The 72089-nt window shown below is 32.1% G+C and overlaps 3 protein-coding genes, 1 long non-coding RNA gene and 2 pseudogenes across 6 annotated transcripts; 1 reads left to right on the top strand and 5 right to left on the bottom strand.

Annotated features, from left to right (window-relative positions):
- The window catches only part of LOC114385898, a 6833-nt pseudogene extending 5762 nt beyond the window's left edge, over positions 1–1071 (bottom strand).
- A 5339-nt stretch (positions 1072–6410) lies between these two features.
- Positions 6411–12102, bottom strand: LOC114386830 (aldehyde dehydrogenase family 7 member A1). Its single transcript, XM_028346886.1, has 14 exons — positions 11838–12102; positions 11640–11726; positions 11343–11474; positions 10525–10597; positions 10326–10348; positions 10179–10242; positions 9534–9579; positions 8335–8515; positions 7836–8012; positions 7566–7730; positions 7251–7391; positions 7069–7166; positions 6755–6904; positions 6411–6674 (listed from the first exon to the last, which is right to left on the bottom strand). Exons 1-14 carry the CDS (start codon positions 11970–11972, stop codon positions 6620–6622), a joined length of 1527 nt encoding a protein of 508 aa, XP_028202687.1. The 5' UTR covers positions 11973–12102; the 3' UTR covers positions 6411–6619.
- Positions 12103–22264: 10162 nt separating this feature from the next.
- Positions 22265–25378, bottom strand: LOC114387503 (protein LURP-one-related 6-like). The gene is made up of 5 exons (XM_028347700.1): positions 25137–25378; positions 24117–24558; positions 23667–24026; positions 22872–23120; positions 22265–22712 (listed from the first exon to the last, which is right to left on the bottom strand). The coding sequence occupies exons 3-5, from the start codon at positions 23889–23891 to the stop codon at positions 22551–22553; spliced, it is 636 nt and encodes a 211-aa protein (XP_028203501.1). The 5' UTR covers positions 23892–24026; positions 24117–24558; positions 25137–25378; the 3' UTR covers positions 22265–22550.
- A 14513-nt stretch (positions 25379–39891) lies between these two features.
- Positions 39892–49156, bottom strand: LOC114385683. Of its 2 annotated transcripts, none has more exons than XR_003660991.1 (5): positions 48429–49156; positions 47857–47922; positions 47130–47280; positions 40677–40870; positions 39892–40488 (listed from the first exon to the last, which is right to left on the bottom strand). It is a non-coding gene; the product is annotated as an uncharacterized LOC114385683 (long non-coding RNA). The 2 variants fall into 2 exon arrangements; XR_003660990.1 differs by having other exon boundaries at positions 47178–47280; positions 48429–49154.
- Positions 49157–49822: 666 nt separating this feature from the next.
- LOC114386336 (guanine nucleotide-binding protein subunit gamma 3-like) lies at positions 49823–53449 on the top strand. Of its 2 annotated transcripts, XM_028346325.1 has the most exons (6): positions 49823–50350; positions 50472–50646; positions 51755–51807; positions 51895–51939; positions 52021–52065; positions 52763–53449. In XM_028346325.1, exons 2-6 carry the CDS (start codon positions 50491–50493, stop codon positions 53109–53111), a joined length of 648 nt encoding a protein of 215 aa, XP_028202126.1. In that variant the 5' UTR covers positions 49823–50350; positions 50472–50490; the 3' UTR covers positions 53112–53449. The 2 variants fall into 2 exon arrangements, with proteins under 2 accessions (XP_028202126.1, XP_028202125.1); XM_028346324.1 differs by having other exon boundaries at positions 49823–50646.
- Positions 53450–56377: 2928 nt separating this feature from the next.
- On the bottom strand, positions 56378–59112 carry LOC114385897 (annotated as a pseudogene).
- Positions 59113–72089: the final 12977 nt, after the last annotated feature.

Raw genomic sequence — 72089 nt, 5'->3', positions numbered from 1 at the left:
AAATCAAGTTAGGTCCATGTTGCAAAATGGGATTATTCGCCAAAGTATGAGCCTTTTCTCTTCCCCTGTTCTCTTGGTCAAGAAAAGAGACAGTTCTTGGCGATTTAGTGTGGACTATCGTGCTCTCAACGCGATTATGGTAAAGGGTCATTTTCCAATTCCCATAGTGGATGAATTGCTCAACAAACTAGGCAGTGCTCGCTGGTTCTCGAAACAACATTCCAAAAATTGAAAGACGCAATAAGGCTCTGGTCCTGCTTCTACCAAAATTTTCCTTACCTTTTGTCTTAGAAATAAATGCTCCGGGAGTGGGAATGGAAGCTGTATTATCTTAGTAGGGTCATTCCATTGCATTTTTCAGCAAACCACTTTGCCCGAAGCCCCTTCATGCCTCTACATATGTTCAATTGCTTTTTGCCATTTTTGTTGTTAAAAAATTGCATCAATATCTCTTAAGACACCACTTCACAATTCTCACAGATCGTCGAAGCCTCAAAGAGTTAATGTCATAGGTCGTGCAAACCCCGGAGCAGCAAATGTACTTGGCAAGATTGATTGGGAAAGTAAAATTTGGTTGCAAATGCCTTATCTCGAATCCCTAAGACTCCTACCGGAGAATTACTCGAGTTATCTATGCCTAATTTCACATTTTTACAGGAGCCTAAATGTGAATTGTCTCTTCATCCTAATTTTATCACATTCCGACAAGCTATTTAGAGTGATCAAACTGCTCATACTGATTGCACCATTGCCCAATAATTGATTCTTCAAAAAGGACATATTTGGTTACCAAATGGGCTTCCTTTCATCATGTCATTGTTGGAGGAATTTCATACAACTCCCACGGGTGGACACATGGGTATTATGAAGACTTTAGCATGATTGGGGAAAAATTTCACATGGCCTAGAATCAGGGAAGATGTCCAACAATTTGTAGCAACTTGCCTTAATTGTTAGCACACTAAGTATGAAACACGAAAGCCTGCATGTTTACTTTGCCCATTGCCCATTCCTCCTAGCCCTTGGGAATACCTGTCTTTGGATTTTATTGTGGGCTTACCTGCCTACCATGGTCATACTACCATTTTGGTAGTTGTGTGTCATTTTTCCAAAGGCATTCATTTAGGGATGTTGCAGCCCCATTACACTGCACATACAGTTGCACTTCTTTTCATGGATATTGTTGGCAAACTTCATGGTATGCCTCGAAGCCTAGTTTCAGACCGTGATCTATTATTTATCAGTCGTTTTGTGCAAGAATTGTTCAAATTGAGTGGGACCAAGTTAGGGGTGAGTTCAGCATATCATTCCCAATTTGATGGACAGATAGAGGTGTTGAATCGTGTTATAGAACAATATTTGTGGTCATTTGTGCATAATAAACCATCTTCTTGGGGAAGATTCTTAATGTAGGCTGAGTGGTCTTACAACACATCTAGGTATTCTACTGGTGTTTCTCTTTTTGAAATTACCTTTGACAAGAAACCTCCTAGCTTTCCACAATATCTTGCTGGTACATCCAATATTGAAGTAGTTGATGATTTTTTGACTAACAGGGAGGTCGTGTTCGCCAGTTTGAAAAAGAAACTTATGAAGGCACAAAAACGTATGAAGCAATTTGCTGACAATCATACAAGAGAGGTGAATTTTAAGATTGGGGATTTGGTTATGGTCAAGCTACGACCCCACAAGCAAATGCAAAATACTGGTGCACCTTATTCCAAGCTTGCCAAGCATTTTTATGGTCCATTTCAAATATTGGAGCAGCTTACAAACTCCAACTACTCGTAGGGTCTCACATTCACCCTATTTTTTCATTGTTCAATTCTGAAACCATTTCACAAGTTGTCGAAAGATTCAAGTTAGTTGGTGGCGTTACCGACAACAGAAGTTGACAACTAACTTATCATCACACCTCTTGCTATTCTCAATACAAGTTAGGATCGCTTTACTGTTGAGCCATGGTTGATGGTACTGGTTCAATAGGCAGACTGGGCTAGTTTGGAAGTTAGCTATCACCTTAAGGACAAGGTATTTTTAGATGGCATAAGGGATGATAGGAAATGAACCATGGCCTAACAGGATACTACTGTGGACATTAATAAAAGGCCCAAAAGGAAGATCACTCCACCAAAGCATCTAGAAGATTATGTCTGAAGAAGGTGTAACCAATTCTCTTAGAAGGAATGTTATGTTGGCACTGTAGTATTGGTTGGTTCGGATTTTAGGAATATTCTTGTATGCCATTTACATTCTATTATTAGTCATTTCTGCATTCTATTATTTTCAACATCTATGTATGTTATATATATATATATATATATATATATATATATATATATATATATATATATATATATATATACACGAGTATGAGGTAGCAAGGAAATATTATCTCTATTTCTCATTTTTTGTTCTTAGGAGGTCCCTAGTCCTCAAATTCTAGGAATTAGTCACTAAGATCATAACATCTCCCTCAACTTTTTTCTCCTTCTCCTTCTTCTTAACCACCAAATCAACCTTATATCTCAACAAGTCATAATAATTATGTTCTTTCATCTTTCAGTAATAACCTATATTTATACCTTTTGAAGCCTTTGGCCATTAACAAATTTATTATCCAAATCTCAGAGACTAAAAATGTTACCATGCATGCATGCTCCTTTTGCAATTCAATATCCTAAACCAAAATATGTTGATTATGCTATTGAAACAATTTAACTTTTGTTTGTGTTTAAGAGTTTATTTTACCTTGGAAGTATCACAAACAATGAGACCACTTGCTTTTGCTGTTATGAATCCTAGCAAAGTATCATTATCCATATGCTTCCAATTCTCCCAATTTCCATTCCTATGCGATATTTTAATCCAACCATCTCACTGCATATAGAAAATTTGAATTGTGAGAGCTACTAAAACTGCTAGAACCAAACTTGTGCTCACTCTAATCAGATTGGAAACCATGCTATTTGAGACAATTGCTTTGATATTATAAAGGCTAGCTCTAATATCATGCTATAGTCCTAAAATTAAAGGTATAGATGAATAATACATTTATCCAACAGTTGCACACGAATAACAACATGTGTGTACATAATTGAAGCAACACTTGTTTGTACAAATATCTTTACCATGTGTCAAAGTCATCAATAGTTAAATTTGAATTGTGTTCTCTTATTAAATTTAGTTCAAGTTTATGAGTATTTATTGTTCAATAAATGGGCAATGTCCTTCTCCATGCATTTAAGATAATTGTGAAATTTTGTACAAAAAAGAAGAAGAAAAGGGTGTGGATGTTTAAAATTTCTAAATGTGTTCATTGTGAATTCCATATAAAGGCAAAATTTTAATGTGGTTCTTACCAGAATTTAGAAGTTTACCTTTCTTAATTAATGGTGAATTATACTTTTTTAAGATAAATATCTAAATTTGTACTCGAATTTGTTAAGTAAGTAGTGTAACATCCTTGATTTTCAACTTCTCAACAGCTTCTACACTACGGTACTTCACACAGTGACACTTCCCACAACATCTTTGTTGGTCATAACTCTCCACCGATCAGAACTCTCTATAGGTATCCCTTTCTAAGACATCGAAATCAGCATGCTTGCTTCCAAGATCAATGATTGACCCCACAAACCAGCACAAAACTTTTCAACATGTTTTGTCCTCACTCAAACATTTTTCGAGAAAATTCCCAGAAGGTCATTCATCACATAACTACTCAAAGCCAAACACGCTTAACTATGAAGTTCTTAAGTGATGGACTACCAAAAAGTAGATGCATCTTGCTGGTATAGGTAATACTAATTACTTCCTTTAAGTCATCCTCAATTGTACAGTCTCATACCTACACAGCCTCTAGATCCCTCTCATTATGATGTAATTCAATCAGGGTGTTACATGCCCACTAGTTTCTGCTTGGTTTGTACTCGAACCACACCGTACTGGAAGAAAGGTCTGCTGTAATACCATTTGTAACATCTCTGATTTTCAACTTTTCAGCGACTTTCACACTACGGTATTTCACGCGGTGATACTTCACACAACTCAAAAATTAGTTTTGCTTGCTTTCAAGATCAATGATTGACCCCAAAAACCAATACAAGACTTTCCAGAGTGTTCTGTTCTCACTCACATGCTTTCCCAGAAACTTTTCAAAAGATCACCCATCCCATAACTACTCAAAGTCAAGGACGCTTAACTATAAAGTTCTTAAGTGATGGACTACCGAAAAGTAAATGCATATTGTGGGTATAGGTAGTATCAATTAATTCATTTAAGTCATCATCAACTATACATTCTTATACATGCATAACCTCTAGATCCCTCTCATTCTGGTGTGATTCGATTAGGGTGTTACAGTTATGTTCCTGAAAGATAAAAAATTAAAATTATTCTCAAATGTGTAAAAAGTACAACAAATTTGTCCTACCATTAAATCTCTTTCGTGCCTATGTGATAGCTTTGTTGATGATGTGGCAGCTGGTGGCTGTATGGGATTGCCAAGTGTGAAAAAATTGACTTTTCAATTTGGATCTTAAACTTAACTATTTATTATCATTTTAGTCTCTAAACTTAAGCACTTACTAATATTTTGGTCCTTGATCTTAACATGTAGTGTTATTTTAGTCCATGAGCTTAATATGTACTGTCATTTTAGTCTCAAATCTTGTGTCCAAATCAAGTTATTATCTTATATGCTATTAATATGTGTGGAATGTTAAATTAATTAATTAATCTATTTTATACAATAATGTTGATGATGAAAATATTCTTAAAAAAACTTGACTACCACCAAAGGAAGAAAAATAAAAATATTAAAATCATTTTCTTATATATCCTTTTCATGGGAGCAAGTGTAATACATCTTGTTTCTATTTTTTTTTACCGTCTTTGCACTCTTACATTTTTCCTTTTTTTTTCCATTTTCCTTATTCTTCATCATTCTTTATTTATGTCCTTTGATCATTAGGTAGTAGCAAAAAGATAATTGCATTAGTAAATATTTGAGTTCATGCTTCATTGATTAGTTATTATGCATTTACTTGTGATATTTAATTTTTTTTTTAAAAAAAATACCATATTTAAAAAAAAACTAAAGGTTTAATCTTTAACTATTTATCATTTGTAATTATTTATAGTGTACAAGTTTGATAGTGTTTCAAAAATTATTAATATGTAATTATCACTAATATAGTATATATTGAATAGCTGTTAAAATAAATAAGCATTATAGATAAAGTATTTTTTTCCCAACAATTAATTAGTATATATGAGACGTGATTCACTAAATTTATTATTATTATTATTATTATTATTATTATTATTATTATTATTATTATTATTATTATTATTATTATTATTTCTCCAATTTTAATATACGTGAGCAAATATAAACACTTTATTATGTAAAAATATTTTATGAATTTAACATGGAAAAAAATATAATACTTCTTTTGATACATTATTTTTTAACAATAATAACCATTTTTAAATATATAAATTATATTATAAATGTAATTCTAATAAATAAATATTTTTAAACATATAAAATATATTACGCATTTATGATAAATAATTTATATTATGATACAACATTATTTTTAATTATTGATAATTTGTTAAGAAAATATTAAAATTTAATTTAGAATCAAAGATGAAAAAAGTAGATTTAAAAAAGACACGTGGTTAACAAAATCAAGTATATGGCTTATTGAGTAAGGAACAACTCCTGAAAATGTGAATAATTCCTAGAAACTTTTCATTCAAAAATGAAATGCATATTTATAAGACGTGAGTAGATAAATTGAAGGAATTACTATTTTTTAGAATTTCTATTTAACCCTTAATCTTTTTCCCGTTTTTAATTTTAATTTTTAATCATTTTAAGGGACTAAAAAACTAAAAACAATTGTAAGAGTAAATATTCAACGGAACCCTATTCCATTGTAAATTTAATTTTTATTTAAATAATAATAATATAATTTAATGACTGTTTTATGTAAATCAAGATCAAGTTAATAATATATTTCTTTATACCTTTTATTGAACTAATTTTTTTCTTTCTCCTTTGTTCTCATTTTAAATCAATGTCAAATAATCTTATCGCTTCATTATCAATGCCAATGCCAAATAATTGAGACTGCACGTACTGTTAGTTAGGGATGTTCATGACCCTTGCTATCCCACCAACATATTGAAATAGCTGTTGACGAATTTAGGTTTAAGAAATTAAACTCAGTATATGTTGAGGACGGGTTTGAGTTTTACTTTTGAGTCATTTTAACCCTGTCTAATATTATATTATCCTTTTGAAAAGTTTAATTTTTTATAGCAATTTTAAAATATTTTTTTTATATTGTCTAAAACCAAAAACATACTTAACACATGAATTTAAACATCAAACATTTTGACTGGGAAATAAGAACTTTTGCAGCTAAATTTATTTAAGATTTAAGATATCTTATACATTGAAACTGTCATGTGAAGGTACCATCCTTACAGCAGGCAGATCTAGTTAATACAACACTTTGAACCCATGTCAGCCAGACTAACATCTCTCTTTCGGGCTGCAAAATCGCATTATTTGTGCAGTTTCATTTGCTAGGATAGCTTTCTAGCCAAAGTTTATTCCCTGAGCTAATGGTAGTTCACTTCCATAATTGATGGTACTGCCAAGGACAGCAATTATAATGTCATTAATAGAACTTATAACCAAGAAATGAAACATCATAAATTCAACAAGACTTACCATGTAGAACGCCGCATGTATTGCTTCCACGAGTCACTTCCCGCCTCACGGCCACCACCGGTCGCCTTTTCTCCACCAAAGGCACCACCAATCTCAGCTCCATTTGTAGGTATGTTTGCATTCACTATACCACAATCACTACCTCGTGGCCTGCACCATATTCACACCCATGAACAAGTAAAATATACTATTTATGCAACTATAAATCACCACAAACATCTTATAGGAGTGTTAGTCAAGTACTGAAGTGTGTAGGCCAAACTCATCAGCAGAGATCGAAAGGATAGGACAAAAATAAGTTTGTAAGTACTTACCCAATCCACTTAAATATAGTTCCAGGTCTTTGGGTAAAGATTGAACTACTTAATCCTTGAGGTACAGAATTGTTCAAGGCAATTGCTTCTTCCAGAGTCTAAGTAGAAAATCATGAAGTTCAATCATAAATTAAACTCCAAAATAAATAGTCCAATGAAAGAAGATATAGAATATATGCTACCTGAAATTTCATAACATACAGAACTGGACCAAACAATTCTTCTTTAACTACAGGAGCATCGGGAGAAATCTCAACAATTGTTGGTTGTACAAAATTTCCTGCTGACTCTAATACAGATCCACCTGTTAGGATCTTCCCTCCCTGATAATCAGAGTATCAAGTAAATTATCTCTACACAGAATACAAGCATCCAATCCATTGTATATGTATGAGCAAAAGCCTGCATATCTTACTGAGCAAAATTACAGATATGAAATGGAAGGTTACATCCCCTAAATATTTAACATAACTAGAAAATAGTGAAATGAAACATACCTGAGATTTTATGACTGAAATACCCTTCTGAAAGTTTTCCACTGAAGTAGGAGTATGCAAGGGCCCAACTAGAGTCCCCTTCTCCAAGGGATTCCCAATTTTGACTTGTTTGTAGACTCCAATAAGTTGGTCTAGTACATCTGCGTAAATACTTTCATGCAGAAACTGCAGTACAAGGAAGCTAAATGAAAAATTAAATATACCTTTTAAAAATCACATGTGATTGCATTAAAAACTATGAAATTCAATTTTTTAAATTGGTTCTAATACCAGTCTACGGCAAGTTGTACACCGCTGACCAGCAGTACCCACAGCTGCAAACAAAATAGATCGTACAGCCAATTTGATATCTGCATCATCCATGACTATTATTGCATTGTTACCACTTAACTCAAGCAAGCATTTGCCAAATCTCTCATTAACTGTTTGCTGGACCATCAAGCCAACCTATATAACAGGAACGCATCATTATGAACTAAACAGCATAGATATGTTTGCATAGTTTTGTTTTAATAGGGGGCACAAGAGCAACATACATGATTACACAGTACATGACACATGGAAGTAATTTCACTAAAAGGGTGATATTTTAGTGTGTTAGACAGTGACTGCAATAAGACTGATACCACTAGTACCATAGGCAACTAAACTGAGCACTATTAAGGTGACATCAACATCTTTTAACACTATAAATTTATACATCCTATTCAATTAGTTGAATTGTTTCCTGTATAAAATATCATGTCCAACTACTTAGTACATAACATACCTTTGAACTTCCAGTAAATGAAACCAGGGGAATGCGGGTGTCTTTTGCTATTGCCTGACCAATGTCAGCACCTCCACAGAAAGAGGTGAATATTGCACCAGGTAATTTGTTCCTCTCAAGAACTTCTGCTACTAGCTTTGTCACAGCAATAGTTATCAAAGGAGTTGTTGGAGCACCCTTCCTTTAATGGATGTCATAGAAAAACATATATTAAAAAGATAACACGATTGTCATTGAAAATTTGAAACACTCAAGAATCTGGCAAGTGAACATATATCACATAAAAATCCAAACAGATCTATGTAATTGCACCAACAAAGATAATTTTATCATCATGCCTTCTTTCTTGGCTGTGTATATTATATGAACTTTTTGGGGGGGAGGGGGCTGAAGGGTAGGCAAAGAGCAACATGCCAACATGGAGATAAGCATGAAGTATGCAACCATTATGGAGATAAATTAGAAATCAAGGATGATTGAACTACAAAAATATATAGTGCTTTAATCGTTACCATTTCATGAACAACAATAAAAACCACCACCACCACCAAGCCTTATTCCACTATGAGAGTTAGGCTTCATGGGTTGATGTCATTGGGACTTCGGAAAAAGAAAATAAGTCAAAGGAACTGGAAGTGCAATTGGAGAAGTTGGAGGGCATATTATCTCCGAAACTTTCAGCTTGTCTAGCAACAACATTTTGTCATCCAAGATATATTCAACTAATACGTTTAAATTGGATTAGAGATCCATCAAAGAGGTGAATTTCCCTAACAAGATGTGTAGTTGCAGGAAAGCCAAAAGGTCAAGGAAGACATTCACTATATCTCTGTTTCTGACCAATCATACAAATTGGTGCTAATAGAATACATACAACTAAACACTAGTGCATCAAGAACTGAAGTATTGGTTAAATAGAGTTGAGAGTCTAACTGAAGTATGGGTTCCTACACTAGTTCAAGTGAAAGAAAATGGTGGAACACAATAAGACCAATGAAAATTGATCTGAAGTTCACATATAGCATTATTCCAACCAGTTTTGTAAATGAAATATCTCGATCAAAGCCAATTGTCACATGAAAATAGAGAACAAAATATTGTAGAGGTCATGAAATATTAACAAAACAATCATGATCTGACTTAAAAATGTCCAGTTGAGTAATCTCATAAAATATACAGAGATAGATATATAGACATACCACACAACACAGTTACCACAGACTAAAGCAATGCAAGCATTCCATCCTGAGGCACAACAGAAATGAACATGTTTTAGTTATAATAAAAACATTAAAACGTTATTTAAAGTAGGACTGTATGATGCAAAATGCAGTCAAACTAGATGGAAAAACTTCAAGAAAGCTATGTGCTCATATATGTTGGCACCCATCCATTTATTTAAAGTAGGAGTCAGTAATGAAACCAGTAGTATGTTTAATTTACAAAGATTCAACGTCACAATCCCCATTCTGACTTACTTTTTGTATTATATGAAGATTGAAGAGCAGCTTAAAAGTAACATAAAGCTAAAACATATCAACAAATGAAAATGATTCAAACATGGAGATGAAATTGATAATAAGAAGTTTAATGAATTGATGATATTGCAAGCTTTTATCAGAATAACAGTTCACACACAATCTAGTTGCTTACAGATCAAGATGACTCCTAGACACAACATATTTTCAGGTAAAGTTTAAAATACATGCCAAAATTAGATGACAAAATGGCAGTGAATGAATGCACTAACATTTTCAATCTGATTATAAGTAATGTTGAACTGAATCTAAGATCCAAAGGAACTTGTTGCTATGTTCATTAAGACAGGATGAGAAAATACATACCTAGAACAGCGCATGGAAAGTTGAAAGCAGTGATTACACCAACTATTCCTAGTGGGTTCCATACCTGTGGTGTAAAAGTATGTGTTACAGTTAATATCATATAAATCAGTACAAAAGTCAGTGAATAGTTATACTTTAAATACGCACCTCAAACATCATATGATCTGGACCTGTTAAAAAGCAAGTAGAAGAACACAATAACTCAAAATTGGAATATCATGGAGAAATCAGAAAAAAAAAAAAAACAAGAGACTATCACTAACAACATATGATTTTAAATAACTATGTAACCAGAAGGATTAAAAAGAAAAGATGAACAATTAATATAGATACACAACAATCTTACGTTCTGATGGTATAATTGATCCATTCAATTGTCTGCTTAGCCCAACACAATAATCACACATATCAATAATTTCCTGCGATGGATAGAAAGATCACAAACTATATCATATAAAAATGTTATGTGCAAAATCTTTCACACAATAATTTTCTCTTTCCCATGGTGTATGTGGTTAATTTAGTTATGTGCATAATTAGAAAAAACACTCAAATGCTTTCAGAGTGCAGTTAGCCTATATACACACTAAACATTTATGGAATGCTCCCAATAGAAAGAATGAAGTAACTTTGAAAAGCAACCATCCTCAGATAACCAGATATATGGCCTAAGCCAAGATGATGCAGTGAATATAGAAAATTCTGAAATATAAGCAATTTACTTAAAAAAAACTGAATAGAACAGCCATTTTATTTTGGAATAAAAATTAGAATTATCTTCTGATAACAGAATCTTTTGATTAGGTGAAAAAATAAGTGATCGATGAAAAAAAATGTAAATGTAGTTAGATATGTGCAGTTGCTCAGGAAGACCCCCATGAAAAAACATCAAATCCCTTCACATTTCTAAGAACATTAGAGATGAAAATCACCAGATAATCAGCTAGAGGACATAAAATTTCATCAAAACGACATAAATTTGGATGTCCCTGAATACATCACACTGTTCTAATTAGAAATACCTGAAGTTCACCACCAATTATCTTGATTTAGTTTCCATCAAAGAAGTGTTATAGTATTATTCACAATCTAAACTCTGATTTCTATGCTGTCAAACCTGATACTATGTCAAAAAAAGTTGCAGAACAGTTATAATTGTGATACCTGAACTTCCCCAATTCCTTCTGGGAGAATTTTTCCCATCTCAAGAGACACCAGTCTACCCAAAGGATCCAACTTGGCCCTCAATGCTTCACCAATCTGTCTCACAATCTCACCTCTCTTCGGTGCCGGAATCTGCAATAACATTACAATCACATCCTCAATTAGTTTCAATTAGCTTCCAATAACACATATATGCAGTACTATCTACCAACTCTACCATGTAACTAAAACACAAAAAATAACCCCCCCAAATAAAGTATTAAAAAAATGTTCTTTTTTTAAAAACAAAAAACTCACAGTCATCCATGTCTTGGCTGCTTCACTGCAAGCTTGCAATCCCTCCTCATAATCTTGCAAAGTCGCTTCAGTCACTTGAGCTATGCTCTAATTTCAAATCACCAATAACCAATAATCACATACACATGAAAACAAAAACCAACAAAGCCTCACAAAATAAACAATAGAAATTGAAAAAAAAAATATGAGAAGGTGAACCTGATTGTTAGAAGGATTAACAGAAGTGACAGAAGAACCAGTGGCTTTCCATTGGCCATTAATGTAAGAACCAATGTTGGAGGAGCCCAAACCGATCTCCTTCAAGAACTCCAAGTTGGTATTATCGGAACCCATTTTATTTTTCTTTTTCCCTGCAACCCAGATGAAGTTACGTGTGTGTGATGTGTTTGATTCAGAAAGTTTTATTTATAGAGTTAGTTCCTCATATCATACTCTGACAGGGACACACATGGGATGGGGAAAGTGATGGGGATTCAGATTTTTTTGTACAATAAAGCTTGCACTTAGAGATAACGTGGGACTTAAAAAAAATTAAATATATTAGATTTTTTTTTACCGATAAGAACGAAGAAGACTCATGATGATGGGGCAAACGATCATTTGGGATTTAATGAATCAATGTTTTCTTTTTTATTTTCATTTTATATTTTTTATATTTTTTTGAATAAATGCTTATTTTCGTCCATAATGTTGTTAATTAATTCTTCCTCGGAAAATAAAAATTTAAATTTTTGTCATTAGGAAAAAGTATGACAAATTTATTAATTCTTTAATTTTCATTTGTTATCATTAATGAAAGAACATTCATAAACAAATTTGTTAGCATTCTACACATCTAAGGACAAAAATTGTTATTTATCCAAAATATAATTTGATCTTCATTTTTTTCTTTTTTAATTATTACAAGCATAACATTACAATAAATACTTAAAAAATTAAGAATAAGCATAAGTTAGAACAAATATAATAATAAGCATCATATTAATTAATAAGTATAATTTGTCTATTAGTCTAAAGTTTCTTATGTGACCGTTCAAAATATGATACTCAAATAAAAATGTACAGCCGTTAAGTTAATTCTTATAAAAATGGGACTTAACTTGATTTTGTCATTACCTAATGTTATCAAAGAAATATCAAAGCAACATACAGATTAAGTTTACTAATCAATATTATGCTTATTGTTATGTTTGTTCTAACTTATGTTCAATTTTTTATTTTTTTAGTGTTTATTGTAATGTTATGCTTGTAACGGATAGATGAATTTGTCGCATTTCTTTTTCCTTCGAAGACTAAAATTTAAATTTTTATCTTTGAGGATGAAGTTTTCAACGCTCTACACATTTAAGGACGAAAATGACTATATAATCTTTTTTTAAATCATAAATAGTTTTTTTTAATATTTTTTAAATCATAACTATTTTTTTAATTATTTAATGAATTAATGTATGTTTTCTTTGTTAGTTTTATTTAATATTTTTTACTAATGTTAAGAATTATTATTTATTTTATAAATTAAAAAAATAATACAAAAGACTTAAATTTAAATAAAAATATTAAAATATACTACATATTTATTTAACAAAAACATTAAAATGTTTTATTACTAATATTAAAAAATAATATTAACACTCTTTCTTGTCATTATTTCCTTTCTTGCATTGTACGTTTCACACTCTTTTATTTTCTATCAATCTATAATTTTACACCTTTAAATTTCTCATTTTAAATTTCAGTTTTCATGTACTTTCTAACAATTTTAATTTTCTGTGGATTTATTTTGTCAAATTACTTTTCTGTATTATTTTTTCTTTATCAAATCATTTTCTCCCTAAAATATTCTTTTCTTCACATGTTCTTGTCAAATCTTCTCTTTATTGTTTAGTTTAATTTATTTTAATTGTTCTACACATTCTTTTCTTTTTGTCGATTTTTTTTTACCAATTTAACACACAAAAGAAAGTCAGTTTTATATTTGAGTGTCATTTAAACAAAACACAAGCTTTGCCTTGGTGTAAATTAGTTACACAACCATGGTGTTAACCGAAAAAAATACAAAAAAAAAACTCTTACGACTTTAAAGTCGTAAAAGTAAAAAAAATAAAATAAATCACAGTTTAAATCACAGTTTTTTTTATATAATTTATTTTTGTCTTACACAATAAATAATAATGCTAATTGTAAGGACTAATATAAGTATATACCAGTGAGACACCTTTTCATAAACTAATTAAAAAATAGGACCAAACAGGGGAGGCATGAAATTAATTCTGATAGATTTATATTTTAGATAAAATTTATATTTAATATTTTTGTTAATATATTGACTTTTTTATTAATTAAGTGACATTTTTTTCTTTAAAAAATTAATAAAAAATAATAATTTTGATGAATTAAAATTTAAGTTTTAATTATTTTACTCTTGAATTTACTCTTTATATTCTGATCTCGACTACAATCAAATTGGCATGATTTGGTTTTTGAAGTTTTTTAATACATTGCAACGGTAATTACGCCTATATCAATATATTTGTTAGTTTTTTCTAATATATAGAATTTTTATCGTTATTATATATGAAATTATAACTACAATTTAAAACTTCATTAGCCATTAAAATATACCAAGATTTATAAAAGGAAATTAGCTCAGTTGGTTGATTTGTTGATCTATAATAAATATAAAATTAGTTTATATTCAGAATTTAAAATTAATTTTCATTTAAAAAATAGAACTATGTGATAATTCAATTATGAAATATTAACTCTGTATGTCAATTAAGGTTAACCGAGCTGAGCCACAAAAATTAGTTTGATTTTACTGATTCAGTGTTGAGGAATATTATCATCAAACTTGACGCATTTTAATATTTTCTTTTTGCAATAGGCATGGTTTTTGGGCCCGACAGGGAAGGATATAATTCAGAAGATAATGCTATTGTATTATCAATTGAGGAGCATACATAAGTAAAAAACTTTAGCATGGTAGGAAAGTAAATATTTACGGTTTGATTTTTTTTAATTTTCATCTGATGGCTTAATTTTTGTTAACATTTTTTTTTTCTTTTTATGCTTATTTTTTTCTTAATTACCCATTTCTTCTATTTCTTCTACTTTCCTCTTCTTTGTTTCCGGCCTTGGGTCGGCAGCCTCCGCCATGGATGCCGGCGGCGACTTCCACCTTGAACCAACTGTTGTGGGGATTCGCGGAGAGGGAACGAAGGGGTGCAGAGAGAGGAGGGGTTGGGGAAGAAATATTGTCTCAGGCCAAACCTGATGAACCAGAAATGTTTGATGTTGTGAATGACAGAAACACTTTGAAGGAAGCCTTCCTAGGGCTATGCAGATTGAAGGAAGCTTTATCTTTAGTGGACCTGCCAGAAATGAAATGGCTTACAGATTCTTTGCTTAGGGCCCAGGACAACATGCATACTCTGCAGGAAGAAATTTCCACAATCAAGGAATCATCCCGTAACTATATTGATCAGCTTAGTTTTTCTCTTTTGCTGGCCTAGGGTGGTACCGTTTTTTTTTTTTTTTGGGATTTGAGAAAAGGAGATTGGCTTCTTTGACCACTCTTTAAAATTGATATACATTTATTTTTCTGCAATTAATTTAATTTGCAATAAATTAAACAATTGAAAAGGAGTTGTGTTCAATATCAAAGCAGGAAAATTTAGTGTGAAAACAATTTCAATAAAAACAATAACTATAGTGCAACCTAGGATTGTGATTGGCATGTACCTCTTTCCCCCGATTCTAATTCCAATAAAATTCCCTTAACAATTTCAATTACTAGCCCTTTTAAATTCGCAGTTAATGATTGTCCATAGTTAGCAACATTGTTTCCCCTAACTTAGTTCCCAATTGATCATAGGTGAATTAATTTAGGGCAAACGATAATCACAGAGAAATTGATTAAAAAAATTTAATACGCTAGAAATTCACACGAAAGGTTTGGTCATGCAATTTGTATGCATTCAATCATTTTTCAATTCAGTTAATTACAAGAAATTGATCATAAATAAGTAATTAACAAAGGTTTAAAGTGATCGGTTCTAAAAAGATAATAAAAACAAAGAAAAAAATTCAATTTACTGAATAACAAGAACTTTATTAAGAATCAAAATTGGAGTTTAAGGTAGAATTACATCACTATCTTGGACGATTAATCATGAAAATCATAAATAGATTTTTAAAAATATTTTTTATTTCTAAGAAGTTAAGTTTCACTATTGATTCCATTAACAAATAAATTTTTAAGAGTGAAACATATAATTCATTTTTGATTGTAAGTTCTTTTTAATCGAAAAAATAACTATAATTTTCAACTTAAGAGAATTGTCTAAGTATTGATGAAAATAGTGATAATAATCTCAATAGTAATATCCATAGTAAAGGATTTTATGTAAATAGTTTCTCTGACAATTCCTATAGTAAATCTTTTTTATAATAGTGTCTTTTGATAGTAATAGTTTTTATAATAATTCTAATCATTCAATATCTTATGAATTCGATGATAACAAGCAAAGGAGATAGGATAAAAGTATAGTTTAGAGAAGAAATGAAGATTGGAAAGAGTAAAGAGTTTAGAAAGATGCATAAAATTAAACGGAACAAAAATTTATTAAAATTAGGATGAATACATACATTATGACCTTTGAACCGAGAGCCATTTTCGAGTGCATCATTGTTGGTAATTCGGGATTTGAGTGGTAGTAATTCAATCCTACAAAAATGGTTGTCAGAAGTCTTTATTTATAGGCTTCTACTACTAACTGTTTAATTATAAATTTTTGACACATGTACAACAAGTTCCTAATTACTTAGACCTAATGGCGTTTAATGTCTTGACATAATCCTTTTCGTCAACCACTGCAACTACTATTTCAAATTCAAATTTAGACTTCATTCTGAGCACTTTTTCCTTCCACGTGCTTAATGCATTTAATCAAAATTTCAGCCTCATCAAAAATTATTATTTTGATAACCATTTTGACATTTTGGACACACACTAAATATTTTAGTCTGATCTTAACCTTGCTATATTTTCTCGTCATCAAAATGATATATATCAAAATTCATCTAAGCTCTCACCTTAGAAAATTTCTCATAACAAAGGTAACATGGACTAAGAAGGATTAGCCACTCATGGTCATGAATAAGCCAAACAACTTAATAAGAGACATAAAGATTACAAAGAGGGAGAAAAATTATAGTAATTATCCCTAATGATGCTTTCTACGTCCTTCTGCAGTCAAAATCCTCTCATTTGGCCCCTTACTCACTTAAAGCTCTCAAAAATCATGAAAAAGACAAAAGATAAAACAAAACCCTTACGCAATTTCCCCTTTTATAAAATAAATGAAGTGACGAAAATATCACAAGAATGAGGGTTGAATTATGTTTTTACAAACTTTGATTCCTTTTTGAAAGTAAAGAGAGTTCTTATATAAGTTCAAAAAGAAACAGTTCAAAATGAAGAACTGTTCTAAGCTCAAAACAAAAATGCTAACAATTCTGGAAAAAGAGTTTTCACATTTTAGAGTTTTGTTTCAAAAGGTTGTTTAGTTTAAAAAAATTTGACTCAAGGTTTAAATTTTAAGTGTGTTTTTCATAGGAGTTTTCAGTCTTAGTGATAGTTAAATACAATAAACAGCTTAGAGTAAAAAAAAATAGTGTAAAGAGAAAGAAGGAAGATGATGCATAATAATTTTTATGCTGGTTCACCCTAAACTTGGGTTGTTTAGTTCTTATCCTTCAAAATGATATTTCACTAACACAACTAGTCACTATTAGATCAGCCAACCACTGGATTTCAACAACCTGCCAGCAACCCCATTGAACTTCACACTTAGCCATTGTTGGACCAGCAACACCACTGGTTATAACCTTTGCCAGCCACTTGATGATCTTTCAACAACAAAGGGTTTCTATGTTTGGATTACACAAAGACAAATTTCTCCTCACAAGAGGGTTTCCACTCAAGAGAATACAATATCAAACTTCTATCTAAGATCTATTTTAATTTAGAAGCTTTTATAAAAGTAGGTCACTCTATATTGAGAGGGTTGAAGCAACAATGATAGATTTCTCACACGGAACACTTGGCTCGAGTTGGAAGGCTTTAACTTGGCTTCATGATGCTTCTTGATGACCTCTTAATGATCTAGAGAAGATGATTGTAGTGGAGCCCACTCAACTGATAGACTTCTAGAGGAAGCAGAGAAAGGTGACAATTGTCAATTCATGATAGCTTGTAGAGTCATTCTGAGGAACCTTTCCAATTAGCATTATGAAGGTACATCAGAATGGTGATTCTGATGTCATTTGAGAAAAGATCCATATGAAAGTAGATCATGTTGATGAAGTTCAACTGATATGGCTTTCTGAAGAAACATAACTTCATCAATCTTAACACATCATCACAACACAAAACATTCTAAAGTAGATTGCTTCATAGAGATAAAGTGAAGGTAAAATTGTTGATGTGTTAGTGTTTTATCCAAAATTAGACTACATAATGTTCACAATCTTCCATTCTAATGTCTTACATCAGATCTTCTCATGGACAATTTAAACTTCCAACTTGGTTGCATCTTCTAATGCAGTTAGCATTCACTTTCTGATGTGCTCTTAGAATATGTGGCAGCATATGAAAAGTGAAATGATATCAACTTCAATCTTTTGATGTGCCCTCTGTATGTTTGTCATCATATGGAAGATGTGACGTTCTCTTTGAGGTGCATTATGAACTCAATTATGAAGTTCAGTCTTCAGATTCAAGATCTTTATCATTATGATGTAGACTTTGATGTAGCTTCATTCTGATCTTGGATGCTCTGCCAGAATCAAGTACATAGGTGGAAGCATTCTTTATCATGCAAATAGGCTTCAATGGATCTTCAAAGTCTTTTACTCTTGACAATAGTTTTGAGACAACCTTTTTAGAGCACCTCAGAAAGCATGTACATGTCTGCTTTTTAATAAGTTTAACACAAAAACACTTAAGCAGAATGTTAGTCATCACATAAAATCCATCATCCTTATAATTTAGATTGTTGATGATTTATCATAATTAAAACCAAGGATGTGGATTCAACAATAAAATCATAACAGATATGGGGAGGAGCACAACCGTGTGGTTAGGGAGCATAATTGTTCTGATGGAGTGAGCAACTTCAACACTCAAATTTTGGGGCCACGCATTTGTTCTTCGAGAAGCACGATCATTCTTGGAAATCTAATGTTGTTCTCTATTTTGCAAAAATTAGAGAACAACCTTCTTGACTTTAGCATGGGCATGTTTGGATGAGCACGATCGTTCTCCCAAAAAGCATGGTCATGTTCTTCATCAGAGTACTCTTTTCAATCTTTTTTTTTTTGCGTTTTTACAACATTTTGATGCCTCTGAACCAGCTGTTAAGCATCTTATAAAAATCCATGAGTTTTGCCAACAAATTATGATTAAAATATGTCAAAACATAACAAAATCCCTTGCCCATAATATGTACAATTTCGGTTTATCAATAGACTTGTCGATTTTCAAATCTATCTTAAGAGGGATAAACAAACCAATATATTTGGTGTAGCCATTGCTAACCTTGCCCATCATGCTAATCATCAATCAGGTCAGATTACCAGCATCATTCTCAATCCTCTAAAGATCATAGATCTTCACCTTCCACCTTAGACACTAGTTGCCCACTTTTCATTTGCTAGTTTTGTGACAAGCATGGCCACACTGCCAAGACATGCTACAAACTCCATGGTTATCCTCCAAAGTTGGGTACAAAACCATTTATTCACAATGTGCAGTGACTTTCCTTGGCTTTTTTACTCTAGTGCCTCTAATCACATCACCAATGATCTTGCAAATCTAACTTTGTCAAAGGAATTTGGTGAGGATGAGCATCTTTTTATTGTTGACAGTAAATCACTCTCCATTTTAAATATCAGTAACACCACATTAATAACTCCTACCAAGTTCCTTACCCTTAACGATGTTTTGCATGTTCCTAACACTACTCAAAATCTTGTTTTGATTTCCCAACTTTGCCAAACTAATCGTGTTTCCATTCAATTTTTACCTTGGAATTTTCAAATTAAGGATTTAAGGATGAGGAAGATGCTACCTCAAGGAAACAATGAAGACAACCTTTACAAATTGCCATATTTCCACCTTTTTGGCCAAATAAACCATGCTATAAAGCCTCCTTATACTAAAATTGTGGCACCACCACCTTGGTCATCCAGATTCTAGAGTCCTTAATCATGCTCTCAAGCATTAGAGTCTTTCATGTGTTACTTCTAACAATAAATATTTAGATTGTTCCTCTACAATTTTGATACTCTAGAATAAAATAATATTATTTTATTTAGTGCCTAGCATGTTCTATAAGTAGTCTTAAAGAAATAATACACTTAAAACCACTTGCAACACCCGAGAAAATACCATTTTATTGTTCATTTAATTTTAAGTGGTCTAATAAGACAAGTAACAACATTAAACTTAGTTCATGAAAATATTTCACCATGCAAAATGACAAACCATTTCTTACACCTTTGCTCTTAAGCCTTTTGACTAACTCTTTTAGTGAATGAGATTCAAATGCACATTTAAGCCTTCTACTTATAATAACCCGAGAGTCACTACATGACACTACCTCACTTTATACTCGAAAGACTTTATTTTACTTTAATTAAAACTCATAAACTTAATTTATTCATGTAATTTCTTGTGAAACTTTTCACATTTCAAAACCAACCAAAAAAAAGTAACTCATAACTCCAGGATAACACATCACAATGGATTGTGAATTATATATATCTTACCGGGCGAAATATTTTCAGTTAGCCGAATGTATTGATAGAGAGACTTAGCAAAAAATAATTTGTTATGACTTTGGATAAGATGATGAGATTCGATCGTTATGAAAGCTAATTCGGCCAATATTTGAAATTTACATAAAGGTTAGAAGATAAGTGAGTCAAAGTTCAAGTTGTCACTAACATCACGGAATATTAGCTAAAATCAGTTGAAAATGTGAAGACCCCATGATCTAGGAAGTGGTTCCTGAAAAATCGGAATGTGGGAAGTGTGTCTCATTGCTACCTAGCTAAATTGTGAAAATATTAGTCAAAATCAATCAAAAGGTAAGAGGTCATGTACGAATGTGCATAAACACAATCTAGGATCAATTAGTTTAGATTTTTCAAGTATAAATAGTAGTTTCTAAACATTTGTATGGACCTTCAATAAAAAAACAATATATGCAATTATATTTCCAATTATCTTTGAGTTTCCTTGTCGATTTTACTGTTTCTCTTCTAAATTTAGCCTTTGCTTTGCTTCTTTAACATTCTATTAAGAATCACCCCAAATCAAGTGTTTTTTTGTAGTAACTTGAGAGCCCACACCCAAGTCAAGAGACAAATTTCTCCTCTCAACAATCAAATCGCTTGAGTTACTTTTCAAATTTTAAAATCATGTCAATGTAGTCATAGCTGAATTCATTTCAATTAATCGTTAAGATTTATCTGACAACAATATAGAACTCTCAAAAGGTAAATAATGTAAACAAATAAAAAAGAAGAATCACATTTTCAGTTGATTTTTGATAATGACAATTATTTCAATTTAAAAAATTAAGGACAAATCTCCTTTTTAGTCCTTGAAAGTGTTAAATATCATTACATTACATGAATCTTTGGAACTAAGAAAATTTCAAATAAATTTTTAAAATTTTCAATTATTTTTAGTTTGTACGGCCAAAAATTAATCTCATGTTGAAGTTTAATGCATGTGTAGATTCAATATTATTACTATATATAAATTTTATCTTTGTAAGATTGCAACGACTGATGAATACATGATATATAATGCATGGATTGGTCGAAACTACATGCACAGACAGATATCGCTAGAGCAGTTAGACTTTTAAATCATGCAAAACGTAGGCTCTCTGCTTTTTCTTGTCTAGTTAGGTGAAAATTTGACGAATCCTATGTTTAGAATCATCTTTAGTTGCTAAGAACATCGCACCAACTCTGTTTATACATAAAGATGAGTTTATTTAATTTTTTTTTAAGAAAAAACTTTTTATATAATCGTTTTTTGAGAAATAGATAAGATTTATTTATTAAAATAAATAAAAAATTATTTTTTAAAACAAAAATAATTTTAAAAAATATATATTATAAAAACAAAAAAGTACTTATTTTATTAAAATAAATAATTATTTCAATAAATAAACTTAGACAAACTTACCCATAATTTTAAGATTATATATAATCACTTTCTCTATTTAAGCAGAGCACCCTTGCCAAATTATTGGCGTATTAATTCAGTCCCCGAACAAGGAAAAGGATGCTTACATTCAACAAAAGCAAGCAAGCGCACACATATATATATATATTGGTTTCGACTTAATTATATCCATTACACAAAACTAATCATTATTACTTGGATATAATACATGCATGAATTCACAATCCTTGAGATTCTTTTCAACCAAATTAATCAAAATCCGTACCTAATTTATTCAATTAATCGGTACTTATAAAGTTCCAAACTTTTCAAACTCATTCATCACCAATCAATTATACACAGATTCGAAATCAGCCTATAAACGATAAGCACTAGGAACGATACTTAAATAACTTTCACATTCGTCATTGTCAAACCAGTCATTCGAATTAACGAAATTACATGCAATTGCTTAACGCAAGTAACAATCCAATTTCCCTTCCATAATATACAAGGCATCTTCCTAACCTGGTTAATTGTCCCCTTAATTCCTCCAAAACCCTCTCTATCCCCTTTAGCTTCTTTCATATATACACATTTGTCATACGAGAAAAAACCACTATTGGTTTTAATTATAAAATAATAATTCAGCAAAACACAGCACGCTAAGCACAATTTTGGACTCTGCAGTATGTGGATTCGCCATAAATGTAGTCAAGGATGGCAATGACTCCAAAAACAAACGCTTGATCGATCCCTGGTTTCACCACCACATGATACAGATCCTTACTTTCCATCAATTTCTCCACTTCCTTGTTCACCCCAACCTGTGTATAAATTAAGCATCCACTCATTAATCATCAACTTATTTTTTTAATTAATTCGTAAAAATCGAACACTGATGAAAGAACTACTTTATAATAACTCATGCATTCTACATCGTTTATAGAGTAAATTAATATATAGACTTGCATATAATTACCTACCTGTGCTATTACGTTGCCTCTAACATCAACAATGCTACAACTCCTATCAGGGAAGTAACCCCTGACCTCAAAGTCCCAGCCCTTGTTACTAGAATTCCTGGGTTCAATGGAGATTCTAATCGCATTGTTCTTAACCAAACAACAATTATTGGGCTCTTTCAAGCTGAAAACCAGGCTCTGTAATCCTTCATAGTTTACACTATAACCATTCCACTTCTTGTAAATGCCAAGGGCCTCAACCATGCCTCCCTGCACATTACAAAGAGTTAAATTCAAGTTGCAAGTTTTACCTTTGTAATAGCAAATCATTGCAACATAAATTGCTTCGTGTGTTGAAGTAAAACTCCCTAGATGTGGCAAATTAAAACAGTTCATTAAAATTTAAAACCCTATAGAAATAAATGTTTGTATTTTTTTTACATCATATATACTTACCAACATCATTAAGTAATCAGTCGAATTCACCAGCAGATATTAGTTATAAATAAAATTAATTAATACTTCACACTAATATTATTATGGTATAAAAAATACACATTTATTTGAATAGGATGTCATTGGCCAATAATCAAATACTAATCTCTAGAAATATTGAGTTCTATTTGAAGGAATTAGTATATCATAACAAGTTTTATATCATAGGCAAAATCGAATTTCCTTATCACATACTTAAAAAAGACATGATTATCTTTATTTATATATACAGACACATACATGCATAGTCTAAAAAGAACTTCATAATGATGAGGCATGATATTTTCACACCACCCGCATGTATTATTTATGCATATATACCTTTCGACGCATGAGAAGTAAAGCATCTCCTTCCCCATCTCTTAGAATCAACTGTCCCTTAGTGTCATGAATCCCACAACCATCAACCCTGAAAACAACCCTCTGGCCACTACAATCCGTGACCACAAAACCCCCTCCATTCACCACATGAGGCCTCTTCCTGACCCCAAGCACCGTCTGAGAAGATGAACAATATAGTTTGCTAATGATAGCCATCATGCTCATCTTCCAACACTTAATGCTCAATTTCTTTCTCTATATATCTTTTTGTATGTAAATACCGTAAATTAACTTCTTGGCTCTATCTTTCTACTTGCTCACAATAGTTGTAAAACTTGTTGGCTTTCCCTAAATGCCAACCTATTAGTTTTACATATATACACAAAGCATTAGGGCCTATCATTGAAAGAAAAATAATATGTTAACTAATGAAAAAGGGGTTTTTCTCACTTGTGTGACTAGACTTCTTGGTCTATGCTTGTAGCCTATAGGTTTGGCAAGTGTTGACGTATAGGAGATAGAAGAATCTTACGAGGCATTATTGGTTGAGTTTGCTTGTGGATGAGATGAAAATTTGGGCATGTTCACATGTGAATTGCTTAACTTAACACCCTTTTTTTCTCTCTCTCTCTCTCTCTGATAATTAGCCCAATTGATAGGATGCGTAGGCGTGTTAGACTACTCTTTTAGTTACGGTAGATTGACTTGCCATATGGGGTTTTAGCTGTGTTGGAAATTAACATATGGAGTGCCAAAACCTTGAGATTTCAGAGAAGTCTCAGGGCAATGTTGACAAAAAATAAAGTACGAAGTGGTTAGAATCGTTAGATAGGGATTTTCAAAACAGTGTCCAAACTCCAAAGCTTTTGAAATTCGCTAGAGCTAATCAAGCCTGCAATTCAAAGAGGAATAATTAAAATTTTAAAGTATACGAATCTTATAATTGCTTTTGGATGGGGAAGAAAAAAACACAAGCACGTTGTTGGGTACCTAGATGACTCGATGATATATATTATATAGCATGCACCTTCATCAAAATTTATTTTTCTTCATAAAAATATCGTTATATATATTTATTTATCGAATCATCTTAAACGAAACACTTTTGTATAAACTTCAGGCATTTGGTTTAGGTACAATATAAGCAAATAAAATATTAATACAAAGTTGGCATGTATTAATAAATATTACTGTTGCTTAATATATAAAATTTAATTGTGAGAGTGATTATATTTAGATACTTATTATTTACAAATATTTCAATAACATCTTTCATTTCTCTATAAGTTTTTTCTTCTCATCATATCATTGATATTATCAATCATTTATCTTTCATCTTTTCATATCTTTCTCAAGATGATTACACCTTTTACGTGTTTAAGGAACATTTTCCTTAATTTAATTATATATATTAGTATTTCATTGACTTTAGTATCCAACAAAGGTAACAATAGGAGTGTGGCATCTTACGAGATAGTTGTCAACGTCGTGCTCATGACACGTGGTGGACTGAAGATGTGAATCATGGAGACGCGGCCAATAGTCGTTTTCTCGGATATCTCAAGAGCATTTGGATTTTGGAGTTTTGGATCTTCTAAAATTAGAGAACAAGTGGCTATAATTTACATCTTAACTAATTTATTAACATGATTTTTTGTTGTTGTGAAATTAACAAACCCCAATTTATTACATGATACTGTTTAATAAAGAAAAGTCGTATACAAAAGAACAATAATATAATTTTGTATTATTTGTTTAAATCTATAGATTTATATTTTAAAACATTAAATTAATTATTAAATCAATAAATAAATCAACCAGTGCCATAACTATCATCCCCTTGCTTTTGTAGAGACTGTAATGTCTTTCAGAAAAATATATATTTTGAATAAGCAAATGCTAACAAGTGGTTCTAGTTAAGGAATTAAAAATAGAGTTTTTATTAAAAAACATCAAACATTAATGTATTTTTTGTAATTTTAATACATTTTCAATGTGAATTTCAATAAAAAAATATTTTTAATATCTTAACCAATGTCCTCATCCTAAAAGCATTGGTTAGCAAGTTCCTTTTGAATATTGTAATTAGATGTTATGCATGTTTCGGCTCATTTATGTTTATACATCAATGAAAAATAACAAATAAATAAATATAAAATGATTATTTCAATAACTTAACTCTAGTTAATGTTTTCAAAACTATTTGCATAACCCAAACTGTAGTTGTGAAATAGCATACCCAAAGGCAATCCAATGTATATTTATTTATTTATGTCTAATGTTAAGTCTCTTAAAAAATAAATTAATTAATGTTCAGTTATTCAAATATTTATAATATTATTTAAAAAAATATTTTAAGCTTTTTGAGATATAAACGGAACTATAAAGAATTATTAGGGCAGGGGGGCAAAAATATTTTCAAATGATAAGCAAAACCATATGACTAATTTCTTCTGCTGATAAGTGTTTACAATTTAGTCTAACGAAAAATAAAATATAATATATGTAAGGAAAATAAATAAATATATTTGCTTTTGATGAAAAAGGCACATACAAAAAATAAAGCATTCATAGGACTTAAAAGCTAAAGCTAAGATGGATTAAAATTATTAACTTCTTTTTTCTTAAAAAGAGAGAAGAAAGAGTTCTTTGATCATTTGTCATATTTTAACAATTCAACTGCAATTTGTTTTTTTAAAAATAACATAAATATAAAAGATAAACACTGAAAAAATTAATCTAGTAACTCAATATGAATAACACTAATTTTTTTATTAAAAAAAATAATTTGAGAACAAAATAATATTTAAGAATAACAAGTTGAATGTAATATTTAAGTCCAAAGCAAAATTATTGTGTGTCCAAAATCTATATATATATAGGAATAAGATCAGCAGAATAAGATCAAACGGATAAATAGGAAGTAAGAATGCAATACGATAAATGGAAAAGAAAATATAAACTTGTAAAACAGATATCAAGGGCACACCGGAGACCGGCTTACAAATCCCAGGTTTTCATAAATAAATAAACCGAAGCGGTGGCAGAGCCGCACAGGATCGGTAAAGAGAGAGAAGAGGAATGAAAATATAAATTTATTGAAACTTGAAAGAAGCGCTTACAAAAATCTTGTTTCAGAGCACCTCTCTTCAGAAACCTGAAAAATGGCCAAATGAAAGGGTGCCTCACAACATACTTGAGGACTCCTTATATAGCCAAAAATCTAAGACCGGTAGTTATCGGTAGTTTTGACCGGGACTATTTGACTGTTTGTTACAAGACAAGTAGTTTTGACCGGGACTTTAATGGCTACAGGACAGGTAGTATTGTTCAGCATTAATTACACATTAATTACAAACAGACGGTTTTGTGACCGAATTTAAATTTAATCTAAACAGATACCAAAACAATCATCTTCGTTTTGGTAAAATGGGTCTTCTTCTTCTTCTTCAGCAAAACTTGTTTCTTCCTTCTTTGAGGATGAACCTTCTTCTTCCTACGGTAACATTTGCATAACTTCCTTTAGATTTTTAGTTAGGACCTCCTTTGATTTCGATCCTGCTAAAAATGCTGCCAGATGAGACTTTTGGTTCAAAAACACAGAAGTTTCTGGATCAACTGCTTTGAGGAATTCTGGATGGGATTGAAACCAGAGTTTTACTTGTTCTGGATCTGCTTTGGATGAGTCAAACTGTGACCACCATTTTAAAAATGCGTGTCTTTGTAGTGATGGATATTAGTTTGTCTTTTTAGTCTTGCTGTAACGATATTGCCATGAGAAGATCCATGACAGTGCAAAGCTTGAGAAGTATTTAAGATCTGCTGGAATTCGTGATTCCTGCGAATTGTATTGTCTCTCAAATTGAGCAAATCCTTGTTGGACTGTTTCTGGAAATATCTCTGGAATTGGTCCAAAGAAGTCCTACCATTGCAAAAACCAATTGGGAAAATTGTAAATTGTATTGGTCTTGAAATATATCAGCCATGAATGCTTGAAGCGGGTATTTTGGTGCCAAAACACCTTAGTCCAAGCATCAACATAATCCCAATAGGTATAACCTACTGGATCAAATGGAACTGAAAATCTCTTTCCTTTGTTCAAGTTTGAACCAAAGTGTCTTGGTTGAAGAACTTTTAGTATTTGGATTGTGGAATGGGTGTTTAATGTTTGGTCTTTTGGATCTTTGAAATGTTTGATAGATACTGAATTTGAATCTACCAAAATCAATTCATAAAAATTTCTTGTCTTCAGGATGGTGGTTGGTTTGTAGTGAAATCCTGGTGGGAAAGCCTTGGCCGTCGCCTTGAAGGCATTTTTGTCCCAAAATTCAGGTTCCATCTGCAAAACAATTACAAATTTATTTTTATAAATATAATTGTTAGTTTTTTTTGGTAGGTGGTGTTTGAGCTTTGGCTAAAGGTAGTTTCCCTTTAGGATTGATAGTTGTTTTGGTCATTGATGCATTTTGGATCATTGTTTGTAAATTTGATTCAGATTCTGAGGCAATGTCTGCCCAAGATTTTTTGATTATTTTTGGAAATTTGGTTAGACCCATGTCTTGAAGGGCCTGAAGGGTTTCAATTGGCCATGCATAGTCGGCCGATGTTTGTTTGGCGGTTGCTAGTTTAGGAGATTCCTGAGTGGATGACTCAGGTTTGATTGAGGTAATCTGGGTTGATGACCCTTCTAAATTGGTTTTCTGGGTAGATGACCTAGCCTGGGTTGGTGACCCAGAAGAGGTAGATAATTTCTTAGTAGTTGGCTTTGGAAGAGCCAGTCTGGCTCCTTTCCTTGTACTTCTTCCTCCCCTTAGGGAGATTCCCGATGCCTTAGGAGGCATTACCACTTTTCTGTAAGAATTCACGTGTAAGGTAGTCAGGTAATGAATTTGAGGTGCCCTTGATGTATTCTATGTCAAAATCAAAGACACTTAAAATTGCTTGCCATCTTGCAAAAATTTGTTTTAAGGCAAGGTTTTTAACATCTTTTTGTAAAATATCTTTGGCTGATTTACAATCAACTCTGATTAAAAAATTTTGGTTTAATAAATCCAATTGAAATTTGGAAATGCACAAAACAATTGCTAAAACTTCCTTTTTAACAGTTGAATATTTTAATTGTGCAGGATTCTAATGTTTTGATGTGTATGCAATGACATGATCTTGGCCATGGACTCTTTGTTTGACGATGCCACCATAACCTATGTCTGAAGCATCAGTTCCGACAATTTTAAATGCCTGTGGAATAGGATGATACAGACATTTTATGGATTGGACTTTGACTTTGATTTCTTTAACTGTTTGTGTATGGAGGTCAGACCAAGGAGGCGGATTTTACTTCAGCCTATCATGCAATGGCTTGACAAAATTGTTTAAATAGGGGACAAATTCTCCTACGTAATTTAGACAACTTAGAAATCTTTGTAACTGGGTTTTGTTTAAGATTTGGTTGGAAAATTTGCTAGCAAACTCTATTGACCTTCTTATTGGAATGATTGTACCTTGATATATATTGTGACCAAGGAATCGAATTCGAGTTTGGAAAAGATTGATTTTTGATTTGAAGACTGCCAAACCATTTTGTTTGATGATATGGATGAAAGTCTGGAGATGTTTGAAATGTTGGTCAATGTTTTGGAAAAAGATTAAAACATCATCTATGTAGACAATGACAAATTTTGAATAGGGATTAAAAATATCATTCATAATTTTTTGAAATTTTGAAGGGGCATTCTTTAGTCCGAATGACATCACATTCCATTCATATTGCCTGAAAGGTACAGTGAACGCTGTTTTGTACCTATCTGATTCTTGGATTTGGATTTGCCAGAATCTAGATTTCATATCAAATTTTGAAAATATCTTTGCAGAATTTAATCTATTAAGTAAGTCTTTTTTGTTTGGAATAGGATACTTAATCCATTGTAATGCTTGATTTAGTGGTTTGTAATTTATGACTAAGCGGGGTGTTCCATGCTCAATCTCAGATTGTTTGTTGACATAAAAAGCCGCACAAGACCATGGGCTTTTGCTTTTCCGGATTAGGCCTTTATGTGGGACATATCAAGCAAATCCTTGATTTCCTTTTGGCAGTATTGAAGGAGTTCTTTGTTCATTTGGATTGGTCTGACTTTTGTGGGAATTTGTTTTTTCCTAAAGTTTTTCTCATAAGGGAGATCAACAATATGTTTCTTTCTATCCCAAAATGCATGTGGCAAATCAGAACAGACAGTTGATTCAATATGATTTAATAAAGATTAAATTTTTTCTTTTACTTGGGGTTTTTCCAGTTGTATCTGAATATTATTAAAAGATACGTCTTCTTTTAAGAAGTTAATTTGATTAATCTTATTTTCTATAAGATTTATATTTCTGGAGATTGGTTTAGTAGAAAAATTAAATATAATTTTTCTTCCTAAGTAATTTGTGGTTATTCCTTCGTTAGATATTTGAATAGGAAACAAGGCTCGAATGAAGGGGGTTCCTAGGATTACTTCGTTTTTAAGGTTTTTTACCAGAAGAAAGTTTGTGTTAATCCTAAGACCTAGGTTCTCAATGATTGCATTTGATAGCTTAAAATTAATTTTTAATTTTGAGCCGTTTGCCGTACTTAATTTTTCTGAGGTTTTCTCAAAGAATTTTGTAGGAATTAATCCTTCTAAAATGCAGTTTGAATCAGCCCCTGTGTCAAATAGGGTCATCGTTTCTAAAACAAAATCATTAATAATTATTTTTATGTTTATGTAAAATTTTTGGATTTTAATCTTGTTGATTAATCCCATAAACATATCATCTTCTAGATTTTCTGGTTGGTTTTCCTCACTGTTGTTGGCACTTTCAAAATCACTATCTTCCTCAAGCTGAGAAAGAATGATCTGATGAATTTCTTGTTGTTGACGAAGTTCTTTTACCTCTCTTTTTAGATTGTTTATCTCTGTTTGGAGATCTTGGATTGTCGTTGGTTTGGTTGAAGAATTTTCTAATCTTTTGAGTATGTTACTTACATCAAATTTGTTGTTTGTAATAAAATCCTTTTGTCTAGGTTTTACCTCTAATGTTTTCTTGAGTTTTTCCAGAAAAACCTTCTTTTCTTGGGGGTCAAGTATGGAATTGATTGCTTCAAACAAGAGATCTTGTTCTCTCGTTAGAGTATTGATTTGCCCATCATCATCATCTGTTGATGATAGTTGGTCATCTTGTTGGATTAAGTTTAGGTTTTCATCGAAAAGCATGGAGGATGAAGTTTCTGTTTCTTCCTCCGAGGTTTCTATAAGCAAATTGTTTATTTGCTCTTCAATTACGGGTTCTAGGTTAAGGTTTCTTAACTTCTTTTTTTAGTCTACAATATTTGCTAATGTGGCCTTGTTTTCCACAATTGTAGCACGTTATTTTTTATTTTATTTTTTGTTTAGGATTTTCCATTTCTATACTGGTTGATGGTTTGTGTGAGTATCTCCTTTTTGGAAATCTCTTTGTATTGACCGGTTTGTTCTCATGGATTTCTTTTCTAGATGATTGTTTTTTCTTTTGTTTTGGACAGGCCGGTAGACCAAATTGTTCGCAGAAAGAACCTAAATCTTTCTTTGTTTGAGTCTTTTCTTTGGATAATTGCCTCTGAATTTTGTCATCCTGACAAATTTTTAAGGCTACCTTTTGGACATAAGAAATTAATTGACCATAGCTTAAACTTTCATATGGAATATCTCCATTGACAAATTGACTACGGATTTTATCTCTAACCTTGTCTCCTAATGATCTGGGAAGACCGGCTAGAAATTTTTCTTTCCAAAAAGGTTGTTGACTATCTTCTCTTGTGTAAACCCTAGTTAGGAAAGTATCTCTGTACCACCTAAAATCCGCTAAGGTTCTACACTTAAGATTTGATAATAATTCTGCAGACCTATCTTTCCACAAGGATGGGTCTCCAATGAAATGTTGAGCTATTGTAAAAATTAATGTGTTAACAGCGTCAGGAATCTCTTTATCATCGTCATTAGTAATGACTTTTCCATTGAGATCCGTCTTAACTGCGTTGTAAATTTTTTATTTTTCTTCATTAGTGAGATAATTATCCCACCATCCTTTCAGTTGTCCAGAAAATCTTGCCACTAAAATATCTATAATGGTCTCTTCTGAACATTCATGGGAGGTTTGGTAAGCTGTAGCTACCATGGTCATATGTTGGAGTGTATTCATGATGTTATACTCTGTTTGTGCATCTATGTTCCATTCATAGATGTTGTTTGCACTAAAACTCTTAAAATTGTTTTCACTTTTTTCTTCTAATAGAAGGTCAGGGGCAGTCGGACGTTGATAATATAATTTGGAGGGTGTTTTCCAATGTTTGGAATTAATTGGATTTATATTCTTTTTTGACACTGATCCTATTTCAGTTGTGTTATCCGAGTTTTGGTCACTATCTTCATTTATAACATTAATTAATTTGGAGGTACTTCTTGTTACCATTTTGGAAGTATTTTCCATGGTTTGGGGAGTATCTAGAATGACCTTAAGTAAACTACCAATCTTGTTTAGTAATTAACTATGATTGTCGCCTACGCCTTCAATTAAGGATTTAGTTTTTCTAAGTTCCCTAATTTTTCGTTTAGCCTTCTCACTAACTTTGAAAGGTTTGAATAAAGGTTTTTCAATGGGGATACTTGGCGAAGCTTCCTCAATTGATTTTTGTTTAGGAACTACCTTAGTTTTAATGGTTTCTCCTAAAGCTTGTAAATATTTATTGGTATAATTTGCCTGTTCCATTAGGCTCTTAATGTCTTTAGAGGTTACTTCCTCGTTGACATCTTTTGTCTTGAATGGAATTGCCATGACAGGTTTATTGTTACTGTCTTTGATATTTTGTAGTTGATATTGTGTTGCGGGAGGTAATTCCGATTGGATTAACTCACCATCCTTCACTTGCCAATTTGTTATGACATTTGTTGTTGGATCACCTATGATGTCTTGTTTCCAAGGGTAATCTATATCCTTTCTGATGGCATAAGCATGAAACCAATCAAAGAAAAGGACATTAATTTTGACTCTTTCCACAAATTCGTAGAACTTTTCTTGGATTTGTTTTCTGTTTATACCCTTGTAATGTTAGAAAAACCATCTCCTTTGAGGCTCATTCTTCGGAGAATAAATTTTTTTCCTAAGGGTTTCCTTATCAATACTAAAGTTGTCAGATAACATCATAAGGTTCCATAGAAGAGTATGTTGGGGATTGGATCGACTGTTGGTCGTCCTCTTGTTCTTGGTTGTAAGTTGTTCTAGGTATGCTAGAAGTAGTGTCTAATCCTTGGAGGTTTACAATAGGGAACTAGTTATGTAACTCAGATCTGGTTAGTCTTACTAAAATTGAATGGGTTCTAACCGAAAAAGACCTTCTGGCTGACTCATATTCAGACCTAGAGGCTTCTATTCTTGATGAAAAAGAATTTCTCCTATTAAAGGTTATTTCTACCTTACCGGAGTTATCTTGCTTAATATGCTTTATGGTTGGAGCGGGTCGTGGAATAGACGGTGTGGCCTTATCCATAACCCACCTTTCGGGAAGAGTTACTTCATCCCATTTTATTTTTCTCGGGAGAGAAACGTTAGCCTTTGTCATATCAGTGATAAACAAAGTTGTTTCTCCTTTTTGAGGTTTTAACAGGACTCTAGATGCACAAGTATTCATGACCTTATATTGGATCCTATAAATTAAGGTTGCTGGGATTGATCCTTCTTTCATGTCAAGGCCATGAAAGTGGATGTTTAAGAACAGAGAGTCAAGAATGTTTCTGTCCATCAGACTCACTGTTTTGTTTGGATAACAATTAAAATATATTGGACCTTGTCCTAGGCTGGTTTCGACTGTTCCAATTAGGGAGTCTTCAAATTTATTATGCCTAATATCTCTTAGACACATTAAAACTGCTGCATCTATGCCCATGTCAATTAAGGGCTTGATGGCTACTTGTACACAACTGATGTGTAGATATTTATACTTACGGCTATGTTCATAAATTGAATTTTTTGAAAGTAAATGAAATTCTTCCCCTGTATCTTGTCCTAGAGGAATATTGCTTTTTACTGTTTTGATTATGTAATCAAAGTTGTGTTTGTCCTTAATTGTTTCAGGAACGTATAGTTGATCCTGAGGGATTTCTGGAATGTTCTAGTCATCCATGTTTTGATTGATATCTTCGAATCGGACTTCCTCATCAAAGAGATTGTGTTTGGGGGCGACCTCTTGGGTTTGGTTATCTTGATCACTTAATAAATTGGAATTTCTTGAAGAAGATGATGAAGAAGAATTTGGTCGAAAAGAGATACGGAAAAAAGAGCGCAATAGTCTAGACATGATTATAACATTCTCTAATATCTTTGCCTTCATTTGGTTCCATAGAAATATTTCCATAAGGCTATATGTTACAGAACTTCTTGGATCTGAACAAATGAAAAAGATTTTTTTTTACGGACAATATAGTTTGAACACTACTCCTATAGCCACAGTATATTATGTCTCAATATTTTATTTGAACAATACACCTTAGTCTTACTGTCCTTTCTCAACCACGGGACTTACTGCTACAGTATCATTCAACTAAAATATCAGACTGTTGTGCTTCCAGAAAATACTGTTCAAACATATATTGTTTAAATTAAAATTATTGTACATGGTTCAGATCCATAAGTTCAGTTAGCATATGTCCCTTACGGACACTATTCCTACTTCCCCATCAGGCTCTGATATCAGAGGTCAGCAGAATATCAAAGAAAGAGAGATCTTTGTAATTAAAGGTGGTCAACCAAATTCTTCGAATAAAATTAATAAATACTCATACGAATACCATAAATAAAAAAAGTCAAAATATATAGCCAGTGATTAGATATAAATTCAACTTTTAGCCACAGCCTTTTATGAATTAGATGGTGGAAACAATGAATCAAATTATTGCTAAAAAATTATTCTTTGATATATATATATATATATATATATATATATATATATATATATATATATATATATATATATATATATATATATATATATATATATATATATATATATATATATATAATTTGATTAAATAAAAAAGAAACAGTGCTTAAGAGTGCACATAAAGATTGGATTAGTGGATTGTGATTGGCCCATTTTGTTGTATGCAATATAAAAAGACATGTCTCGTTATCATTAGGGTTGGGGATTATTGAGTATACTTATCTATTATATTATGTATATAAAAAGAAGATTTTATTTTATTGGGTGATGTCAAGTGATATTTCATATTTATTTTCTCCATAATTTAATTTATGCAGATTTTTAATAGAATCTTAAATTAATTATAGTACGTAAGAACATTATAAATTTTATAAAAAAAAAGCCTTACAAATGCAAATTTTATATATTTTTTAATTTTATAAAATATGTATAAGAACTGTAGAAATTGATATGATATGTTTTTTTTTATCAAAATAAAAATGTCAAAATATCTTATTATAGGTATATTTTAAAATATAGTAATTATCGTTAAAAGTAAATTTTACGTGAACACAACTAATAAAAAGTCAAGTGATTTTTAATTTGCATAGGTAAAATTTAAGTCAATCATACAAGTATATTTTATTATTATGAAACATACACATGTATAATTTTAATTGATTGTCCAAAAAAATAATTTTAATCAATATTAATTTATTCTATATATTTACTCAATATTATATATTATAATTTTAAAAGTTTTAAATTCATCACATGTGTGTATATAAAATGTATTTAAATATTTACTTACATATATACCATGTGTAAGTAATTTGAATTAAATTAAGTTTTGTCTATTTTCAACCCAATTCAATTAAACTTAGATGGATTAAATTGAATTGAGTTAGTTACCGGGTTGGGTCATTAAAAAAATATTCCCTCTTCAAGTGGAAAAAAATTCTTCAAACTCAAAAATTAGTAAAGATTTTATTTTTTACATAATAGTAAAGATATTTTAAAAACTAATATTTATAAAATATTATACTATTCATATGATAAACTGGAAAAAAAAAACATAAAAATATACTAACAATATCCATCATAAAATAATGTTATTAAATTGAAATAAATAGAAAAAGATAAATTTCAAAATAATATATTATTTTAAGATAAACAATGTATTACTTTAAGAATGAGGTGTGCTTAGTTTAAATTTTCCATATTGATAATTTAATTGGTTATGAATTGGGTTGGGTCTTGTTTGGATCCAAACTTCAAGTATGTTACACAATCTAATTTTAATGGAGTTCATTAAATTAAAACATACTCAATGACCCAATCCAACTCATAAAAATTTAATTGGATTGAATTGAATTGAACATGTTGGTAGATTGGGTTCGAACATGCCTATCTACTAACATACATTTATTAAAATTGAAACAAAATAAAATATATTAAAATTCAAATAATATAAAAAAAATACTCCTATAAATAATAAAATATGAATTTAATACCCATGTAAGGCATGATGATGAACTAAGCTTGTATACAATAATATACAATATAAAAGTCTCACAGACTTGTTAATATCGAAGGCAATTGTCTCACAAGTAGGAGTTGGCTTTAGTTTTTAGACAAAATATCATCCGAATCAAACATAAAATAAAAATATGGTCCAAATTGGTTCGGTTTAAATATAATACTATATCTAAACCAAATCATTTTTTTGTGGTTTGATTCGATTCGGCTTGATGATTTTTTATTCTTTTAATCTACTATCATAATTTAAAATCAATTAACTAAACTTACATAAATATTTATGCTACATTATTTTAAAAATGACGGTTTGATTGATTATATTTTTTAAGAATTTATTAAAACCTAAATCAATAATAATAAATATGTGTTTAAAATATTTAAGGTAATTATATATATATATATATATATATATATATATATATATATATATATATATATATATATATATATATATATATAACATAACAATTTTTGGTCTACATAAATATTATGAAATAAATTATATTTAATGTAATAATATTATTTAAGATAATTTATATTTATCCAGTATTTTTTGTTACATTAATAATTAATAATAATATTTAGTATAATATAATAATTTATTATTATGAATATCATTATAATGCATAAATACTACAAATTATTAAATAATAAAATATAAAGTAATGATAATAAATATAAATCATGAACATATATTCTATTATTATTATTATTATTATTATTATTATTATTATTATTATTATTATTTTATTATTATTATTATTAATTATTAATTTGAAACGTTCAAATCAAAGAAACCTTGCTCATAATTTTATTGATTATGTATTAAAATATATATTAGTATTATTCATTAATAGGAATGACAATATATACTTATAGTTTTAGTTTTGGATGTTTTAATCATAAAAAATTAACTGGTAAAAATTACTACTATAAATTAGTTTGAATATGTTCAATATTCAAATCATAAAAATCATACAAAAATAATTAATTTGAATTCAATCCTTTTTTTAGGCAATCTGTAATTATTATGCATGGTTTTTTTTATTTTGATAGAGATGAGTAAAATAATTAAAATGAATATTCAAATTGGTTTCATCTAATGAAGAATAATAAAATAATTAAAATAAATATTTGAATTGATTGCATTTAATAAAAAAGAATAAAGCAAATAAAAATAAAATTGATTGCATTTAATTGAGAAAAACAAATATCAAACAGGCACGTGATATCATTCCATAAAATAAAACCTTTTTTGATAGTAGATATAGTATATTAGTACATCCTTTTTATCATAAGAATCAAATAAAAATATATATATATTAAGTAAATATATAGATACTAACAAATAATTTATTTTTAAAAGTCAATGCATTTATTTTATTAAGGAGGAAATTAAAAGTAAATAGATACAAAATGAATTATTTTATTCGATCAGAATTTAATATGAAATTAGTTATTTTTTTATTTTTCACCTTTTATTGTATTTTTTTATGACTTAATTAAGTTTTTGATATCTATTAAATTACTACGTAAGATTCATTTTTTTCCAACTAAGTACCCGACAAATTTTTGTTTCAACGTAACACCTGTCATTTGTCCTCTTCCATTAAGTGATGACGTGACAAACAGAATGTTACACCATCAAGCCTGATCACTGACACCTCAGCGTCACGCCATCACCTTCTTCTCCTTCTCCAACAGAAATCACCTCCATTGTGCCACCATTGCCAACCGCGTCGTCAACTGCTAGCAATGCGTCGTCAAACCCCTTCTTCTTCTCTTTCTTCCCCTTCTCCAATAGAAGACAACCTACCCCACGCCACCAACAAAAAACAACTCACCTCACCTTTTTTTTTCCCTATTAGCTTTGAACCCAAACCGGTTCTTTAAATGCAAATAATCCACCCTCTCCTTGCAAGAATGCTTCCTCGGCATCCCATCCACGTGTCATGACTCACTTTGTCCAACACCGTCGTTTTCTCCAACAATGACAACCTAATCGAAGATGACGTCGTTTTCTCCACCAACATCTGAAGCCTCATCTTCCTATTGTTTTCTGTTGGAGAAGGGGAAGAGGGAAAGGAGAATGGGTTGGACAACACAGTGGTGGCACAATGGTGGTGGTGGTTTCTATTGAAAAAGGGGAAGAAATAAGAGAAAGTGGAGAAGGAAAAGGAAAAGAAGGTGATGACATGACACTGAGGTGTCAATGATAAGGCTTTTGTCACGTCATCACTTGACAGAAAGAGATTAACGACAAGTACTACGTTGAAACAATTTTTTTTTTCAGGCACTTGGTTGAAAAAAATGAATGTTAGGTAGCAATATGAAAACAATATATTTTTCAGGCATGAAAAACTTAGTTAAGCCTTTTTTATTTTGTACATTTCAACATGATTAATATAATGAGTGAATTATATTTTATACTCAATTTTGTAGATCTTATATATTAAAGACGGGGAAAAAAGGGACAAGATGTACTATACTTTCCCCATCAAAAGGGCACCTAAGAAAATAATTTTATCACTTTCATTTTTCTTCCTTTTCATGATGGTTTTTTAACTTTCTATTCGTCATTAACATTATTGTATAAATAGATTAAGTAATTAATTAATCTAATATTCTACACACCTTAATAATTTATAAGATAATAACTTGATTTGGGTAGAAGATCTAAGATCAAAATGATAGTATGTGTTAAGTTCAAAAACCAAAATATTTAAGTTCAAGGACTAAAATAACAACAAATAGGTAAGTTTAAAGACCAAATTAAAAAATCAACTTTTGAAATGTGACAACTATTAGTTATGACATAGACACAACTATTATAGTTAACAGATGAGACTTGACTGTAGAAAAAATTTGTCGCACTTTTTCACATTCAGGAATAAAATTTTAATTTTTTATCTTTTAGGAACCTAATTATCAGTGTCCAACAAATTTAGGTATTTCCCAGTATAATTTATATATATATTTGGCACGGAACAATACTTATGATATAGTGCTTATGATATAGTTGACACGGAACAATACTTCTCATAGTAGGAAGTTAAACCATATGATTCATTATTTTATGAAAACTATTCTTTTTCGTTAGGCCAATCCCATAAGTACAATACTACTTTTTCCTCATAATCTTCTAAGTAAGTTCGTCTCCAAGGACTTAGTAATTGGACTATTCAAATTCAAGTTCAAGTCCGAGAAGAAAAAACTTTGTGATATTTATCAAAAAGAAAAACTAAGTTAAATATGTTTTTAAGTCTTAGAATGTATTCATACGTCTAGAGCATTGCAACAATTCACTACTACAAAAAAATGCTTTTAAAAACAATTATGTTACCCTTTTCACAACAGTTTTAAACTATCTTTGAAACTGATGTCTTTGAACCGTCTTAGAATCTTCGATTCTACATTGGTTTTCATAGAAACTATCTTAAAATGTCTTTTATTTTAAAAATGTAAAAAATTTGAGGATTTGAAGATGGTTTCTCAAAAAATCATTTTAGAAAGTCACTTTCTAAGATGGTTTGAAAACCGTCTTAAAATGTTGTTTCAAAGACGGTAGAAAGGATGTTTTTTTTAAAAAAATATGTTCCACAGAGATGCACTTGCCCACTGTAAAAGGGCGGACAAAAATGCTAGAGGAAAAAATAGTAAATGAAAAAGATAGCAAGAGCAGTGTTGGTGCCTCTAAAGGCGCAAGAGAATTTAAACTTTAGAGAGGACTAAAGGCAAAATACATTGATGCTTATTGTAGCTGTTTTTGGCACTATGCAGACAGAAAAATGGTTGAGACCTAGGAAGATCTTGGCAATTAATGATCAGACCAGAGAGATATAAACTATTTCCCCAAAATAATCTAGAATTGCTCAGACAAATAAAATGCTATGGGAGGATAGATGTATATCCAATTCCAGAGTTAGTTTAGACCAGAGGATTGTTTCAGGCATCATGGGTGAAAATTTTCTCAATGGACACACCTAGGAATTCTAAGAACAATTTGTTAAAGAAAAAGTATTAGTATCCAATACAATGATTCAATCCTAATTATACACACATCCCATCCTATATTGGTCATAAGATTGCTCCTAATTGATTTTGCCATATATACATGATAAACTACTAAAAATATCTAAGATATTCTAACAGAAATATATGTACACAAGCATAAAAGATAAGATAAATATGAACTCACATTTGTTCTTTACAAGAAAACAGAAATTTCTTGTAAATGCACATGACTATTTTGGTTGAAATGAAATTCTCATTTTGTAGCTCCTTGTAACACCTTGGCTCAAGGGCTTGCACAATCTGATCAATTATATAACTTTAGTGAGCATGGCAACATCCTTCAGGCATTTAGAATTGGAACTTTTCTTAAAATAATCACTATATTTATATTCTAGTTACTCAAAATGATATGAAAATCATTATTTAAAGAAATCAAAGAAGGATATAGATGAAAAAGAAAGGATACAAAAATAACTTTCCTTATTTACCCGAAAGGTCTTTTTTTTTTATTCTAATTTGATGGTTCAGACAGAAGAGCTTCTTGAATTTTGCCTCATGAGCTTCTTTTACTTGTGCTATGGGAAACGTTTCATACACAAGTATCTTCATCTTCCCAGCTTCACATGGTTTTCGAATCTAGTTAAACCCTCTAAGTCAGTCCTCATGTATGTCCATGAGTATTCTGTATCATAAGAAAAGAAGGAAATTTGGCTTCACATTCTTTTAAAAACTTTCATAGGGCATTTGCCAGCATGGGTTAAAACAAGAAGCAAGTAAACATGATAGAGCTCACAGTATAACAAACAGAATATCAGTGAACTTCGATAACAGAGTAGTAGTTTTATTTATCAAAAGGGAATAATTCCCAAATCTCTATTACATCTAGTGAGAAAAGGTAACCAGACTCACAGACTCCTCACTCAGAGAATTATCTCCTTTAATAACAGAATTCCCTCCTCCTTTTTTCCTATTCTCTCTCTCCTCCCCTCTTATATGATACCACTCTAACAGATTTTGTCCTGATCCCTTGCCACGTCACATAACTAACTCTCACCCCTTGATTCTATCTTTTTTCTCCTAGTGTAAACTTTCCATATAGTGTCCTTATGTCCCTCCCTAGCTATTTAAAAATTCACCCTTGTGCACTAGCTCCCTATCATTACTTCCCCCTGAAAAGACAGCCTTGTCCTCAAGGCGAAGTATGGGAAACTGACTTCTCAGTAATGACTCATTCTCCCAAGTAGTATCTTCAGTTGCCCTGCCTTTCCACTTGACCAACCACTGTTTGATAGGATGTTCTCCTTCAAACATTTCCCTTGAAGCTAGTAACTCTTCTGGTTCCACATTTTCTTCCAATTCCAGCTCCAACCCTACAGGCAACTCTAATTCAACAGAATAATTCCCCACTGCTTTCTTCAATTGTGATACATGAAAAACCGGGTGCACCATATCTCCTTCTGGCAATTTCAACTTATACGAAACAGCCCCAACTCTCTCGAATATTGGAAAAGGCCCAAAGAACCTAGGAGCCAATTTTGGATTAATTCTTCTAGCCACAGATACCTGCATTTCTGGTTAGCATATTTTCTCATTAATTCTTGAGCGTGACTCAAATGATGTTTAAGCTGACGTAGTGCCTCATCCCTATCCATCAATTCAGCTTCCATTGCTTCAACCCTTGTTTCCCCTTGTAAAACACGAACCAATGAAGGAGGTTTCCTTCCATACACAGCTTCAAACAGTGTCATTCCAGTGGAGACATGAAAAGTAGTATTGTACCACAATTCTGCCCACGGTATCCAATATGTCCAATTTTTTGGTTGTTCAGAGGCAAAACATCGCAGATATGATTCTAAGCATCTATTAACTACTTCTGTTTGCCCATCCGTCTCTAGATGATATGAAGAACTCATTTTCAAAACTGTTCCCTGCAATTTAAACAACTCCTTCCAAAATAAAGTGACAAAAAATGGATCTCGATCACTTACAATTGATTGTGGTATCCCATGCAAGCGCACTATCTCCTTGGTAAACACCTCTGCTACCTTGTTAGTGGTATAAGGATGTTTTAAAAGTATGAAGTGAGCATACTTGGATAATCTATCCACCACCACAAACACTGCCTCGAAACCCTTAGACTTAGGAAGCCCTGTTACAAAATCTAAAGAGATATCCTCCCAAATTCGAGCTGGGATTGGAAGAGGATGAAGTAACCCAGCTGGTGATGATGCTTAGTATTTTTGCCTTTGACAAACGTCACAACTCCTTACAAATTCCTGGATGGCAGACTTCATTCCAACCCAATACACGCTTCCAGCCATTCTTCTGTAGGTTCGTAGAAAACCAGAAAAACCTCCCATAGGAGAGGCATGAAATTCCTTATCAATATAGGGATACAGGCAGATTTGGCGGACAATACCAATCTGTCTTTATAGAACAGGATACCATGCATCATACTGAATCCTAGCTGTGAGCCTGGATCCTTCTGCAACCCTGAGATCACTTGTTTTAACAAAGGATCTTGCAAAACTTCTTGTTGAACCTGCTGCTCTTGCATCCAAACTGGAAATGAAGTGATGTTCTGTAGCTCTCCCTCTTCATATATCCGAGACAGTGAATCAGCAGCTTTGTTGTCTGGCCCTAGTTTGTAAATAATTTCAAATTAGTAACATAGGAGTTTGGCTAACCAATTCTGTTGATCAACTGTAGTTATCCTTCATTGTAACAAATGTCTCACTTTTTGGGTCTGAATATACCATGAATTTCCTACCCAACAAATATGGTCGCCAGTGCTGTACGGCCAACACTAATGCCATCAATTCTTTCTCATATGCTGACTTAAGTTACTTTCAGACAGAGCCTTACTGAAATATGCTATGGGCCTCTTGTTTTGCATCAACACAACTCCTACTCCTCTTCCTGACGCATCACATTCAATTTCAAAGGGTTGAGTGAAGTCTGGAAGTGTCAACACGGGAGCTTAGGTCATCACTGTCTTTAGCTTTTCAAAAGCCTGTAGTGCCTCAGTTTCCCAATGAAATCCCTCTTTCTTTGTTAACTCTGTCAGAGGTTTAGCTATCATTCCATATCCTACAATAAACTTTCTACAATATCCCGTCAATCCCAGAAAGCCCCTTACCCCTTTGACATTGCGAGGTATAGGCCAATTTATGACACTCCTTACTTTTTCCGGATCCACAGCTACCCCCTGACCTGAAATTACATGACCCAAATACTCCACCTGCCTTTCACCAAAACTGCATTTCTTTTTGTTTACTACTAATTGATTGTCTTGAAGGACTTTCAAAACTTGTTTCAAATGCTCCATATGTTCCTGCCATCCACTGCTGAACACGAGTATATCATCAAAAAAACCAGTACTATCTTTCTTAACAGCGGTTTGAGCACTTGATTCATGGTAGCTTGGAATGTAGCTGGAGCATTGATCAATCGAAATGGCATCACCAAGAACTCGTAATGTCCTTCATGTGTTCGAAATGCAATTTTATGCACATTCTCCTACTCTATTCTAATTTGATGATATCCTGATTTTAGATCCAACTTCGAGAAGTATACAGCTCCATGTAACTCATCCAAGAGTTCCTCTACCACTGGAATCGGATATTTGTCAGGTACAGTAACCTTATTCAACTCTCTGTAATTCACACACATTCGCCATGATGCATCTTTCTTTTTAACTAAGATGACGGGACTAGAAAAGGCACTAGAACTATGCCTAATAATTCCTAATTCCATCATGTGCTGCACTTGCCTCTCGATCTCCTCTTTGTGGTGATAAGGATACCTATAAGGACGCACACTCACCGGTTCTGCTTCCTTGGTTAAAACAATGGAATGCATTGTTTCCCTTTTAGGAAGAAGACCTGTGATTTCTTGGAATACTTCCGGAAATTGCTGCAACACCTACTCCAATTCCCTGTGTTGCCACTGGTCCAGATCACTCTCGTTTACCCCTTCCCTTTCAGACTCATCTTCCCACAGCAAACCATACAAAGATGACCTCTGATGTCCTGTCTTCCGCGTCTTCTTATCCCATTCGCTTCTACATTCCACCCCCTGTATCTCCCGTATCTCTCCTTGCCAAGTAAAGCTCCACTTCAGTTCGTCCCAATCGATAGTCACTTTCCCAAAACTCTGCATCCAGGAGGCTCCCAAGATGAAATCCAGGTCTCCTAATTCCAAAACATACGCGTCCCCCACTGTTGGAAAGTTTCCCAACACCAGCTCCAAATTCCAGCACTTTCCCTTAGTAGTGACTCAGTGGCCATCTCCTAATCTTACTCCTATGCATCTATTCTGTTCCACCTTCAACCCTAAGGCATGAGCGACCTGAGGGGTGATAAAATTGTGACTCGCTCCACTGCCTGCCAACACCTGGACCCCCACCCCTTTAATTTCCCTTCCAGACGCATCGTTGTGGGTTGTTTCACCGATTTCATTCCTTTAGTCAGCCCAAACACCCCCATAACATTACAATCTAGAGTCGCTTCTTCTTCATCATCCCTCACCTCTATTGCTATGACCTCTCCCTTCGTATCAATGACTTCGTCATCGCCCAGTATCACCAAACGAAACTGTTTCTCTGCACATTGATGTAGAGGGTGATATTGTTCCCCACAACGGAAGCACAGACCACAGGCTTTACGATCTATTAATTCTGAATAAGGTAGATGCTTAACTCCCTTGTTTCAAGAAGTATTTGTTCGGCTACCCTCCTCTCTTCCTGGTCGCAGAGTTTGTACCCACGCTCGTGTGCACGTTGGTAAAACTGGATTTACGTGTTCGGTCCCCAAAAGGAGCGCTACTCACTGGTCCAGAACCTGGGGTACCTTTAAATGGGCCTGGACTAACCTGAGATCCACTATTGCTTTTCACACCAACGTTATAACTCGACCCGACACCTCCTTTTCCTCCCATTCCCAAATCCAACTCGCGGCCTCCTCTCCACAACTCTGCCTCCACGTCACGAGTTATCCTCATCGCCTAGACTCAATTTTCTGGGTTGAAAGTCCTCACTCTCAGTCAGATTTCTGGCCTGAGACCTCCCATGAAATATCCGAGATATTGCTCCTCTAGAAGACGCCCCAACTGAGATGACACAAACTCAAATTCAGTGACATACTCATCCACATCCCCTGCTTGTTGTAAATCCTTTAACTCTTCAAATGGATTTCCACTCTTTCTACCCCGGTATCTTTCAATCAAAGCTCTCTTCAGCTTACTCCAAGTGAGTTCATCTTCAGTCTCACGCAACAAATTGAACCAGTGAATGGTAGCCCCTTCCATACTGAGCTTCGCCAACCTCACTTTTATCTCCTCAGATGAACCATGTACTTCAAAATATGTCTCGGTGGGTAATCCACCCCACAGGATCCTTCCCATCAAATGGTGGAAGTTCAACCTTCTTCGCCGCCATTTTGTATTCCGACATGGACTCCTCACTGAGCAATGGCGACTGATGTTCATTGCCGCGGCAGTCGCACAGCTTGGCAAACTTAGTCATCAGAGCGCGACGAAACTCGTCCATGGTTTGCGTCAACGAGTTCTCCAAGGTCAACATTCTCGCCTCCAACACGTCTAGCCTCTCTGTCATTTTTGGTAGCATAGAATCCCCTTTAAGTCACGTGAATCGCGTCTCGTTCGTGGTCCGACAGGTAGGACCAATGATAGAGCTCACAATATAACAAATAGAATATCAATGAATTTAGATAATGCATAGTAGTTTTATTTATCAAAAGGGAATAATTCCCAAATCTCTATTACATCTAGTGAGAAAAGGTAACCAGACTCACAGACTCCTCACTCAGAGAATTATCTCCTTTACTAACTGAATTCCCTCCTCCTTTTTCCTATTCTCTCTCCCCTCCCCTCTTATATGATACCACTAACAGATTTGTCCTGATCCCCTGCCACGTCACATAACTAACTCTCACTCCTTGATTCTATCTTTTTCTCCTAGTGTAAACTTTCCATATAGTGTCCTTATGTCCCTCCTTGCTATTTAAAAATTCACCCTTGTGCACTAGCTCCCTATCAAAACACCACCCTTGGTGGAGTAACTTATGAAGGAACCAATGTACAAAATTATAATTATGATCAACAGGGAATGCCATGCACAAAAGTAATTAGAAAGAAAGATTGAGTGAGCAACTGTTAAATCATCAAATAAATGTGTTTTTAACTTTTTCTACAAGGAAGCTGGGCATGCCACACAGGATTTGATTTCGACACATATTCAATCTTGCTCCATTTAATTAACAAGCAGCAAGAAAGCTTGATATCAATCTCACATGCCACAATTGGCTATCTTCTCATAGATCCCTATTTTTGCCAAAAAAAATGCGAAGATATCATTTATGAATATCTGATATCTGGAAACACCTAAAGCTAAAAGGTTTCACAAAGACTTAATCTGGTTATCCCATATACATTATAATTCAGATCCATCTTTAAGTTGAATGATACACAGTTGGAGTAATTCAGATGCATCTTTAAGGCTTAGGTGGGTTATGTCTATTAGTTATCGATCTTGTTTCTTTGCTGAAAGTTTAATTCTAAGACATGTAATTGTAAAACACTGAAGAATATTGCAGCTTGCATAGTATAGGCTTTTGCCTAAACCAGAACACTAGAATCAGAGTATGAAGAAATTACAGCATAACCCATTTTCACAATTTTTCTAATTCTTTAATTGTTAGGTTCAGCTCCAAATTTTATCAATGCTTTAGAAATTTAGAGTTCTACTTCAAAACTTTTCCTCCAAGGTGAGATAGGGGGCATGAGAAAATTTCCTGTGACACATTCTTAATATTAAACACAAGCATTATGTCAATCAGTAGAACCCATTATTTCTAAGTGTTACAATACTTGTATCAATGTCAAACAGAAGATAGAATTTACATAGTAATTAAGTGACATACTTGAAGGTGTCAAAGAATAATAACGTGTGATCGTCTGGAAGTTTCTACCTATTCCATGAGAGAATCGCTATAGAAGCTGATTTTTCAATAAAACAACTGTAGCTGCTGGAAGCCCAATAGTCAGTCCATATCTATCAAATGATGCCTCACCCTTCAATGAAATAGAAAAAATAGAAGATTGAAGCAAAGATGTTTTTAAAGAAAAACATCTAAAAGGTCATTCTGGCAATGAACTGAGTACATCTGCAAGTGTGATAAAGATGAAAAAGTTGATAAACTTTCATATCTACCTGAAGTGTCATGTAGTGTCCACCCCGTTTTAGAAAATATGTTGCATTAAAAAATATGTTTTCAATGTATATATTTTATTCTTCATAGATGCTTTGTTAGGTGAAATTATCTAGGAAAAATATGTGCATACTATTTTGATTTTAGAACCACTTTTCTGCCATTTAAGCATGTACAAATAGAGTTAAAAGTTGCATAAAAAAATGGTGTGGGCATATTGGTTTAGTAAAATCTAATGCAGTTAATATTTAAACAATAATTGGCTCATGTCCTGCTATAACAATTCGCTAGAATAATGACTTTAAACCAACTATTCCAAAAGCTGAAGTCTGAAGATGTTTGGTATTATTTTATATTGTATCCCTATTAGGATCCTTCTAGTGCAACTTGCTTTGATGGTATCTAAAACCTTCTAGTATAAGCATTGAAAAATAAGAACCTGCAGAGTCTTTGAGCTGCATTGTATGTACACAGCAGCACCATTTGCCTTCTTCAGCTCTTCTCCCTGCCCAACATTAACATTAAAGTGTATTTGGAAAAAAAAAAAAATCTATAACACCAACAAGAAAATGGTTTTTGTTAGAACATAGAATGCAAGTGACTTCAAGCTAGACACGCTTTACTACATTTGCCCACTCCCAAAAGCTTTCAGCTTTTTCTTATATTCATTTCTACCTTTTATTTTTATGTTCCACAGCTTAATAATTCTGTCATTGATTCATTATAGATACATACAAATGAATCAAATTTCCTGATTAAATACTACTAGTCTTCCTGTGTTCATCAAACTCACCCAGTAATAGACTAACAGCAACAGAGAACTATAAGTGATTCTTCTGCAGAAACATCATCGCATTTGGAGGGGTAAATTCAAGACAAAAAAGTAGTTAAATATTTTTTTTCTTCTATAGGATACAATATATACAAGGTAGAATGCATAAACTATCATACAATTGAGAACTGAAAAGGACAATTTAAACACAAACAAAATAAAGCATAGAAGCAATCTACCTTCGTTTTAAGAATGGGTGTTCGAACCATAGAAGCAACACCCATTCTTCTCAAACAAAAATAAAGCATAGAAGCAAATGGAAAACATGGTCCTCATCCTTCGTCTCCACCACTCCGCAACACCAGAACACCCATTCTTCTCAAGCAACTCCTTATAGAACAAACCCCTGTCCCTCACCAAATCCTTCTCCGCAACGCAAAGAAGCAATCTTTCACAAGCTACCTTCCCTAGCTTCGGATCCTTACTTGGGTTAACAATCGGGACACAAACCGCCACAAATCGTGCATCTTCTTCGCTTGTTCAGGTCGGTTTGCTTCACACCCAAACGATTCCTCTCCCCAGAAAAAGGGATGCACCAAAACAACCCCTTCAAGCTATAGGAGAATAAAAAGGGAAAAACAAATTAAATTGAATGAGACGCGCACCAGATGGAGCAACACCAATATTCCCTCACAACCCCCACGACGACAACAATGACTTCAATGGTGAGAGAGCGACGGTGCAGGAGACACTACGACGGTGGCGGCGCTGACAGAGGCGGAGTGACACGTACAGACGGAGTCAGAGGGCGTAAAGAGATCGATGGAGGCGGAGTGAGAGAGGGCTAAGGCGCAAGTAATAAAAAGAAAAAAAAAAAAACAAAACAAAATTTACTTCCTTCAAAAATGGTTTTGAATAACTTATGAGACAGTTTTTCTAAAAATCGTCATCTGCTGTTTTAATGACCTTCTTGCGAAAATCATTATTGAAATATTTATTATATTTACAAAAATGTCACTATTTTGAAAATGACAATAATTTTTTAAAAAAATTGCCCTTGAACTTAGGTCGTAAAAATTATTATTTTTTTACTAGTGATTACATATGAACTTGTTTGATCCTTCTAAAACAATGAGTCTACCAGGCAATTTTTATGGACTTGTGGTTGCTATCACTACATTTCTGATTGCCAATCCAAAAGATGTAGAGGGAGCTCTTACCCGTTGCCCTGCCTCATATGTGTGCTACAAAGTAACAATGATTGTTCAGTCAAGGACCCTGTCCCCGTTGAGGAGTTGCCTATTGATGCTATTGTTTCTCCTTCTTAGGCATAGTATAGTGTAGTGTGCAACCAACTAGGGTGTCCATTTTGTATCCCCTTCCCCTTTTGATGGATACATTGTTGTATGCTTGTATAAGGAATTGTCAAGTTAATTGCTCTAATCTAACAATGAAATTGCAGAAGAATTTGTTCTTAATTCTAAGAACCTTATAAACAACTCTCGTTTAAAAATATACTTAACTAAATATTACCTCTAAGAACTACCTATACTACTCTCTTGTAATTTCCCTAAGATTGAAGTCCCTAGATTGATCCAAGGTGTCTAAGTTGGGCCTTTATTATACCAAAACAGACTATTTCATTCGGTCCTTAATGGACCGATTCAGAACAATTATTTACAACATCTTTATAGAAGAAAGACAATTTAATCCAACCATGCATTTAATAAATAAACTGTAGTAATTAAAATGGTAATTCAAAATTCGTTGCAGCCAGGCTCAGTTTCCATCAGATTCTCGCTGGTCACTGCCACTCTAGTCTTCATTTTTTTCCTCCTTATTTCCCCCCATGCCTGCAATAATAATGACTCTCTTTCTAGCCTCATTTATGACCCTTTTCCACTTTCCATAATGAAATCCTTGTGACTATTGAGGCCTTGTTTCTTCTGCAAAACTCCAATCTCTAGTTCGTTTTTTTTGTTACCTTCTGTGTGTGTATGTTCTTAACTTTTTTGTTATTATTATTTCTCTTTTTTTCCTGTGTCTTAACTTGCCAGAGCCCCTATTTACTGCCCCTTCCACAGTCATTTCATGTGGCATTCACACCTTAACAGACTGAAATATATGATCTGCCTCCTCTCCTTTGTCACTTACCATTACAGTTACTCACTCACTTCATCACTCTCTTATTTCTTACTTCAACATCAACTATGACGAATACTACTACAACTACTACTAACTAGTACTGTTTATTTCTTCTTCTGTTGGGGTCATTAACTTAGTTCAATTGAGAGAGCAGTGATGAGCACTCCCACAAGAGGCACTTCTAATACGCTTCTCTCTCTGCCATTGCCCTCTCCTACTCCTAAGGCGCCTTCCGGGTACCCAGATTTGTATCGAAAGCGCCGCGAAACGGCCAAGATTCAGATGCTGGAAAGAGAGATAAGCTTCCTTGAGGTTGGTTTCACTTTGTTAAACTGTAAATTCACCACTTAAACTCATACTCAAACTCAAAGGAAAAAATAAAGGGAGTCTAACTAATTAGATGAACAGTTACATGAGTTGTTTTAAGTTCTGTAATACCAATCTTTAATTCCTATAAATAAATAAAAACTCAAAGGAAAAGAAGTAAATAAAAGCACTACTTTGAACTTAGTTGAAATCCTCTTCACTTTGATTTTAAGAAATGGCATAATTACTTAGTACCTGTTACCATTACATTTCATGATCAAAACCAAACTTTAAAGTATGAAACAGAGTGTGAATGCACTGTTCATTGGCGATATGCGATTCATGAGTAGATAGACTTTCAACAGATAATTGCATGAATATAGGGTGTTCTTTAATTTTGCCAGTAGATTTTGCAATTGATTACCACTTCGAGTGATCTTATGCCTTTAGAGATTAATTTTAGATCAATGGAAAGAGTTAGAATTGAGTGAAAGATAATGTAATGGTTATAGATTGACTTTTTTCTGTGTTTCTTTACATTCGGTTTAATTTTTCTTTTTCATTTTATTTTAGGGGTATATGGGACCTAGCCTTTTTCACAACGGATATTAATTTTTTACACTACTGCATTATGCTTCTTTTCATATCCAATCATACTAAATTAGCATTTATTAATATTCAATTATTTACTGAATTATAAGTTGTAATTGTGAGCCAACCACTAGCATTTATTAAGCATGGAGAGGAAAAAAAGTAAAAACAGTGCCGAACTTTTAAACTGTGCTCCTTGGATGCCGATTGAGGGATTCACAGTAGACCATAGCTTCCTAGATTGTGAATCTTATGCAGTTATGGAATTGCATGCATGTTAAAATTATGTTAGCAATAATTTTTAAAATTATAAAATTAGCTTACCAAAATAAAAGTAATTTATAAAATTAAGAAAAAAGCAAAGAACGACACATTACATGCAAGCGTGATACCACTAGCAATCTTGCAATTTTGCATTGAATTAATTTGTGATAGACACTTTAATTGCAGCCTTGTTAAATACCTTCCCTTTCTGGCCTCTTTGGTGTTAACCAAAATTTATTGACAATTTTGCATCAAACAGGAAGAGTTAAAGTCTTCTGAAGGGCTTCAACCTGCTTCAAGATGCTGCAAAGAGTATGTCTATTTGTGGAATTTCTTGTATAATATTATAATTATTGCTAGCTAAATTAACTTTGTTAATTGAATGCAACACTATTGCAGGATTGCCGATTTTGTGATGGCAAACTCAGATCCTCTGTTACCTACGTAAGAAATGCTCTTGCCAAACTTCCCTTGTCAGTTTAAAAATAAAAGATCATGATTATTATATCTTTCTCATTCAAGCAGGAGCAAGAAGAACCACCAGTCATGTAGCTTGTGGAAGTGGTTGTGGTACCCTTTTTTGTTAATTAATTTTGTTAGTTGATTTATTTAGTTAAAGGATTTTACTAACGGGTGTCGTAAATACATTGGTTAAAAAATTAAAAGAGAAAATGTTTTATTGAAAAATATCTAAGATTACATATAGAGGAATGCATTTTTATGCATCTCAAAAAAAAAAAAAATTTACTTCTTTAATGAGTGTCCTAATATCACCGGTGAGTAGTAACTATTTGGGATTCTGTGTAAAAAGCTATGTTAGAGTCTGATCTAGCTTTGATGGGTGACACGGACTTATGTCTAACTTTAAAAGATCATGCCTAGTTTTCTATCCCCTTTATCCTTAGTTTAGCTTCATACTAGCATACTGCTGAATCTGACAGTGTTGAATTCAACAACAACAAAAAAAAAAAAGAATCTAACATTGTTGTGTGTGTATCTGAGATGAACCAGATAATAATTCATAAGCTGCTTTATTTTCATTTCATAAACCAGCAACTTCTAACATAATAAACCTTGTACAATAGCTAATGATGCATGAATGCTTCAAAATTGTTGACAATCCCATACCACACCTGCACCATATACCTGAAGAACTTAAAGAAAAAACAATTTAAAAAATAAAATAAAAAATAGACTAAGGTTTTAAAATTATGAGTAACCATATCACTACTTTATTGAATAACATGAGAGTGGCCTTTTTGTGCAGTGACATCCCTTGCTTTAACTTGTCTTGGATCTGCCATTGGTGCTGTGATGGGTGCTTTGAACATCAAAACTTGTCAAGTTGCTGTTCCCACGGCAAACCATGCAACTGCTGTTCTAGTTGTCTTCCATCTACCAATTGCTCTTGCTGCTCTAATGGAAGATCACATTGCTGCAAAGATAGCTGTGGTTGCAAAAATTGTTGCACTCTCCCAAGTTGCAATTTTGGGTGGCCTTTTCCCTCTTGCTGCATCTGCAAATGCTCTTGCTCTTGCTCTTGCCCAAAATGTCCCAAGGTTCGTCCATGTTGTTGTTGTACAAATTGCTGTTGGAACCCTTGTTCATGTTTCTAGTATAGTGTTACAAAAAAATTTCGAAAGCTATTATTTTCTATAAAAATTGTATTTATAGTAGCAATTTCCTAAAATTGACAATATAGAGGCTTAAAATTATAGATGTTCTGCTAATCTTTCATCATGTGGATACTACTTACTAGAAGCAAATGCAATATTTCCCACTAGCAATTATGGGTTACAAAAATTTTGACCCCTTTCATTTCTTTGCTGCTCTGAATTTCCAGACAGTACCATTACATGTGAAATGAAAGACGCAATAGCGGAAAAATGCCGTGGAGTCCGGATCCATAGTATGATTAGCTTATTCATTTGTTTTCTTAGTATGGAAGCTAGTAATAAATACCTTGATTATTGATAATTTTCTTTAATTTCTATTGATACTATTATTTTTAATTTACCCTTTTGTAAATTATTAAAAATAAATTGAGCCTATTGATGGCTAGAAGGAAATATCAAATAAAAAATTAAATTTGAGGAAACAAAAGTTGTTTAAAGTAAAGTAAAGATGAATAATCAAAAGGTTAAAGCACAAACAAAAACAAAAATCAGTTAACGGGCCAAAACGTTTTTCTTTTTAGCTCATTGCCTCGTTCATCGATTTGAACCTGTTTAGTTTTTTTTTTTTAAATCCCCTCGGATTTTTGAAGTCTGGAATATAAATATTACCCTTTTTACCACCTCGTTTAACCTGGAAGAAAGTTGGTGATGTAGGAATTTTTTATTACATTTCATAAGGTGGATTAATATTATAAGATTATATTAGTCATTTATTATTAATGTATTTTATTTTATTTGATCAAATTAAGTAAGTGAATTTTTTTAGACAATTAAATAAAATAATATAGACTTAAACAAGTAGATTTCAGTGTCGGTTCATTAGAAGATAACGAAAACTCTGTTAAATTAATACGTTACAAGAAGATTATAGTTCTCAATACACTAAATCGTCACACATAATTTTTCTTTTCTCGCATCTGAATTGAGAAAGAATCATATTCTCATTGTTCGTGATCATGAAAGATAATCAAAAAGATCTTACAACAAAAATTAAAGAACGCTAAAATCAAAAATCAATTACAATCTAAATATTTTATTTCATTCTTAATAATTAAATATGTTATAGATTCTAACCCTTTTCATGAATTATCTTAAATTATATATATGTCAATTTTAGGCGTCCTCTTAAAAAATAAAGATCAAAGATATTCTAGGTGATCTATGAAATTCGAATAGCAGCAAAAAATATGTCATGACCATGTGCCATCTTATCTTGGTAACTGTTTAATGACACATGAAGTGTCTTTTCCTTTCAGCACCTAGATTTGCTCAGGGGCTAAAAATCGTTTGGACATTAGACATAGGCACTTTGATGATATAACTAGACATTTGAAATTTATGGTCCAAGTTTTAACTCAGATGACACAGTTTGTTTGTACTATGGTCGAAGAACTAGATAACACCTTCACTCGTCTAATTAATTGCACTCATGTAGATGAAATGAAAGAGAACGATAAAAACAAAACAAATTTACAGTGTGGAGTGTTTCCATATTTGTAAACGTAGCCCATCTGACCTCAGGGCAATTGACAGCGATAATAAGGTTTTCGATTTTCCAGAAATTAGTTATTCGAATCTTGTGAAGGAAATAGCCTTGCCTAGGAAGAACTTGATTCTACCCAAAATGACCTCGGGCTTCACGCAAAATAAAAAGCAATTGGAAGTTGCAAATTGATGTAGTAATGAAAATGTAATAAAAAAAATAGGTTTAAAAATATTTTAATCCCTAATGAATATTTAATTTTATTATGCGTTGAGTATTTGATAAAATATTAATTTTATTTTTGCTTCTTAACTATTTTTAGTATTAATAAATTAATGAATTTTGTGAGTTTAAAATTTTCCATTTATAATTATTTAGGAATAAAATAAAATTTGTTAATTTATCAAAAAATAATCACAAAATTAACTAATTTATCAAGGATTAAAATAAAATATCAATGATAAAAAATAAATAAAAAATATTTTATTAAAGACTTAACGCAAAATAAAAATTTGTTATATAACAAACGTAAAAATTAATTATTTATTAGAGATTAAAAATATTTAGTAATAAAAATATCAAAAAATATTACATGAACATTCATTGCACTATTTGACACCTAGAAAGAGAAAGAAAATAAAAATATAAGTAAGATAGAGTTTATGATGTGATAAAAAAAAAGAAAAAATAAGAGATATTAAAATAATGAGATGTTTGTATATTATTATTCAAAAAAATTATTAAAATATAACTTAAATAAAGATATATTAGTATTTTTTGTTAACTATCTCCCATTCCAATTAGTTATTAGAGTTTCACTTCACTTATTTATATTAATCTTTAATGTAAATTTTTAAATTATACGAATTATTGGAGTAAAACTCTTAGGAAATACCATTTGGTATTGCATCTAAACTAAGTTTTGTCCCTATAACATAATAATACAATAAAATATATTTTTCATCTTTTAAAATATTTTGAAACGTTGGATTTAATCCATATAAAAGCTTAGGTGGTATTTAGTTTGAGTATTTATTTTCTAGAATAATTTTTATATTCCAAATTTTCAAAGTTTAGAAAATATGTATCAAGAAGAAAATATTCTAAAGTGTTATCACGTTTTCACTTTTTCAAAAAATATCAAAAATATTGAATTATTGTTTTTAGTTTTTGGTCTATTTTTAAAAATATTTTCAAAATTTTAAACAAATATATTTTCACTCTTATTTTCAAAAGAAAATAAAAAAACACACACACATACAAACTGAGTGTCACCTTAAATTTTAAAGTCTCCACATTTATTAAAAGTGATATGATTTTTGTCCTGTATGTAGTATATATTGAAACTAAAAATGTACTAAATTCTCTATTAAAACAATGTATTAATTTTATACAAAAAAAAAAACTTAAAACTAACATTCTAAAATATTTTCAGAGACAGTAAACATGTTTTACTCTTATTTTTTTCTATAATATATATATAGAGAGAGAGAGAGGAAAAAAAAAGTTATCCTAAGCATAAATTAGAAAACTAATGCAATCAAGATGTATATTTGAATTTATGAAATTTCACGCTGTTGCTTTTGCACTTTGGCAGCACAAGGCTCAAATTTGTTAAGGAGATCTACTGGTTGTTGTTGTTAAAAAGGATGTAAATTATTATAAATTTTTAATACTATTTTTTATTCTTATGAATAAAAAAATATAAACCTCGAATTTGTGGAGTAAAATGAAATCTCATTCTTAAGGATAATTAGCGTAGCCAGTCGTTTATACATACAATCAACCCCTTGTTTTGTAACATTAGTTTTTACTGGGTACATACAACTAAACAAACAAAACGAGCATCTCTTCTCGCTCCTTCTTCTCAATCTCTCCTCTCTTTTTTTCTCCAATTCTCACAAGAAAAAAGAAATACACAACCTTCTAAATTGTCCAACTAAATAATGTTATAGTGTTGGCTGACATCAACAAAAGCCTCAATCAGTTCCAACAGTGGCTGTGCAGAAAAAACCCACAAACAAACTCACAACAAAGTCCAAGAAAAAGCAACTGGGCTCCTAACTTGGTGTTGCGCATTGCTCCACATAATGCTTCCAAAACCATACCTAGTGGAATCCCCCACACCTCTCTTGGACACAAAGGTTACCGTGTACCTTTGCCTTTCCCCTACTTTTTCAAATACAAGTCTGGTAGGCTTGATCTTTATTGTCATCGTGGATGGTGCATCCACGGTGACATTATAGATCGAGCCCGTCTCACCCACATTGATCAAGACGCGCGTGTATCTCACAACCCTCTTACCACCAAAGAGGATCGAGAAGGAAGGGTAATTCAATTGGCCAGGGTCAGAGAACTTCTTGGTGCAATTAACACCATGTCGCTTAGTAATGAGTTGTATGTGTTCAGGGGTGTACTCCAAAGGAACATAGGAACTTAACGTAGTCCCATGCTGTGGCATCGTAGACAAGCCCAGGAGAAAGTGCTTTGTGTGGGTTCATGTGGCATGCACCGTGAGCCCATGGGTTGGAAAATGCACCCCCCGCCGCGTCACGGAGTGGGAACTTGGTGTTGTCGTGTACATAGGCAGTGGTCATGAGTGCTGATTTTATCGCACTGGGGCTCCATCCTGGATGTGCTGCTTTTAACAATGCAACCAACCCACTTATGTGTGGACAAGACATTGACGTACCTGTAACAAAACAAATTCACATGTATGTGACACGAGTTATTACACTAGTTAAAATAAATAAATAATTTCATTAAGGTTGATGGATACACAACATTGAAAGAGAAACAAAATATGCTACCTGACATAATGTTAAACTGGGTTTTCCGTGTGTCATCGGACAACCCGAAGGGCCCAATAGCTTCGGACCACCCAGCCAAGATGTTAACCCCAGGCCCAATAACGTTCGGTTTCAGAATCTGTCTAGTAACCATATTGGGCCCTCTAGAACTAAAGGCTGCCACTACCGGTGAAGGTCTAACGTTCAAAACCGTTCCTCGAAAACTGAGAACCGTCGTTGGATTAGGATCAGATGAAGCATAGGCTCTGATCTAGTCCCCCACGATCCTCCCCACCGCCACAGCTGGTAGCAGGTGACTATCCGCAACTAACTCCTCCCCACTCGTTGTTGTGTTGGCCAGAATCATCCCAACACCACCAGCATCACACACCACCTTACCCTTCCCCATGTGCGCATTGATTCCACGGTCACAAACAACCACCTTCCCACGAACCAGACCCGGTTCAAGCGAACCGGGCAAGCAAATGCTACTGGATTGGTTCAAGCCTTTGTTATAAACCAAACCAACTGGTTCATTCCCCATTCCTTTTCCATTGTAGAGCGAAACACCGAAGAATCTTTTTTTATTACCAAGAGAAGCGTAGGCAAGGAAATCACGATCTAGGGTTCCTGCACCAACCGTCATTATCCACAGCGCCATGTTGGCAAGTGAGGCCTTCTGGGGCCCACTGTTCCCAGCGGAGCAGGAAACAAATATCCCTCTTTCGACAGCGGCAAAAGTGCCGACGATGATAGTGTCGCGGAAGTATGGCGCGGAGCCGCCGCCGAGGGAGAGCGAGAGGACGTCGACGCCGTCCTCGATCGCGCGATCCATTTCGGCAAGAATGTCGGAGGCGAAGCAGCCGTCGGTCCAGCAGACCTTATAAGCAGCCACATGTGCGGTGGGCGCCATCCCACGTGCGGTCCCGCTCGCGTACCCTAACAGGCTCGCGTTCGTTACGTGCGACCCCGCCGTGGTGCTCGAGGTGTAGGTCTCATGCCCGTCCCTGTCACGTGCCGACACCGGTTCCTTCTCTCTAACCTCAATCCCCGAGGCCATGTGGAACCCTCTAGAGAAGCTTCTCGCACCAATGAGTTTCTTGTTGCACATTTTTGTGGAGAAATCTGGACCGGTCTCGCACTCCCCGCGCCACCGCGCCAGAATCTCTGGCATTCCAGCGTCGTCGAAGCTCGATGACTCCGGCCACACTCCGGTGTCGAGCACACCAATGATAACATCATGTGACGCTTGGTTGAGATCTTGAGCTGTATGTCCCTCCCACAACTTTGTCTCCTTCTCCAACCCTAGAAACTCAGGGGTGCGCGTGGTGTGCAACTGGTACACCGTGTCCTCGTACACTTTGAGAACATCCTCGGATTTGAGAAGCTCTTCGACCTGTTCGTCATTAAGCGACGCGGCGAAACCCTTGTAGGAGGTTGTGTATGAATAGAGTAACGGATTGGATTTTGAATCTGAATCTGTTGTGGTGAGAGTAAGAGATTGGAGGAGAGTGGTGTTGTACCAGTCACTGTGTGTGGGGTAAACTGAAGATTTTTTGTGGTGTTTCATGTGAACTATGTAGGTTTTTTTCGCTGATGATGTTAAGAAGCAGCATTGTGTGAGAAAGAAGAAGAAGAAAAAAAAAATGAAGGTAGAAAGGGAAGCCATCATTTCATGGAGGTGAGTTTCTTTCTTTCTTTGTTTTTTAATGGATCTTTGTGAATATGGTATGGAGAAGGAGAAAAGAGGGGTGCATGTCGGGTTTATAATGACGGTGAAGTTGTTTAATGGGACTCTCTATTTGGTTTATGCTTAATGTCTATCAGAAAAAGTTGTGTTTAACTAAAAGTTATAACTCAATTTTTTAACTATATATATTAATAATTTAGTTTGCTCAATACATAAGAATGAATATATTTTTATATAATTAAAATTTTTAACAAATAGATTTAAATATATAAACAATGCTATAAATTGTTTTTCTTAACCATATTTTTCAAAAATAAAAATTTAACTTAAAAATATAGAATAAAAATAAGAAATGCAGAAAATTTTCCAAAATTATTTCCATTAACAAAAACTCCTAAAAAGAATAACTATTAAAAAACAATCATTTCAGTAACTTAATCAGTTTATTTGATTCAGGTTTATTTTTGTTATTTAAGTTTCATTAGATATAATAAAATAACTCCACCAATAAAAGAGATAATAAATTTTTTTAATAACATTAGCTTCAGGTAATGATATTTATATCGGTTTCAAACTCGGTTTCCCACTTTACTAGACTCTCTGTATGAGATTATTTAATTTATAAAATATATTTGAATATAAAAGTTCAAATGTGTATTAGTATGATAAATATGTAAGTTTAGCATAAAAAGTTATTTTGTGCCACATGTTTCATTTTTAATTTATGTCTATTGTCTCTTACTAATTTTTATATACAACCTATGCATATTTTTACTAAATAAACCACTTCAATTGACTATAATAATTGATATATTTCTTTCTTCAATCATAATTTCATTAAAAAAACTGACAATTCACATTAATAATTTAAAAATATTATTTACAATAATTGTTTATAACAAACTATGAATTGACTAAAAAATTATTTTTGACATATTTTTTAGATGTTGAAATCAAATTTTCATCAATAACTATATATAATGGAGATAAGGTTTTGGTAAACACATGTTTTTGTCCCATTTTATCCTTGTAACTATGTTGGTAGATTTGGGGGGGGAAAGTATGAGATATTTGCCTTTATCAAAAGATAAAACAAGTGTCTGGTGAAGACAAGCCCTAAATAGCTCGATACGCGTAATGACAAAGGGTCCACAACTCTACCCTTCTGTGTGGATGAATGAGGATATCAAGGTGGAACTTGCTGATAAGCTTGTTTCGTGTATATTATATTATTTCAACTAGCGAAACCAAATCTTCATCGTGATATGAGCATGGGCACTCAGCAATGTACTCTCTAATTGAATATTTTAATTTCCACCCAGAAAAGAACAGTTATATATATAAGCATTGAAATATTTTACATGGCATAAAGCATAATATGGATGGAAGGAATTATTTTATGTTGGGGGTGAATGAGCAACATCATTAGATATATAAATGTTGAAAGTTGGCTGCATTCTTTTGCAAGTGCTCTCTCTTCTTCTTTACATTAAAGGTTCAAGAATCATGCGATAAAAGATTTCATCTCATTACAATTATATGAGAATGCAAATGATATGGGGTTTAGTGGAGTTTTAAAGTTCTATTTCAATTTCATGTGAAAAAAACAAGTGCACTTCTGTTTTGTTTTCCTTGGCGACAATAACAACTGTTGGATCAACAATACCATCCATAGATCCACCCAAAAAGTACTCTAGAATCCATATTATCTTCATCAGATCATGTTAAACATATTAGAATTGGACTTTAACTGAAGGTTACGTTTCAGATAAAGAATATTATAATATTTTTGAAAAAGTGACATTAGATTAAACAAAATCTCATGTTTAATTGAAGAAAATAAAATATCTTTTTAAGCAAATAAAATAATTTTTAAGAACTGCTTAATTTCTGACATTGGTAGGTAAGAATAAAACTTTTCGTAATTAATATAAGAAAATATTGGAAAAAATATGTCTTTTGAATTGGTCATGACTAAATTGTTGACATATATTTTTAAATTAAATCAAAAGTTAAGAATGCTTTAGATATTTTTTGTATACATAATTTTTTCTCCCATTTACTATTATAAATAATAAGGGAATAGAAAATATTGAATTTTCTTTTTTTCCAACTAAAGAAATTATTTTTTATTTTCACTTTATTCTTTTACTTGTTTTTTCCATAAATTTAATTTCTTCCTATACCTAAAAATATATTGTATTTAAATATAAATGAGGTTGTAAAAAATAGGGAAAAAAATAGAAGAAGGAAATTGAATTTGAATTGTATTTTGAACTCCTTTTTTATGGATAAAAAAAAACCTTTTACTAGAAGCTCTTTAAAAATGAGTCAATAAAGATGTTTTTGCAACTGAAACTATGTATCGTTTTATGGATTAAAACTATGCAAAAACATTTTTGTGAAACTATAATTATCGTGGAAAGAAGTGCAAAACAACCAAAACATAAGAGTAGAAGAACAAATTTTGTTCCACCAGAGAATCGCAGAATAGCAAGAAAATGTTCCCTCACGAAAGCTCTCGCTAATAAGATTTACAAAAAATTAGCAACAGATTTATATAAGTAAATAATTAGCTATAAAACGTTTTCGTGTTATTCTCTCACTATTTCCTTGTTATTACCTCACTAATCTATCTTTATTTCCTTGCAAATATATTGTCTAACTATTTCTCGCTAACTTGTCGCCAATTTCTTTTCTTACCTGCTAACTTTTGCTTTCTTCCTCTTTCTTTCTCACACCAAAAAATATAATGTAAGTTTGATGTGATATTCTTTCTCACACCAAAAAATATAATGTAAGTTTGATGTGATATAATAATGTAAGTTTGGTGTGAGGAAAGAAAGAGACTTATGAAATAAAGTGGAATGGGGTTTAAATGAGAGTTTAATAATTATACATTAATAATATAAAATAAATTCACATGATCATCAATAAGACATCATAATTGATATAATTTTTAAAAAGATTATAAAAGTTAATAAAATTATCACATGTGATGAGTTTGTAATTGAAAAACTATATTTTATATTATCAATTGATAATCTTTCATCTCTTTAAAATAAAGTTATTTGATAGGTAACAAGCAAAAGATATGAGACCTACATTAAAATAAAAAAATTTCCACACAAATTCATTTAACCAACACCACTTGTTAGAATTTTAATTAAAATCAATAAAATACCAAATGAACATTAAAACATATTATATTATATTATCGAGAAAGGTGACCCTACATTTGGAATGAGGGAAAGAGAACAAAGAGAAAAGAAAAAAATTGAAAGGAAAGTGGAAGGAAAAAAAAAAAAATTTTGTTTCTATAAGTCAAATTTTCTTTCCTTTTTCTCCTGACTTTGTCTTAATCCAAACAAAAAAAAAAAGTATCATTATCCATGTTTTCCTTTCTCTCTATTTTCTTTTTTTCTTACCAAACATACCGTTAATGAATATCTATATCCAAATCAGATAAACATAGCATAATCTAACAACAGTCATGACTAATTGATTTAATGACTTTTCTCGATAAAATCAAGTTAATTCTTTTTTGTGGAACCTTTTTTTTCTCTTTAGATGAAAAAAAAAGAGAAACTATTTATTAATTTAGTATATTGGAAACCATAATTGTGCCTCATATTTTAGGGTTTACATTATCTCTTAATGAACCAAACTAATTTTCACTTATTAAACCTATATCAATTTCTATTGGCAATCTAATGTACAACTAAATTTGATCACTTATATTGAATCCATGTAACTCATATTAATTAATTTAAAATTATAAAATTCTTAACAGATTCATGCAATATATATAGGAATGATCAAATTAGATTGGTGTAATTTTGACGATTATTAGATCATTTTATAACTTTCAATTGGATAATAAATTCTTAAAACTCATTATTAGAATAAAGTTTCTTTCATATAGATTACATATAAAAAAAATTATATTAATTTAAAATTATTTGTTATCTCATTTATATAAACAAAATCAACGTCATATAAATATTTTAAAATATATTAAAATATTCATCATTTGATTCTTTGTATTGTTGTTTAATTTTAATAAAATTTGATATAGACGATCTTAATAATATATAAATATAATTTAACGATTAAATTAATAAAAATTATATTATATATCAAGTTATAAAATTAATATAATAATTATCAAAATTATATTAATATAATTTAATTCATTCTTTTATTTATATATATAGTCTCGTCTCTTTTCTTTCCAAGGTAACCAAATAGGGGGATACTGTTAAGGAAGTTGATAGATATTTGTTACATAATCATTGCTGGTGCTGGTATATTTGACAATTATGTAATCTTGCATGTCACCAATCACTCTAAACTTAGAGTCCAAATGCATCATGCAACTTACGCGCAACCGTTGGCACGTAAATTTATTGTTTTTTTTTTCTATGATTGCTTTTGTTTACGTACCTTTCAGTTGTACTTTAAGATGACAATTAGACTTGTTTTTAATGAATATTTTGTAAAAAAAAGTCTATGATAAGGTGAAGAATTTTATTTTTATATATAACGACAAGGTAGAGTTTAAATGTAACCATGTATCTAAATAAATTATGAAGACAGATGGACATAAATATCAACGGATACCTTTTTATATTATTAAGTAATTACTTAATATGCCAAAGTATTTATTAGTTGTATGTTCTTAGGTTTTGAATTTTATAATAAATTAAAGAAGGAAGAGAAAATAGAAATTTTCTAAAATTAGATTATTTAATTAAAAGCTCTCTTTTATATTATACTAGATATACCCGTGCGGATAAATTTGAAGGAAGAATTTTTTATATATACACAAAATAATATTAACGATTTTATAAATTTTCATATTATTAAAAAATTAAAATCAATTGAAACTTCTAAAATATGCAATTTATTATTAATAATAAAATAATAGAATATCTATAGAAAATAATACAAAATAATTCAATGTGATTGATTTTCAATACAACTATAAAATTAATTTTAATAATATTGTAATTCTAAAGTCAAATAAGTTAATAGTTAATTTTCATAATATTGAGAGAACTTTGAGGTTTTTTGAGAGCTATGAAACTTGGGAAACACAATGAGGATAAATCATGATCGTCATTTCTACCTTATTGATATGTCAAAGCTAATTTCATATACGCTTTCTAGTTTTGTTTTGACCATGAGCGACTAGCACCCTAATCTGATGGTTATGATGTAATTGTCGAATTGTATCCCTTTCTTTGTTCTTAATGAAATTTCTCAGTGCTTTTTATTAATTAATTATTTTCCTTATTCTTATTGTTTAATTAGGAATTGATCAATCTTATGCTTAGTCGAATGTACTGTGGTGATCATCTACGTATGTTGGATAGACCTAGGTAGAGAATGTTTTATATCAAATTGTATGATCAAAATGTTTAGATAATCTCTGATAAATTAATTAATCTTTAATTGATTGTCCCTTGTTTTGATTATAATCCTTAACTAGGAACAATATATCTATGATAATTGGAGTATTGGTTCAAGACAACAACATCATTAGACCTTGATCATAGACTTTTGGTTGACTTTGGTATTCAGTAATTAAATGTGATAGGAATTCCATAGGAACTTGAATTGGGGGAAAATTGGTACTAGTGAATCATAATTCTAGGTTGCTTTTAATATCATTCCAATTTCTCTTTTATGTATTTTAGTTGTTTTCTTTTAAGACCAAAATCACAAAAATTCTTTGTTAAGTCAAAAGACATTTGTGTATTAAGACGAATCAGGACCTTTAATTATTTTGATTAGATGTAAACAAATACAAAGGCTAAAAGTTGCGTCTTACACAAAATCTACATCTAATGTTTCATATCTAATGCTTTATTAAAGCATGCCTTGAGAAGTATGTGTCTGATGTTTCAGATGATAGGCAAATAGGATCATGATCTGATATGACAGTTAAGACGACATTTAATACTTTGTGTTTGAGATCTCTTTTGCAGAAATATTCTCCTAAGATCTATCAAATCCTATGAAGAATAAATGAAGTCAAGGTATGAAATTCCTCAACCACTATCAAAAGAAGAGCTTTGGTGCACAAGACTTGCTTTAACATGAAGGAAGTGACTACCTATTGCAATACTTAACACACAAGCTTCGAAGAGTGGACTCTCTGAAAAAAAGACGTGCATTTAATACAAGCATTAAATGTCCTCATTGACCACATTCATCAAATGAAGATCAAGTGTAAAAATCTACCCATTCCGAGACAACGAAAACTTGAAGATGAGACCTATATAAACCAAAAGCTTTGAAGTATCAATCTTGCGCGAACAACATTAATTATTCTTTTTGCACAAAGCTTTCTGTATATTCTTGTAAAGTTAGATAAAGCTCTTAGAAAACCTTGAACGTATTGAGAGAAAAAACTAAGTGTTGATTGTATATCTGTCTGTAAGACGATTTTAGATTTAGTCTTTGTGCAAACTCAAACTACAAATCTCTTCTGATTTTTTTAGAACCAACAATGGCTTTGTAGGACAAACCATAGTGGGTGTTAATCAAGCTTGGAGTAGAGCTTGATTTGTAGAGCCAAAAGTGATTGTGACACAATACTTGTAACTTGTGAGAAGTTAGTGAAACTTGGTAACTTGCCAAGAACTTAACGTAGTTTTAGTAGTAGAAACGAACTTGTATAACTCTCTGTGTCTAATATTTACTTGTTTTCTTTCTACTTTCAACTGACCTAGAATTTGAATTTGTTTTAGACATTTGAAAACATTTTGTGCTTAACGTGTATGTTTTTCATCGTCTAATTGTGTTTTTCAAAAGATCTGCTATTTGTTTTTGCAAAGTTTCTTCTTCAGACGAAAACCTTGTTTGATTGCAAAAAAGTTTTAAAAATTTATAAAAGCACAATTCGACTCCCTTCGTGTGATATTTGATTTTACATACTTCAATTCCTCATTTTATTAATCCAACTATTTAATTTAATAATTTTGACTAATTGGAAACACAACTAGTCCTTATGATTTGATATCCGGACTTTTAGTCCATTTTTACTATTATGTAGGATACACTTTTCTTCGTACTATTTTTATGCATCACTAATTCAAAGATTCTTAACATGGTCTTGATGGCAAAAATATTTCTTCCACTAACTTCCCCAAAGAATATAGTATCATCAACATATTGAAGTATGTTAACCTCACAAATTTTATCACCAACCTTATATCCTCTAAACAAGTTTTTGCCTTTGTTTCCCTCATTCGTCCACTCAACCTTTCACCCATCACCAAAAAAAAGGAAAGGAGCTAAAGGATTGGCTGGACAAAGTCCTTTACAACACTTAAACTCTTGAGATGAGCTATCATTTACCAACACTAAATCCCAAGAGGATTCAAGACAACCCTTGATCCATTTGATCTAAGAATAATTAAATCCAAACCTATTTAGCATATATAGAAGGAATTCCCATGACAAGGAATCATATGCCTTTTCAAAATATACTTTGAAAAAAAAGACATTTTTTCTCTATGGGCTTCCTCCAACACCTCATTAGCCACCACCACACTACGAAGTAATTGCCTCCCTTCAATAAAGGCACTTTGACAATTGTCAATAACCTTTCCAAAGACCTTTTTCATCCTATTAGCCAACAATTTCACCAAAATTTTGTATAAGCCTCCCATCAAGAAAATACGTCTATATTGGCAAGTCTTGGGGATTCTCACACAATGCAATCAAAGCAATAAAAGATGAGTTGGTACCTTTAGGAAGAACTCCATCTCTATGAGATTCCTCGACAAATCTCATAATGTCACATTTCATCAAGTCCTAAAACTCCTTCATAAAACAAAAATTGAATCCATCCAAGTTGGGGGTCTTTGAGCTTTCGCAACCCCAAATAGCTCCCTTCACTTCTTCGTCTTCAAAATCCGCTACAAGCATGTCACTATCTTCACTAGAAATACTTTGGAAGTGGACATCGCCAAGCTTTGATCTTCTCAACAAATTTTCCTTGAATCTATTTTCAAAGAACTTCTTTACTTCCCCCTTTACCACCATAGGCTCCTCCACCTAATAAGGCAAATACCATCCACAAAAACACCTTTCAAAGAATTTTTTCTTCTTCTCCAATTAATGATGGAGTGAAAGAAATGAGTTGCAATCACCCTCCTTGATCCATCTTTCTCTAGACTTTTGCAATAATAATGACTCATTGAATTTGACCACTTCCCAAAACTCTTCTTGAAGTTGAAGACGCTTTTGGAAATCAATTTCATTAAGGCTACCACTTTCCTCCAAAACATCAATTCATTTAAGTCTATGACAATTTGTTATTTCTTTCTTTGCATAAAGCCAAATTCCTCCACATTCCATTTTTTTCAAGGCCCCTTTAGCACCTTTTAATTCCTCTTTCATCACAAACATTTACATCCAACTACATCTTGCTTCCTCCAAGCATCCTTCATCACCTCAAAGAACCTACTATCTTGGAACCAACAATTTAAAACCCCAAATGGTTTAGGGCCCAATCCACAAGGTTGTTTTTCACTAGTAAGGGGCAATGATCCAAGGTATCTCTATAAAGGACATATTGAGTACAACCTTGCCAACAATCCAACCAATTTCTAGACATCATACTCTATCAATCCTACTTTTTGCTTTACCATTAGGACAAAATATTGTGAAGTGTTTACATACCATTGGGATGTCCATAAACTCCATCTCTTCAATAAAGAGATTGAACTCTTCCAATTCCTTCCCTCTTTGAGTCCCCTCCAAACCTTGTTTTTCTTCACAACTTCTAACACTATTGAAATCCCCCATAACACACCGATATGGAATATTAGAGGAAGATTTTATAGTTTTTCAACTCTTGCCAAACTCTCCTCTTACCCTCAAAATCACAAGGTGAATAAGCATTTACAATGATAACCTCCTCTTTGTTGCCACATTTCCACAATTCTTCCATAGCAAGAGAGCCATTCCCCCTAAATGAATTATTTAATTGAAATGGATCTTTGCATCACACAACAATCCTCCAGCTAAAATAAAGGTGGAGACATTTCTCACCCAACCTCATGATCACCCCAAAGTGCATAGCACAATTCCTTCTTTATAGATTCTTTTTACTTCTCTTGTAAGAACATAGTTTAAGCTTCCTCTTTCTTGATTAATTGCTTAACTCTCTTTACCTTCAATCTCCCTCCCAATCCCCTAACATTTTAGGACAACAACTTCATTGATATTTAGCAAGATTATCCACCTTGCACTTGCAGCACAAATCATTTCATTGCTTAATATCTCCTTGTTCCAAATCAGAAATTTGCTCAATCATATCAACTTTTATCCCATGATGCCCCCATATTTTGTGCTAAATCCCACATACTCCATTATTTAATTTAATAGTTATTTTGTAATATGGCATTAGAATTTCTATGGTGTTCCTAATAATTTTGGGGATTTTAAAACTGTTATTTTTTTAATCAATCAAATTGTATGTCATCTTTCCTTTCATTAATTAATTGTTTTGTTGTTTTTTTCAAATTACTCCTTGATTAATTATTTTTAAAAAATTTAAAATTACAACTATTTTAAATTAGGAAATTTGATTTAATATAAGTTTAAAAGTTTGAACCATAATCTCATTCATCAATAAAACGAATTGTCAAGCGAATTGCTTCTAACAACTCTGGCTCTTCCACTTTTCTGCCAGTATCCTGCAAACAAATTTCCACCAGCGTATCCAATGAATTGCTATAAAATAGCCAGTTGTGTTCTGTATATAGTTATGGTTGTTGGGGTTATTGTTGTTCATGTTTGGATCAAGGGTGTGTGATGTAGTCTTGTATTAGGGAGTGTTATTTTCAAATTCTTCCCAAGGGTTACTCGCAACATTTTTGTTGTTTCACTCTTTTAGAGTGAATTTCTAAAATTTATTAGTCATCTAACTTTAGAAACTGTTCAAAAAAATATTTACTAGTGAAGGAGGTGAAGAAGATTAAGGTTCAGATTCACTGTGAAAGAGGTAAAAGAGATTAAGATTTAGACTTCTAAACTTATGTTTAATCAGTTTTTCTAATTTAAAGTTATAATTTTAAAAAAATAGAAAATATTTTAATTAATCAATGACTAATTTGAAGAAAAAAAAACATTTTTTAATTAATGAGAAGAAAGATGACGTATAATTTAATTGGTTAAAAATCAACAGTATCAACATTCCCAAAATTATTGGCAATACAAAAAAATCTCTTTTTTTAATTAAATATTTCATCTAAAAACAAAAGGAAGACTTGAAAAATTAAAATTAAAATTACATAAATAATACTTTTATCTATAAAAAGTATATAAAAACATCAATTTATAAGAAAATCGTCAATATTTAAAACAAACGAATGCTTAATCTCTCTAAAATTTAGTTTTATGTTTGACTAATTTATTTGAACTATATATATATATTGGATGTATCTAACCAAAAACACATATATTGGATGTGTATGAAAGTATAATAATATGAATGGTGAAGGTTGTGACTTGAAATAGAATTGTGGAGCGGTGGGTCACCTAAAAGAAGTAAATAATCGCTGATAGTGGCGCAATTCGAGCGGCCAATTACTCTGTTAAAAACATATTCTCCTGCGGCTCCCGTCAGCCAAGCTTTAAGTTTTATTTCACCTTTTTTCATATTCACCCATCATCTCACACATTGTGTTGTAAAACCTGGAAAAATGTTGCTAATATACTCAAGGGCAGACCCAAACTAAGGTGAGAGAGAATCAATCACAAAAAATAAAATACATCAAACAATTATATATTATTAATTTTTATATAAAATATTTTTAATTTAATATTTTATTATATTAATAATCTATCAAAACACATACACAACTAGAAAAATGGCTTTTTACGACGGTTGTTAAGTGCTTTTAACGACGGTTGTAAACCGTCGTTGTATATAACATCGTTGAAATGAAAGTACTTTTTACGACGGTTATTATAATAGCCGTCTTTGAAAAGTAGAAAAATTCAAAGACGGTTATTACCGAAAAACCGTCTTTGAATGGTATATCTGTTTGGACATTCAAATACGGTTATTACTTAATAACCGTCTTTAAATGTTGCGTCTGCTTGGGCCTTCAAAGACGGTTATAATAACTGTCTTTGAATGCTGCGTTTGCTTCGACATTCAAATGCGGTCATTACATAATAACCGTCTTTGAATGGTGCATCTGCTTGGACATTCAAATACGGTCTTTACATAATATCGTCTTTGAATGCTGCGTCTGCATCGACATTCAAAGATGGTTGTTATGTAATAACCGACTTTGAATGATATATCTTCAATGATATAATTGTGATTTTTAGATAATTCGGTATCTGAATTCCCCACGGAATCACTCCATGACTTGGCAAACAATAAAATAAATGACACCTAACTAACACTATTAAAGCCATGGCACGTAATTGAAGTCAATTTTGGGGGAAATTGATTTAATATGTTCTTGAATGATATAATTTAATTTTGATGTCAACTAAAGAATAAAAAATCACAAGTCATCCAAACTAAATAAATAATTTAGATCATCAATGATTAATAAACTTAGGAAAGAATCCCAAACAAATACATGAAACAATGCTTACAATTAGTCATAACGACCAAACAACAATGTTTCCAAATGAAAAACAAGGTGATAAATAGCACTCAAAATAGAGCCGTTGTTGGGAGCAATTAATTTATCTTGCACTGCAGACCAATAATTAATTAAACACCAACTCAATCATTGGAAACCAAGAATCATGAGTGTTAAACATGCAAACCAAAAACCAACACGATCAAATGGTGAACAAATCTCCATAAGCACTTATGCGAGAAATAAATATAAGAAGAAAAACCGAGTTTATGCACAAGTTAAAAATCAGCTTCTAAAGAAACTAAAATGAGAAAAGTTTTACAAATTCACTTATGCATATTCTTCTTATGATAACACATGATCATATGATTCATACCCCAAAAGAGCAAGAAAGGAAACAAAAAAAAGTATATATTAAGTCGTAAAATTATAATTTAGGAAAACGTACAATAATGGCATTTAGAATTATGTAAGTTACTAGTCAAATTCAAATCTTATAAATTGTAACCAAACATAACTAAAGAAAATACAAGATTGAAAATGTCTTCCGCCTTCAGAGACTGCTTTTAATTTTTTATCGAAAAGAAGTTTTTTTTAGGACAAAGTATCTTTTTTATACTGTCTTTAAATTATACTAGATCCGGATAAGAGAAACTTAATTGAATATTTCTAAGGAGATTTGATTTGTCAAGTTATTGTTATTCAATATAATCAAGTCTTTATCTTGAGGAACAAGAAGGAAAATTGGCTTTTAGAGCCTCAAAAGGAAAATAATATTGTCCAGACTTGCCTTTGTAGTTGACTTGATATATTTTCAAAGGCTTAAGCTGTTGAACAACAATTGGTATAGTTCCTTATTGACTAATATTTTGTCAAATTAATTTTTATAGTGTTTATATCGATTTGAATCAATAATGTTTCAATATTTGTTGAGAAATCAGTTGCTTTAGCATTTGCTAATATTTCCTTGGTGTAATTTAGTTTGGCTCGCCTCCTATACCTCATTAATGGGAAAAGGTTTAGCATAACACAAGTCTTCCTTTATTCATGTCAATTCTCATGTTACTTAGACTTATTATATAAACAACCACCTTGAAGGATAATGCACTAGTAGGGAGAAATCTCTGACCAAGATATAAGCAGTGCACTAATTAGGAGGCAATTATTATCAGGATAAGCAATGCTAGCACATCACTGTTTTTTTTTCTATCTCCCCTTCCCCCATGTTCTTTTTTTTTTTAGGGTATAAAAGAAATTTAGCAATTAATACATTTAAAAGTGATCATATGTTTCTTACATTAAGGACCAAAAAGAATACTACCATTTGTT

Source organism: Glycine soja, chromosome 15, assembly GCF_004193775.1.
Source record: "Glycine soja cultivar W05 chromosome 15, ASM419377v2, whole genome shotgun sequence".
Classification (NCBI taxonomy): domain Eukaryota; kingdom Viridiplantae; phylum Streptophyta; class Magnoliopsida; order Fabales; family Fabaceae; genus Glycine; species Glycine soja.
The sequence above is the reverse complement of the archived record's forward strand: the minus strand, read 5'-3'. Positions and strand labels throughout refer to the sequence as shown.

Excerpts from the sequence above, each read along its gene's own strand:
- LOC114386830 (XM_028346886.1), bottom strand. The coding sequence starts at position 11,972 with ATGGGTTCCGATAATACCAACTTGGAGTTCTTGAAGGAGATCGGTTTG. Across the intron at positions 11,475-11,639 it reads CAGCCAAGACATGGATGACT|ATTCCGGCACCGAAGAGAGG; the intron begins GTGAGTTTTTTG and ends ATGTTATTGCAG. Across the intron at positions 8,516-9,533 it reads TGTGGTAACTGTGTTGTGTG|GAAGGGTGCTCCAACAACTC; the intron begins GTATGTCTATAT and ends CATCCATTAAAG.
- LOC114387503 (XM_028347700.1), bottom strand. The coding sequence starts at position 23,891 with ATGAGCATGATGGCTATCATTAGCAAACTATATTGTTCATCTTCTCAG. Across the intron at positions 23,121-23,666 it reads TACTTCTCATGCGTCGAAAG|GGAGGCATGGTTGAGGCCCT; the intron begins GTATATATGCAT and ends TGTAATGTGCAG. Across the intron at positions 22,713-22,871 it reads GAGGCAACGTAATAGCACAG|GTTGGGGTGAACAAGGAAGT; the intron begins GTAGGTAATTAT and ends ATTTATACACAG.
- LOC114386336 (XM_028346325.1), top strand. The coding sequence starts at position 50,491 with ATGAGCACTCCCACAAGAGGCACTTCTAATACGCTTCTCTCTCTGCCA. Across the intron at positions 50,647-51,754 it reads GAGAGATAAGCTTCCTTGAG|GAAGAGTTAAAGTCTTCTGA; the intron begins GTTGGTTTCACT and ends TGCATCAAACAG. Across the intron at positions 52,066-52,762 it reads AGCTTGTGGAAGTGGTTGTG|TGACATCCCTTGCTTTAACT; the intron begins GTACCCTTTTTT and ends CTTTTTGTGCAG.